A 71,905-nucleotide genomic window follows, 5' to 3' on the forward strand; every position below is an offset into this window, starting at 1 on the left:
TTTAAGTTGGGCATCTCTGCAGCAATTACACCAGATCTCTTTGTGTTTTGAGGAATGGTTGCCTAAGTTGAATTTCCAGGCTGGGAAAATTGTGTGGTCCCAGGATTACTGACTCTGTGGTCATCTCAGAGCCTGGCAAAGGAAGATGTTCCTTCTGTGAGTTAATCATCCCACTGCTTTCCCCGACATGTACATATATGCCTGAAATTCCTAGAGGGAATACTCACCATATTCTTGGAGTCTTCATATTTGTATTCACTGTGCAATTTGCAACATATACCGTATTTAAGGGACCTTTTGGCAAGTCTGAAAAGTAGCATTTTTCTGGGCAAAGTGCTGTGCCCAGACTGGGCCTGCAGGTGGCAGCAGAAACTCAGGCATGGAAAAAAGCCAGCCCACAAAGGCTTCTGGGGAACTGTGGACCCTCTGTTTGCTTATAGTGACTTGCACAAAAGGACCTGGAAGCTTTAGCAGCTATAATTTTAGTGGATTTAACACACCATTTGAAGCCATCCTATCTGTTCTTCAGCGTGAATGGAGATACCTGAGATCACTAGCACAAACTCCAAAGAATCATGTATTCATGGTTAAGTTAAAAAAAAAAACTCAGAATGTCCTTCTTAGCAATAGGGCGTTATTTAGGCTAAGTTGGACATTTAATGAGTGATAGCTTCCCAATTATGGCCTGTGACAGCCATTATTCATGTTACTTCTGCTGGAACACACTCTCTCCGTTTGACTGGGTTGTTAAGGAAACAACGCAGACCCTCCAAGGGGTAGGCAAGAGACAGGGGGCATAAAATGACTCCTCATCACTTGTAAACCCATGGCTCTCCTACAGCCGAAATCACAGGTGCTGCTGTTGTATCTCATTTTATCTGATATTATTTGGTTTGCATATGCCTGATTTATTTTTACCCATCCTTTAATTCTTAAAATTTCTGTTCGGCTTTACAGTTTGTGTCTTTTAAGGAATTTGCCTATTTTATCTAAGACATGTCTGGAGGTGGGGATGGTCTCTAGTGACCCCTTCCTCCCTTCACTCCCGATGTTGGTAATTTGTGTCCTCTCTTTTATTCTTGGTGAGTCTGGCTAGAGTTTTTATCATTTATTTGGTTGAGCTTTTCAAAGAACCAGCTTTGAGTTTCACTGATTTTTCTCTATGATTTTTTCTATTTTCCATTTAATTGATTTATGATCTTATCTTTATTATACATATAGCATATATATTGTTTGTGCTTTTTTGCATGATGCATTATACTTTCTTGCATTTGCATAATTTAAAATATACATTTTACAAGAATATATATGCTTGTCACAAACTTTTGTATTCTTAGTTTTTTTCCCCCCTCTCATTAGCTCTTAGATTTAATTTTTCCTGTTTTTTTTTTTTTTTTAGAGCATTGTGGATTTTCCTTAGTAATGAAACAAGGGTGATCCACGTTCAAGAATTCAAAAGTGTAAAAATATCCTTTTTCTGCCCTCACATTTGAATATTATGCTTCTGGACAAGATTCACAGATCACAGTTCTTTTGTAATCAAAAGTCTGCAAATGGAAAGTTTGGTACTAGCCTATATTCTCTTCTTACGCAAGTACCTGTTTTTCCTATCTGAATGTTGTATTTTCTCCATCCTTGGGGTTTGGAAATTTAAGTGATGTATAGCCATGTATGTCTGTTCCAATTAATTTTACTTGGGTATTGGTGACCATTTGCTAATAGAAACAGTCTCTCTTCAGCTCAGAAAAATTTTCTTATATAGTTATGTGAACATTAATTTTTCTTCATCCAGTGCTTTTTCTCCCTCTAACACTCATTTTTCGTTTAATAAAATCCCAGGCCAGGTCCATTCCTATCTCTTCATTTGTATCTTCTATTTCCTTGTATTTTGTTCAATGTTCTATTTCTTCCATTTCTTCTCCCCAAATTCCAGTTCAGTTCTAGGCCAGGTCTACTGTGTGTCTCATGTCCTCTATGGAATTTCTAAATTTGTAAATCAGTTTTTGAATTTCTGAAAGCCTTCTGTTTGCTCCAGTGACATCTCCTGGGAGATCTTTTTATGCTTTTATTAAAGTTCTCATCTTGTCTGCTAGCAGAACCTCAACAGAAACAAACCTATTCCCTTTAGCCAGCCTGCTTGCCCCTCCTCACCAGCTGCCTCTTCCTGGGGGGTTCCCTCAGCCCCACAGAAATCAGGCTGTTGAAAAACCATGGCAAATTGTGAACTGGCAGGAAGTGGTGAATGAGACGGCAAGTTCGTTTTATGGTGGATGGGGGGTGTAGCTTATTGTTTATAGGATGGGAAGAGATGCAAGTTCGGGGGGAGGGGCTCAGGGGAGAGGGAAAGTCTCTGATGAGCACAGGCTGCAAACAATTCATTCCTCAATGTGATGCAGGGTCTTCATTCTCTTCAAAGAACATGGGCAGCAAACATCAAGAGTGCCAGAAAGATCCTTTAGAGTCTTCAACTGGGCTCCCTCAGATGCCCCGACATCAGCATTCTGTATCATCTGGAGTCTCAGTTGAAGAGGCAAATGTACCCCACTAGCCTGCACTTTCCGCTCTCCACCTAGCGAGCCCAACAGTGAGTCTCTGCACCTGTCCTTTCTCTGCAGCATTCAATCCTCAGATGCACCCAGGAATCCCTCTAGATACCTACGCACCAACCTTACTTGGGAGTTTAATGTAGAATCTCATGCCCCACCTCAGATCTACTGACAAGAAATGTTCATAATAACAAGATCCCCACATAATGTGTCTATACCTTAAAGCATAAAAAACATGCCCTGGGCCACTGCCCCCAGCCACAGACACTTGCTGGCATGTCACACTTATCTTGGCTGTTGAGTGGCCCTACCAAGGAGGTGGTAGGATGCAGGGTCCAGAAACACATGCTTAACCTGACATTTTCTCAGAATCCTTTCGTTATAGATTTTCAAGTGTGTTTTTAGATGTTTGTAACAATATAGTTTTAGACTTATAGAATGCGGAAGTTTAAAAAGACCTGAAAGAGGACCAGTTTCCACCATGTGACTGTATAAATGAACACATAGGCTAAGAAGCTTAATAAATATCATAGAACTAATAAGCATCAGGGCAAGAAAAGAATTTCTAGAACACTGCTTTCTTTCTTCATTTCACTGCCCACATCTTACTGAGCAATAAATTTTTGTTGTTCTATAAACAAACAAGTAATAGTCTTCAAATATAACTGGGACAAAGCTAAACCAGAACCAAATCAAAACAACAAAAACCACCACAACAAAAAAAAAAAAAAGAAAGAAAGAAAAAGAAGGGAAGGGGAGGGGAGGGAGGAAGAAAAAACATCTGGTAAATGAAGTATGAAGCCACACTTTCAAAGTCAGATAGCTAATAAACTAATAAAATCAGAGAGCTGTGTCTTTCCCTTGGTCACGATCTGGCAGTATTTGGTAAAAAGCAGAGAAAGAAAATTGCTGAGTAAACCAAGATCTATCTTTCATTAGGTGAAAAGGAATATAAGAGTTCTTGTAGCCTTACCAGAGAGTAGCCTGCTGCAGAGAAATGAATGGCTCCCCAACACTTTGATCACAGACACTGAAGGTAAACCCATGGAGAAGGGCGTGTGGGAGGGACTGAGGGCAGAGCCTGGGTGGGACCAATGGGCGTAAGGAGGAGGGGCAGAGGTGAGAGACAGCAGGTCCCACAGATGGGATTACAGCTCCTGGCGAACACCTGACCGAAGGAGCAAGGCAAAGGTTAGCACAGTACAGAGGAAAGTCACTAACTGCTGTCTTTCTTGTTAGAAACTTAATGTGTGAACAGAACACGCAGACATTGACCCCAATCCTTTGGCTGCGGCTCTGAAGTCTTTGTACCACTGGTGGTCCCTGCTGGTGATCCATGCTGACATTTGCCACTATTCTTTTTTAAGATGAAGAATAATAACACAATAAGTGAAACAACAGTGAGGTCCATACAATTTTTTCCTGCTCTTTGACTTCGAGATCTTCTACTCTGAATCTCAGGTTGAGTCCCTGGGGTACACTCTTTGGAGAAACAGCAAAAGGAGTTAGGACGACTCATTTTTAACAGTGACAACAACATTTTAAAGGCTATTTAGAAATGAAAAGTACATTTTAAATTGAAATCATAAGTGACACAAATTTGGGCAAGAAGTGAAATCAAATGGATCCATGGAATGGAGACTCCCCAAGAAACATGGTTAAATCAAGAAGCAGGGTGTCACTTAGGATGGGACAAGGATAGCAGTTTTTAAAATGTTTCACGCCACACCAGAGCATATTAGCAATCTGTTAATCAGATGGCCCAGATGGACACCAGCAAGGGAGGCTTGGAAAAGGTGATTCTCTGGTATTTATACTCAAACAGATGGGTTCTTCCAAAGTAATTCAGTTTGCCACATTGCCAAATCAACAGCTATGAAAATTAACACAGATTGGACTTGCTGCATAAATGGTCCTCTGTAGCAGGCTTCTTTTTTCCTTCAAATTGCTGCTTAAATTTCACCTCTTTCCTGAAATCTTTTCAGGCTAGTATCTCCTGGCATGTCATCATTTAATATTTCTTCCTTCTGGCTGTTTGATACGCAAATGGACACCCACACAATTCTCTGCTATCCAGCCCGACAGAGGATAAGGTGTTAGTGAATCAACTTGCTGATGGAGATTCACTATGCTTAAACATACATGAATTAGCAAATTCTATAGTTAGAAAATAAAATGTACCTAACACCAAATAAATCATTTTAGCATCAATTTTTAAAGTATTAAGCTGCATCACAATTTACCCTATCATTTTATTATTAATTGCACATGTTCGAACTTCTGCCAGCACCCAGCATTCACAATGGTCACAGTATTTATTAGATTACTGTTTATATGTATATACTGTGCTAACTACACACTCATGTTCTCATGAGTCAATGGGGGGGTATATTCCATTAACCACGCTATATATATTTCTTTAGTACAAATTTATATTTATGACCAAGTGGGATGGATTTATCCCGGGAATGCGAGGATGGTTGTAGTGTAAACGCCTGACAATTAGCTTTTTTTTTTTTTTATTGTACTATAAGCGCCTGACATTAAGCTTTTGATTGCCAAGCATCCACTTGGAAGGCTGCTATCTCGAATGAACATATTGCCAGATACATAACTACACAAAGAGCCAGGCTACTCCACGCACGCAGTTCCCCTTTTTAGAAAGCTCTAGGTGACTTAAATAACTGACCACTTGAGTGACTCTACTTTTCCGTTCCTGCGCTTTAATTCCTGCTCTTATATTTAAAATTCACCAATAAAGGATGAACCCTCAAGACCGTGGGCACCCCACTGTCAACCTCAATAAAGGCAGAACCCCAGATCCACACTCGCTGTCTCCACCACGACCTCGCTGTGCCTCCAGGACCCATGAGCAATAAACCTTGTCTTCTCAAAGTTCTCTCTCTTGCGGTTGTTGCTGAGGTGCATCCTTCCATCATAATAAACCCACAAGGGCCATCCAGCCCCACACTGGCTCTGGTCCGGGAAACGCCTGCGGGGCTGCCTCGGTAGTACAGCCCAGGTGGGTGCCCCAGGCATGTCGAGCCCAGAGCACCACTATTAATAGGCTGAGACTGACCCAAAACATTGGTTTAACATCTGAAAGTAGATCAATATAATGCACCATATTAACAAAGGATCAAAATCACATGATCATCTCAATAGACGCAGAAAAAGCATTTAACAGAATCTAACTCCCCTTCATGATAAAAATACTGAACAAACTAAGCATAGAAGGAACGTGCTCCAGCTGTTAAGGGGCGTCTTGAAAACCCCACAGTGAATACCTCATGTAATGGACAAAGACTGACTGCTTTCCCGCAAGATCAGGAATATTACTGGCTCCAAATTCCAAGTCCCACGGGGGACGGATCAGCCAAGCCTGGGTTACATGCCTGCTCCCTATTGGGCCGGGGAGCACAGAGGAATGCTCTGTCCATGGGCATTGGTGGGAGGCGGGGACTGGCTCCCACCAAGACACCCCACGACAGGGAGGAGCTAATTCTCCAGGAGGAGATTCAGGTGCTCTTGGGAAGGGCCTGGATCCCAAAAGGCTGAAAAAAAAAAACCCTAACAAAGTACTGTTTTATAGTACTATTTAGGTCTTCTCACTCCAACTGGCGTGTTCTTTGTTTGCCATTTCACAATATTTCAATATATCTTTGATAATTCAAAATATATTTTGAGGTCCTAATTATGAACATTAATGTTATTAAAGACTCTATGGCTAGTGGATTTTGAAATAAAAGTTGTTGCCGGTTCTTGCCTCCAGACCATTTCTTTCCTGGCAGATCCCGTTTATGGTGGCTCTACCCTTCTCCTGGGGTGAGAGGGAAGCCTGCAGTGTGTGTGGTTTTTTGTCTTCAACTGCTGGACCACTGCCCCATCTAATTAGAACCCTAGCTATAATAACCCCAGCTGGGTCCCCTCTTTACCTCTTGACAGTTCAGCCTGGACCTAGTTGGAATCTTTGTACGCCTGCTTGGACGTGGCTTTAGAATGCCAGGTTATCAACTGGAATTGCTCTGCCTCGGCCACGCTGCAGCCCTCCTGATTCTCTCCTTCCTTCTTCCTCCCCTAGGCTCAGTTAGCGTCTCCTTCCCAAGATGCTATGGAAAAGACAGCCAAGGTGTCGTCTTTAAACCACTGCTCGTGGGAAGTCTTGAGGAGGCATCCAAGTAGTCCTCCCGGAAGCCTATGGATTTACTTTAATGATGTTTCCATAACATAACGTGTTTATATTTTGTTTTTTGGACTCCGAAAATTTTCTGCAGGACCAATTTATAAGTCACGTAAGGAAAGAAATTCCACTATGTTATAACTATACCTTGAATACTAACTGTTCTTAGGAAAATGTGAATTTGATTAGGTCCCCTCCCTGCTAAAAACGGTCCCAAAGGTTCCCAAGAACTTTCCTTGGTTTGGCCCATCAGGTACTTCATGCCCTGGGTGGGATCTGCCCATTTGCCCAGCTTCAATGCCGGCCATCACCCCATGAGAACCTTCACTCCAGTGATTCTGCACTGACAGCAAGTTCTCACAACATGCCTCCAGGACTTGGTGTTTTTCTATTCTGTCTGCCTGGAGTGTTCTTCATATGGATAACATATCTTTCAAAAATTAGCTCAATGCCATGCTCTCTGTGAAGCCTGCCCAATCAGCCTATCCCAGGCCCATCTCTGCTTCCTCCTCTTTGCTTTCACAGAATGTCCGTACATCCCTCCGTCACATGTATCACACCACACTGCAGTGATGGGGATGGGAAGTTGTAGGGCATGTATCTTAAATTATTTTGAATCTCCAGTGCTTGGCGCTCCATAAAGTTACGGAAGTGCCTACCGCATAGGGAGCAGAGTGGTGCACTTAACATTTTCTTCTTTAAATCAACAAGAGCTGAGAGTGAGTGCAGATTTATTATTACTCATGATGGTCGTGAGACTTTGAAAGATTAGTTTCAAATCAACTGAATTCATAAAGCATCTTTTAGTTTTCATAACAACACTTATTTTCCAGATCTGATCAGAAAGTTTAGGCATTAAATTTAAAAGTCAGAATTAAGGGAAAAAACCTCAACAGCAGATCACTAACAGCAGTTCAACTCAATTTAACATTTGTTGTGTATATCCTATATGCAAGACACTGGTTACTAAGATATTGGTTCACTTTCACTAGACACTAAACTTCAGAAAAACAGTGAAATATAAATTTTCAGAATGAAAATACTTTAGGTTTTTCTGCATAAATAGATTCCCAACTCTAAGTGTCCAGCATTGCAAATTATATTACATGATTCTTCTGTCTTGTTTTGTTTATACAAGTTGAAATTTGGGGATATGACCAGAAATGCAAATGTCTTGTTAGCATATGTATAAAAATAGGAGAACAAATATAAATTTTTTCTAGGCAGAATCCTGAACATGCCAAAAAAAAAAAAAAAATTACCTACTAGAACTCTAGAGGCCCAGGGGCTGAAGTCTAGATTTTGGTTTTATACACAGTTCAAATTCAGAATGGCATCCATTCATCTCATGACACAGCTGTATTAGTCCAGGTTCTCCAGAGAAACAGACCCAACGGGATATATCTAGGCTTATAAGAGGTGATTTATTATAGGAGTTGGCTCACATGATTATGGGGGCTCAGATAAGCTATGATATGCCATCCACAAGCTGGAGAACCAGGAAAGCCAGTGGTATAATTCAGTCCAAGTATGAAGGCCTGAAAACTGGGGGCCTGCTGGTATAAGTGCTGGAGTCCAAATGCACAAGAACCAGGGGTTCTGGTTTTGGAGGGCAGGAGAAGATAGACATTCCTGCTCAAGGAGAGCAAGATCATTCACCCTTCCTCTGTCTTTTTGTTCTATGGGGGCCCTATATGGATTGCATTATGCCCACCCACATTGGTGATGACCGATCTTTACTCAATCTACTGACTCAAATGCAAATCTCTTCCGGAAACACGCTCGTGGACACACACAGAAATAATGTTTTCCCAGCTACCTGGGCATCCCTTAGCCCAGTCAAATGGACATATAAAATTAACCATCACAATTGGTTCAGGAAGCCCCAATAGTAGACTGCAAGATGCACCTTGTTGGGCCAAACCAAAGGTCAGTTAAGCGTTTGTACACCAGCTTTTTTAGCTGTTACAGAAGGAAGCTGTCCTCAGCGGGAAGAGAACAGTTGGCTCCTCTGTTTAGAAGTCATTCACTCACACAACAATCATTGATTCTTTGTCTATCATATAGCAAAAATGTGCTAGATGCTGGAGCTCAAAGATTATTAAGACAAGGTTCTTGTCTTGAATCTCAAGGGTATTAGGGAACAGAAATGTAAAGAGATGAATACTGTACAATAACATCAGAAGCTGTGGTTAGCATGACCCCATAAAAACTGCCTGGCTGTTTAATAAAGTCTTCCAATGTTTTGAGTATATTGCTTATCAGGTAATCAAAGAAATGTTTACATAATTCAGGTCTTCATATCTCAAAACATATATATTTTATTAATATTTATAGAAATATATCTAATATATTACACTTAATATTAATAAAATCTGGTAAGATTTTGTAGTTATAATATACATCATGTACCCTTTTTATTCTAAGTATTTTATAGGTTTTGTTATTTCTAAAAGTTTTTTGCTTTTCCATTTCAACTGCTTTTTTGCTAGCATAGAGAAAAAGATACTGTTATATTGTTTACAGGCATGTTAGCCAATTCCCTTATTTCAGTATAACTTAGTGTTTATTAAGTTTTTTGGATATAGTGACATAGAAAAGAAAGAAAATATTTTATTTATAAAATACATTTTATTATACACTACTTATTTTGTTTCCTTGCCTTGCTGCATTAGCTAGGATCTCCAAGACAATGTAGAATAATTATGAAAGCAGTGTTTTAGCATTTCATTGTTTACCATGATGCTTGCTGTTGCTTTCATTTAGTTCTTAGACTATCTGTGAAGATTTCTCTGTTCCTATTTTACTTATACTCGTAAAAAATTAGGAATGGCTGAATTTCACTGAAGGTTTTGAGCATATATTACAAATCATGTGGATAATGTAGTATTAATCCCTTAACATTTAAGGTAACTAATTTTACTAATAAACTTCTTAATGTTGAATCAACTTTGCATTACCAGAATAAACCCTACTTGTTATTCAGTATTATGTTTTTTTCAAGTACCTAATATAATTTACTTTAGACTTTTGTCTCCATTTTCATGTGTAATATTTGTCTACTATGAAGTACTAAAATTATGCTAATTTCATAAGACAAACTGGAGTTATTTTCAGTTTTTTCCTCTGAGCTGTAATAGTCTTAATAGCTTCCAAATTATTTATCCTTTAAAGGTGAGCTGGAACTCAGGTTAAAAAAAAAAATCACCTGAGTCTAATACTTAAAAAAAAAAAAAAAAAGCATCTATTTAGGTATAGCTTACAATGCTCTCATTTTACATGAATAGTTCAATGAGTTTCAGCAAATCAACATGCAATCACCATTCCATGAAAGATGCAAAGTATTTCCATCAACTCCAAAAGTTTCCTCGTATACTTTTTCAGTCATTCCCACCAGCCTCAGGCAACCACTGGTCTAAATTCTAAAACTATAGCTTAGTTTTGCCTGTTCTAGACCTTTATATAAATAGAATCATACAATATATACTCTTTTGTCTTTATCTTTTTTGCGTAACACAAATGTTTTTGAGATTCATCCACATTATTGGACCTATCAGTAGTCTGTTCTTTTTTATTGTTGAATAGTATTCTGTTGTATGGCTGTACCCCACACATTGTTGATCTGCTCATCTTTTGATGAACATCTGTGTTATTACAGTTTGGGGCTAGAATGAGTAAAGCTGCTATAAAATTAGTGTAAAGGTCTTTTATGGACACATTCATTTCTCTAGGTTAAATCTCTACAAGAGGGATTGCTGGGTCATATATTAAGTAGATGTCTAATTTTATAGGAAACAAACTTTTTTTCTAAACTTGTTGTTCTACTTCCCCTACTTATCAGCAATGGATGAGAGTTCCAGTTGCTTCACATCCTGCCTAACACTTCATACTATCAATTTTTTAAAAAACATTTTAGCTTTTCTAAGTGCTTGTAAGCTATATCTATCTGTGGTTCTAATTTGTAGTTCCCTGACAACTACAGATGCGGAAATCTCTTTATGTATTTATTGCCCACCCATATCTACTTTTATGAAGTGGCTCTTCAAATCTTTAACCATTTTAAAAATGTGGTCATTTAGTTTCTTATTATTGAGTTGTAAGGTTTCTTTATATATTCAGGATATGAGAACTTTTTGAGATGGTCTATGGATACCAGTGAGTCCATAAGGTCAATTATTTTCAAAATAATACCAAACTATTATGCACCCTTTTTTGTGTGTGCTGACATTTGCACTGATGGTAAAAAACAAACAAAAAAGTAAAGGCTGGTAAAACCACTGACTCCTTCGTGTGAATCAAGGTGGTGGCACCAACCTGTGCCAGTGGTCATTTTACCCTTTACCGCCACACACTTGTAATTGTATTGGGTTGGCCAAAAAGTTCGTTCGGTTTTAAGTAGGAATGAGACATTTTTCATTTTCACCAAGAACTTTATCAAACATAGTCATTAACTGAACGAACTTTTTGGCCAACCCAATAAAATATGCCTGTTTCACTTAAGAATGTACTTGATGACACAATCAAATAAAAATTATTAATTTTATTAAATTTTAACCCTGAGGTGCATGGCTTTTTTTTTTTAAGTTTTCTTTTTTTTTTTAAATTAATTAATTAATTTATTTATTTTTGGCTGTGTTGGGTCTTCGTTTCTGTGCGAGGGCTTTCTCTAGTTGTGGCAAGCAGGGGCCACTCTTCATCGCGGTGCACGGGCCTCTCACTATCGCCGCCTCTCTTGCTGCAGAGCACAGGCTCCAGACGCGCAGGCTCAGTAGTTGTGGCTCACGGGCCTAGTTGCTCCGCGGCATGTGGGATCTTCCCAGACCAGGGCTCGAACCCGTGTCCCCTGCATTGGCAGGCAGATTCTCAACCACTGCGCCACCAGGGAAGCCTGGTGCATGGCTTTTTAATACTATCTGTTACTACATGGGAAGTTTGCATAAGCCCTTCTGCTGAATGCCAAAGTTTGAGGAGGAAAAAACGTGTGCAGTTGTCCAAGTTGCAAGCATACCTAGACACTCTTTTCCCAGAATATCATTTTTACTGGAAAGAATGACTGATAGACATCTGATTATTCAGACTCTAGTGCTTGGCAGACATGTTCCTCAAAAATGAACAGTGTGTATGTGTCATTTCAAGGAAAACGACTGTGTTTGTTCCCAATGATAGAATTTGAGCTTCCAAGGTAAAATTAGAATCCATCATCATGAGCTTGATAGCTTACCAATAGTTAAAATCGTTTCTGATGACATTTGTAGTGACGTTAACAAGTACGATTTTTTAAACATTGTATAATAGAAGGTGTCAACATTTGGAGTATCAGCATAACTTAATGAACCAATATTTTCCAGATGAGCCACACCTGAGGTTACAGTTTTATATGGGCAGAAGATCCACTCAAAGTACAAGACAGGCCAACGGATTTTAATAAGGACAGTATGAAATGCTCATTGATATGGTTTCAGGTTCCACATTACAGCTAACCTTTAAGAAATTATCATTTCTTGGGCTTCCGTGGTGGCGCAGTGGTTAAGAATCCGCCTGCCAATGCAGGGGACGCGGGTTCGAGCCCCAGTCTGGGAAGATCCCACATGCCACGGAGCAACTAAGCCTGTGTGCCACAACTACTGAGCCTGCGCTCTAAAGCACGTGAGCCGCAACTACTGAAGCCCGTGCGCCTAGAGCCCGTGCTCCGCAACAAGAAAAGCCATCACAAGAGAAGCCATCGCAATGAGAAGTCTGTGCACCTCAACAAAGAGTAGCCCCTGTTCGCCACAACTAGAGAAAGCCTGCCCTCAGCAACAAAGGTCCAACGCAGCCAAAAATAAATAAAATAAATAATTTTTTTAAAAAAAGGAAATTATCATTTCTTAAATGTTGGCGTTGGTATCTGTATTAATTTCAAAGGGCTGACGTAAACAACCCACAAACTGGGTGGCTTAGAAGAACATAAATGTATTACATCACAGTTCTGGAAGCCAGAAGTCTGAAATTAAGGTGTTAGCAGGTACATGCTCTCTCTGAAGGCTCTAGAGGAAGAATCCTTCCCTGCCTCTTCCAGCTTCTGGGGCCCCAGATGTTCCTTGGCTTGTGCAGCATGATTCCCATCTGTGCCTCCGACTTCAAATAACATTCTGCCTGTGTCTTTTTCTCTTCACGTGTTTTCCTTCTCTATATGTCTGTGTCCGAATTTCCCTCTTATAAGGACACCAGTCATACTGGATTAGGATCCACTCTAATGCCCTCATCTGAACTTGATTAAATCTGTGTAGAGCCTATTTCCAAGTAAGGTCAACTTTCTGAGGTCCTGGGAGTTAGAACTTCAACATATCCTTTTTGCGGGGAGCACTACTGAACACATAACAGTATCAAAGAAAAATATTTACAGTGACCTGGAAAGGCTAGTGAGATACTTCCGTGGCCAACACATATCTGTGTGAGGCCAGTTTTTCTCCATATACTGCAATCGAAACAACATCGTAACAGATTGAATGCAAAACCACATGAGAATACAGCTGCCTTCTATTAATCTCATTAAAGATATTTGCAAAAATGTAAAATACCGCCATCGTTCTCATTAACATTTTTGTATTTTGGAAAATGTGATTATTTTTCATAAAAATACATCATTTATGTTAACATGTATACATTTATTATTATATTGACTGAATTAAATAGTGTTTAAAATTCTGTTTTAATTTATGATATAGTAAATATTGATAGGTACAGGTAAATATTGATAAACAAAACCTCTTTGGTTGGGGGAGGGGTCCTTAATAATTTTATGAGAGTAGTCTTTACTAAAGGCTAGTGGCCTTGTAGGCATCTACAGAATGTTCCAGGTGTTCCATAACTGCTCCAAATGTCTTTGAACTCTGTCAAGGTCAGGAGTTGTTCTGCTTAGAACTAACTCTTCAGTAGTTATTCTTCACCTGTACCCGTGGAGTCTCACTCCGTACATGTCCAGCTTAGAATTCAGCAAATGAACCCCTCTGCAGAAACTCTTTTTCTGTGTAGCGCCCTATTCTCCAGCACTCCGCCTCACACAACCCAGCTGCTTCAGGCTCCCTGGACTCTCATCTGTCCTTCTGTCCCCTGAGACCACTGTGTTCCCCCTCCCTTTCCAGGTTTGGTAAATGCCTACAGGTAGAATGCTTTTTCAACCTAGGTGTTTGGAAGATAGAGCACAACGTAGATTACTTTCATCATTAGGCCTACTGTTCTGCTTTTTCGTCAAACTGCACATACCACTGCCCCCCTGAACCCTTACTGGAACGCAAGCTCTACGAGGGAACGTAGTTTCATTCGTTTTGCTCCCTGTGGTGTCCTCAGTGCCTCGAACAGTGCTTGGAACAGAGAAGGTGTTTTGATAATTTGCTAAATGAATTCAAGGAAGGTGTGAATTTTAATGCTTGTCATTATATGACCTGGATTAAAACATTTGACAAGGAGAATATAATAATTTAGAGATAATATAAATAAGATTTTTATTTACTTATTATTTCTATCACCTGTGTCTGGGGCGTCCTCAGATGGTATGCGTTGAGAGCTGATGCTGGCTGTTTATAACAACAATGAAGCTGCTAGTTCTGTGTCTATATAATCTTGTTTAGTTGAGATTTTAACACAGGTCTATGGTACTGCAGTCCCAGGTACCTTACCACTAGCTTCAATGTTTTCTTGAGGACCAGTGAGGAAAACTGGTCTATATTCTTATAGCTCTGAGTTACTCTGTGTCACTGAACATCATTAAGCAGCTCAAACAGTCTGGTTCCAAAGCAGCAACATTTCAGCAGAAATCAATACATCTAGATTTCTGTTAAAAACAGAAGGGTCCTTTTAATTGGATTATGCAATCAGGGCATACAGTAACTTTAAAGAAAGTTCCAGAGCATATGGCATTCTGAAGTCTTCAAAGTGTGGTTTGATGGGACCAGCAGTGAACATGAAGAGGAGGTAAGATTTAAAAGAAAGCTGTTGGAGTACTGTGTTGCAAATAAAATCTAAGAAGGCACTTGGCAATTCACTTTTCTATTTTTTTCCTGCTGTTTTCCTGCTGCCTTTCATTCCCAGACACTATAAGTGTTCCTTGCCAGTTTCCATTCTAAATTCAAACTCCATCGTGTTCTCTCCAAGAATCTGACACTTATTTCTCTTGGTAGACTGGAAAGAAGGAATGTCACAGCTTAGCTAAGTAAGGGAGTGAGAGGGTGGTCTGTGCCTCCCTGGAAGGTGTCACATGGTCTAATTTTTATCCACAGTCTAATCCCTAAATGGCAGCATGTGGGTAAAATGAGCTCTAAATTCTTCCAGTCCTGTAAGTCTACCATCCTACAGGGATTATGTTCGACTCTAATTCACACCCATTAAATTTGATACACGTCCATGTCCAATTGCTTATTAAGGCATTCCCCTCCGGGCTGTGACACAGGCTGAAAGGGGAAGAGTGTTTTTTAGGGCTTTTGTTACCCTGTATTTACAGTGTGCTCATCACCAGCCAAAGAGGACTGCAATCTCAGTGCTGTCATTACAGACCCGGGGTCAAGAAGGCCTATACTGCCCAAGTGGGAACACAGGAGGCAGCGAGGGGTCCATCAGGACAGGAGCCCAGGGGTTTGAGTCACAGTGATGCCCTCAGTTTGGGGCTATCAAGCCCTTGCTTTTCAAAGTGAGGCAACAAAGGCTTCACCTAAGAGTCTGTTAGAATCTCAGGCTCCTCCCCAGACCTGCAGGACCAGAGTCTGCATATTCAGGATGTTTCCAGGTGTTTTGTGGACACACAAAAATCGCAACAACAACAACAACAAAACTTAGGAATAAGCCTGAACAAGGAGGTGAAAGTCCTTATATGTTCACAACTATAAAACATTAACAAAGGAAACCAAAGATGATCCAAATAAATGGAAAGATATCCCATGCGCTTGGCTCGAAAGAATTAATATTGTTAAAATGGCCATACTACCTAAAGCAATCTACAGATTTAATGTGATCCCTATCAAATTACCCATGACATTTTCACAGAACTAGGATAATCCTAAAACTTATATGAAACCATAAAGGACCCAGAATTGCCAAAGCAATCCTGAGGGAAAAGAACAAAGCAGAAGACAAACCCTCCCAGACTTTAGACAATACTACAAAGCTACAGTCATATAGAAAACAGTGTGGTATTGGCACAAAAACAGGCATATGGATCAATGGAACGAAATAGGGAGCCCAGAAATGAACCCACATACCTACAGTCAATTAATCTTCGACAAAGGAGGTAAGAATATACTATGTGAAAAAGTCTCTTAAGCAAGGGGTGTTGGGAAAGTTGGACAGCCACACATAAATCAATGAAGTGAGAACACACCCTCACACCATGCACAAAAAGAAACTCAAAATGCCTTAAAGACTTAAACATAAGACATGACACCATAAAACTCCTAGGAGAGAACATAGGCAAAACATTCTCTGACATAAATTGACATAAATTTTATTAGGTCTCCCAAGGCAATAAAAATAAAAGCAAAGATAAACATTGGAACCTAATCAAACTTACAAGCTTTTGCATAGCAAAGGAAACCATAAACAAAATGAAAAGACAACATACAGACTGTGAGAAAATATGTGCAAACAATGGGACCAACAAGGGCTTAATTTCCAAAATATACAAACAGATTATACAACTCAACAAAAACAACAAAAACCAAACAGCCTAATCGAAAAATGTGCAGAAGAACTAAATAGATATTTCTCCAAAGAAGACAAACAGATGGCCAACAGGCACATGAAAAGATGCTCAACATCACTAATTATTAGAGAAATGCAAATCAAAACTACAATGAGGTATCACCTCACACCAGTCAGAATGGCCATCATTAAAAAGTCCACAAATAACAAATGCAGTGTGGAGAAAAGGTTACCCTCCTACACTGTCGGTGGGAACGTAAGTTGGTGCAGCCACTATGGAAAACAGTATGGAGGTTCCTCAAAGAACTAAAACAGAGTTGTCATATGATCCATCAATCCCACTCCTGAGCATATATCCTGATAAAACTACAATTCAAAAAGATACATGCACCCTTACTATGTTCATAGCAGCACTATTCACAATAGCCAAGACATGGAAGCAACCTAAATGTCCATTGACAGATGAATGGATAAAGAAGATGAGGTACATACATACAATGGAATATTACTCAGCCATAAAAAACCAAAATAATGCCGTTTGTGTAACCCAGCAGGACCCTATGGGGCCTTCCCAGAACAAACCCCCACCCCATGTCCAGCCTTTTGTCTGTAGAAAAATGTTAGTCAAAGAGTGTATTTAATCAGAGAAGTGAGAAAATGCAGAGAGAAAGGAAAACAGTCAAGTAAGACAAAATAATAATAGTTTAGCCATTAAACAAAGTCAAGTTCCTCCTCAAGGGCTATAGATCCTATTCTGAGCCACATCCTTTAAGTTGTTTTGCAGCTACTGAAACCCCCGCCAGGTGGGAGAAGTTAACTGTATGCTGCCCACAAGCACTTAAACCCCAGACCAGTTGGAACCAGGTTGATGATGTTGATCCTGATTACCTCACCACCAACCAATCAGAAGAATGTCCAGGAGCTGATCGCACACCCCACAACGACCCTCCCTCATCCTGTCTTTAAAACTCTTTCCCTGAAAGCCTTCAGGGAGTTTGGGTCTTTTAAGCACTAGCTGCTCTGGACTCCTTGCTTGGCCCTGCAACAAACGCTTGGTCCTTCACCACAACCAGGTGTCAGTAAATAGTAGATTGGCTTTACTGCCCCCAGCTAGCAGACCCAAGTTTGGTTCAGTAACATTTGCAGCACTGTGGATGGAACTAGAGCTTATCACACTAAATGAAATAAATCAGAAAAACAAATACCATATGATATCACTTACATGTGGAATCTAAAATATCACACAAATGAACTTATCTAGGAAACAGAAACAGTCCCACATAGAGACTTGTGATTGCTAAGGTGGAGAGGGGTAAGGGAGGGATGGAGTGGGAGTTTGGGGTTAGCAGATGCAAACTATTATGTATAATGGATAACAACAAGGTCCTACTGTAGAGCACAGAGAACTATATTCAATATCCTCTGATAAACCATAATTGAAAAGGATATAAAAATGTATATATAACTGAATCACTTTGCTGTACAGCAGAAATCAACACAACACTGTAAATCAACTATGCTTCAATTTAAAAAACAAGTTTGAGAAGCTTTAAGTATTGTCGACCGTCCCTACCTTAAGTGTGGCAAGGGCTTTGAATCAGCTGAGCGTCTGCTGTCCCACTGCAGGAGGGGCGCCAGGTCCCGGGCCCCAGGCACTCATGGCCGCTGAGCACCCCCGGAGGAGAGGCATGCGAGGCACCCCAGCTCCGTCTACAGCCCCGCTCCTTCCCGGCAGCTCTTCTCTGGAATCTGGAGAGGCCAACTCCCCGCGCAACCCGCCCACCGGCGCCGGCTTTCCCCGTGCGCGGCGGGAGCGCGACTTAAAGCCGCCCGGGCAGCCCGTGCGCTCCGCCCGCCCGCGGCGGCCTCGCGCAGCGCGCCTCGCGCCCGGGTCCCCGCGCTGTCTCCTCGCGGCCATGGGACTCCGGTCGCTCCTTCGGCTCCTGCCGCCCGTGCTGGCCGCGCTGGGCGGCCTCGGGGGCTCCGCGACAGGTGAGTGGGGCCCGCGGGTGGGGCGCCCCGGGAGGGACCGCATCCCGCTCTGCTGGCTGCGGGGCGCGGGGCTGCCCGGCTGCCGGGCGGGCGCGGAGGAGAGCTTGGGGCGCCCTCGCTGGGTGTGCGCGGCGTATCCCCCGTCCTGCGGTGACCTTTTGTCTGGGAGGGCGAGGCTAGACTGTCTGGAGGGGCCCCCTGCTTCTCAGCCCTTTACTCCTTAACAAGCCTGCCTGGTGGGTGGGCTCAGCGGATGGATTGGATGTCTTTTCCTCTCTGGCCCTCAGGCCGGTGGGAAAGGAAGCTCGTTCCGCACCTGAGTGCAGGGCGCACGCTCCCTTCTAGGTTCTACCTTTTCCCAACATCCAAGGGAGTGGAATTGGCTTTCTAGCCCTGGTCTCTGATGGGCCCGCCGCCCAGGTTTAACCAGGCAGCAAATTTAGCCTCTTGGAGGCCCGGGACCTTGGGAAGAGGTGCTTCCCTCCAGAAACAGCCCGGGGGAAACGGAGCTTGGGCCCAGGTGCGGTTAGCAAGCAACTTCCAGCGGCGCTTGTTAATACCACTCAGGTGTAGGCGGACCCCAAGGCAGAGGAGAGCTGAGTCGGGGTCCCAGGGTGACTAAGACACCCTGAGTTCCCATAGGGCTGGTGGCTGGTGACCTGGGCAGGTGCAGGAGGTGCCCAGTGTTTGTCAAACGACCTGGCCTGCAGAATTGCCCATCTCTCCTGACAGGTGCTCCCAATTGGCCCTCATGGATGGAGGCAGATTTTAAATCATTTTTTAACTTATGCAGACACTTTGTTGGTCAAGGCACTGTTAACTGGTCTGGAGGAGATGTCACTTAGTCTCTTGAGTTGTTTGCCCTCCAGGAGGGATTCTGACCCTCAGGGTTTTTGCCTAACCTGGTGGGGCATCTCTGCAGCAGGAAGCCCTTGCCCTGGGTGGTCTCTTTGCTCCACCCCGGAAACAGGATTTAAAGTTACTTGCCTTTTTCACTAAGCAGTGTTCGCCCAGGCCTTCTGGTATGAAGACATCTTTGTGATGTCTGTTGTAGAACAGCCCATGATCTACTTTGTATATTGTACACAATATACTTTGTATATTGACAGACTATGAGAAAGCTACCATGAACTTAATATGGAAATAGATTAATAAGTACATTTTTAATTTATTCACAGCAAGCATCTACCTAAATTTGAAAAGTAATGTTTGAGACCCATCTACAGATGGTGTTCAGAATCCATGTGCACACTGGGTCTCCAGACTGAGAATCACCAGGGCAAATAGTGTTCCAGGTGGGACTCACCTAGCAGTGTGAGTCTTTGAGGGTTGCCTGCAGCCCTAACTGGGATCCTTCTGGAAGGATCTGCTAGAAGAGGTAGCAAAAGAGCTAACACTTTGGGAGCATTTATTTGGTGGGTATTGTGCCCAGTGACTTTGTACTCCTTTAATTCTTGCATTTTCCTCTTAGAACCACTTATTTACTAGCCTCACTTTACAGACAAGAAAAACTGAGGTCCAGAGGGAGGCAGTAACTCTCCCGAGGTGATGTTGTTAGTACGTGGTCTAACCAAAACTCCAACCTAGTAAGTAGCCTGACGACTGAGCCTGGGATCCCATCTTAGGGGTTGCTGACCTCACCTGCTCTCAATTGAATGGTTTTGGTCAAGTCAAGTGGGATTGCCCGGACGGTATGTGAGTAGCTGGCAAAGTTGTTAGCTGTTCATTAATAACCAGTACCTCCTGAGTCTTTCATTTATAATGCAATTTATAAGCCAGCCTTTTAAAATCAAACATTGAGTAACTATGCTAAAAGCACTGTCTTAGAGGGATGCAAGTAAGACTGAGGTCTGGTTCCTTACCAAAGAAGGTGTAGTCTGCGCAGTGGGCTTCCACTGTCAACTCCCATCACATAGCTTTGCACACGACTTTCCATCCTGTATGCACACACTGTCCCTGGGGTAGGATTGCTGGGTCTTCACTGCATCTTACAGAGACTTCTACCAAATGGGACATGTGGCTTATGTTTTCTCGGAACCAAGGATTGGCTTTTTCTCTTTGAAAGTTAGGACAAAATAGTACTAAGTACAACCAGGCCTTCTCTGAGCACCACATCCATAACAGGCTTATTTTTGACCATTAATCAATCAGGGTTGAGAAACACAAGTTCATGATTTGAATAAACTGATAATATCAATCAGTGTCCTGCAAATAACTGAAAATTTAAATATTTTTAACCAGGCTATTAGAGGTATTCTTATAAAGATGGTATATAGGACCCCAAACGGTAACTTCATTTGAAGCTGTATCGACCCATGTCTAAAAGGAAACTAAAGTCAAGTGCTTTGAGCCTAGACCTCTAAACTTGCAACACTTAATACTCTGAGTCTGTAAGACCGAATCAGGCCTGGAAGAATAGTTTATCTTTGTAAGCACAAGTGTGAGTCTGAGCCATTCTAACAAGACAACGAGGAGGCGAATGACAGCTCTCCAGCAGCAACTCCACAGCATCAGAAAGAATGGTCCCCAAGGGTCGTCACTGGAGAACCTGCATGGGTTTTCAGGGTACTGAACCCCCCTAGCGTTCTCCTAGATAATAGCTGAAGGAAGGTCTTCCAAAGACAACAGTGAATGCAGCTTACATGAAAAGGTCTCCTGGACCCAAGGAATCCAAGAACTCTGATGGCTTTGCTTCTTGGTCCTTCACTGCAGATGAAATACAGTGTCAGATGACAAGGCAAGCTGCATGTGGTGGGAGATGCATTCCTGTGGCCTGGCTCTGCAACGGAGAGCAGGAGTGTCCGGATGGAGCGGACGAGCAGTGTGGTGAGTGGTCTCACCGCTGTGTCCCGTTGTGTATCATGCACTCACCCACAGCGGGCCCTTATTGCTGTGTGCCTGGTTGACAGTCAGTTCTCATGGCTTTCACCCTCTCAGGGGGTGTTCGGAGGTGCTGGGTGCTCTGCGTTGCCGCAGGCTTGCGGTGGGGAAGGCCAGCCATGTTTCTTTAATTGTTGGCAGCACTGTTGTCCAAACAAGTGTGGAGGGCGAGTTGGGGTGGAAAAATCCAGCAAAAGTCTGGCTCCTCATCTTAAACTCGGACCTAAACATCTATGACGGTGTTACTCAAACTGGAATAATACAAGGATTCCTTTATAGGAAATCCCTGCAGCCCCCAGTGCACACAATTACTTTCATATACAATAAACTAGTTCAACTCTTATATGCTTAGAGATTTTATACGACTGAAAAAACAGCTTTCAAACTGGGGACAAAAACTATAAAACCAACAGAAATCAGCCATTTGGTAAATATCTTCCTGAAATAAAGTTCTAGTAATTCTCTGTGCTAAGAGAGCTCAAAACCCCAGAAGGGAGGCCAGAGCACCTGTATGTGAGGAAAGCCTCTCACCAGGTTCCTTGCCTCCCTGTGCAGTGAATGTGGAAGGGAACTTTCCTCATTAAAAGAGGAAAACCCCCAGAGCCCTTGGTGAGTGGTACCCCTCACGCACATTCCTGGGGTGATCACTTACTGTAACTACTTTAACGTGAAACCGTGGATATCAAAATGTGTACTATTACAGGTTACAGTAAAATTTCAGACTTGCAGGAATGCCTTGTGCTTGGACCCCATACACTTCAGCCCAGCTCCCCAAGTTTACTAGCTTCAGCCAGTAGGCAGACTTGGGTGGAAATACTTGAACGTCTTATTAAACCCCAAACCCCAGTTCCCAGATTGCCATAGATCTTAATCATCTCAAACACCAAAGGAATTCAGAGAAGTGAACTCATAAAACTGGACTAATACAGGGGCCACTAGCCGCATGTGAGGATTTAAATTTATTTAAATGAATACAATTTAAAAATTTAGTTTGTGTATCATACTAGCCACATTTCAAGTGCTCAGTAGCCACGTGTGACGGGTGGCTGCCATTTTGGACAGCATAGATGTAAAAGGCTTCCATTGTCACAGAAGGTTTTAGTGGACAACGGTGTTCTAGCATAATGGGAGGAGATGTTTATCGATATGCTAGGTGACTGGCCCTAAGGTAGGGGTACTGAGTGATATTGTCAGAAGTAATGTGAAAAGGATGGGCAAGTTTAGGGTTGACTCCAGCGGCAAATCAGGAATTAATTATTCTTTTGCTAATGAAAGTACTTAATATGAAATCCAAATTTAAAAGCTGCTAGTGCCCTGACAAACACCTCTTCCTTTCTGCCTCTTCTTGGACACCGCCACTGCCCGCAGAGGAAGTATGTCACGGACACCCACAGGCCTGGCAGTGTGATGACGGGAGATGTATTTCCATTCGCTGGCTTTGTGATGGTGTCAGTGACTGCTTAGATGGCTCTGATGAGGTTAACTGTGGTACGTACAACTTATTTTTACCTTCAGTGACACTCTCTGTTTATTAGCTGCATTGATTAACATCAACAGTATTAAGTGAAACAAGCCCGTCACTAAATAGCCTTATGCCATACATGCTAAACCCAGACGTTAAATTGTCTCTGGTATTACGGGTAACTTTTCACTCACTTCTCCATTTTCCAAAACTACTTAAAATTAAGATTATTAGCTTTATTGACTTAAACAAAACCTATTTGGGGTGAAACTTCAGAATACAAAGTTGTGGCCACCTCTCCGATGGCTCCCATCCTTTCTGTTCTTGGTTTTCTATGGATTAAATTAATAAGCAAACCACAAATCCCTAAATAAACAAGCCCGTGGTACAGGGTTTCTACCTCACCAAGCCAACTCCTGCCTTTTAGAGAGAATGACGGCATGTCCAGACCCAAAAATCCAGTGTCCAGGAGATCCTCAGTGCCGTGATGCCTGGGAACCCTGTGATGTAGAGGAGGACTGTGGAGGTGGGTTCGGGGAAGCGCACTGCCCCCGGCACCGGTGCCTGGCTGGGCAGTGGCAGTGCAGGAACGAGGTGTGTGTCCCGGACCGCTGGCGGTGTGACGGCTTCGACCACTGTGGGGACTCCTCAGACGAGGAGGGCTGTGGTGAGTCTTGCCCCTCGCCCCACCTTTTGTTAAAGTGAAGGTTGGACTATGTGGGCTGCTTTCTGCAAGTCGTGTTTTAATTCCTATGACTGAGACTGCCATCCTCTATCTAAACACGGGATGTTTCCTAGCAATAACCAAGATTGTCTTATCCATGGAAACGTAAAGCAGTGCTTAAATAGTAACTCTGCAATGGACACTCTAAGCATTGCCTAGAATGTTTCCACTATTCAAGTCTGGCCAACGCACAGAACACCTGAGCACCAGTATCCGAAGGAAGTCTCCTAACAGATGCCTACATCCTTCTGTAGTGAATATGGAAGGGGAACATTCCTCACTAAAAAAAGAAAGCCCCCCCTCCAAAACTTGGTGAATGCTACATTCCTTTTTTTACCCTCAGTACACAATGTAGTGGAACCTCCAACTTTTTGGTGAACCACAATTCCATTCACTCTTTCTTCCCAGAGTTAAATTTGCAATATCAAATGTGTTCAGATTCTAACATTTTAATGATAATTTATAACCTGGTTTCTTAAGAGAATACTTCTATTAGGGCTAGTGTTATCGGACTTAAATACGATTTCAATTAGAACTATTTAATACTAGTTCAGTTCAATTTTAATACGATTTCAATCTAGTGCCCTGATGTCTTAACATAGTTGCTATCAAGTCTTAAGTCCCAGTTCCTGATTACTCTGCTTAAAAAGATAACTTCCTTTCCTACCTAGACTTGCCTTGGGTTATGGAAATATTGCTACCTTCCTGGCCCACTATAAGAATTGTCTATTTTCACCACCACCCCAAGTATTAATGAAAGGAATGCTTAACTTCCCACACAGCTTCCTGTCCAGAAGGCATGGTTGGATGTGATGAGGGGAAATGCATCCTAGAATCCCTGATGTGCGATGGGGACGCGGATTGTACAGATGGTACCGATGAACCCACTACATGTGGTAAGAAATCAATTGCTTGGCTCAACATGGGAGAGGGAGAATAAATGAAATAACTCAGGGCCTTAGTTAACATGGGGGTCTACTCTCTGAAACAACACTTGGGCTCAAACTTCTCCAGAAGCAATTATCCTTCAGTGATGGGTCCCTTACATTTTGCAAGTTCCAGCCCTTGGCTTTGGTCTCCTGAATGTGAGCAAATATTACCTGAGCTGTAAAAACTGAGGGCCATTCTCATGTTGTAGCTTTACGGACATAGACTAGCTAAAGCCCTCAAACTCCATGGCTCCTAAAATTCTGGAATAAGGAACATAAACTTTGCCACAAAGAAGCAAATCATTTGTTCAAGACAAAAAGGTAGGTTCTCTAAGGATTTAACCGAAGAAGGACCGAGGAAGACCCTCCTGGTGAGGGGGAGGCCTCTGAGCGGGCAGCTCTGACTTCTAAACCCTTGTGCTTCTCACTGTGAAAACCACTGTCGCTTCCAGCTGGGGCAGAGGGAGAGTGGGTATCTGTCCCCAGTCATCTGGTCGTCTGTCTCTTATTTCCCCCCAAATCTGGTCTTAGACATTATGATGAAAGCTCTTTAGTACTGTTAAAGGCCGCGAAAGAAGCTTTTCATGAAGGCGACACAGTAAGAGATACTAAAAGCATAAACAATGGGACACAAACTACAGGTTTCTGGTCCTGTATAGATAATTCATTGGGATTAGAAAATTATTATATCACTTCCTGAGCTAAGAGTACCAGCTGTCCATAAATTCTAGAGAAAATAGAAAAGAGGTTGCTGGTTCCTCCACGGGTGAACAATACACAAACACTTGAAATGGTCCAGACTGTTCTCCTTTCCCCTGCTCCAGGATTCCTAACTTTCCCTCTTCTCTGGTCTTCCCCCAAAGCCTCCAGTTTCCTAGGTAAGAGGGCAGGGTCAAAAGTTATCTTTAACCAGCCATCTACTCCTTACACAAGTGTGGAGGGTTGTGACACAGTGTGGTTTATAAAACGTTTGCTCTTTACCATGTTCAACTGTAGTGACCACTGTCCTGTCTCTACCAGGGAAAAACTGCTCTCTGGCCAACGGGGGCTGTGAGGGGCAGTGCAGGGACACAGCCTGGGGTGTCCAGTGTTCATGTGGAACCGGATGGCGATTACAGCCGGATGGTTGGAGCTGTGGAGGTCAGAATTCATTAGGCTCATCTTTACTACTTTTTATTGCAGTAACATAAAATTTACCATTTTAATCATTTTTAAGTGTGCAATTTGATGTACATTCACAGTGTTGTGCAACCATCACACTATCCATTTCCAGAACTTTTTCATCATCCCCAAAAAAACTCTGTACTCATTAAGCAATAACTCTGTCCCCCACTCCCTGGTGAACTTTATCAACTTTCTGCCTATGAATTTACCTGTTCTAGTACTGCATATAAGTGGAGTCATACAGTGTTTGTCATTTTGTGTCTGGCTAACTTCACTTGGCCTGTCTTTAAGGTGCATTCATGTTGTAGCATATATCAGAATTTCCTTCCTTTTTTAAGGCCAAATAATATTCCTTGTATGTATACAGTTTGCTCTTTGTATATGCAGGTTCCACATTGGCAGATTCAACCAACTACAGATTGAAGATACTGGGGTGTGTGGGGGGGATTCTAGAAAGTTCTAAAAAGCAAAACTTGAATTTGCTGTATGCTAGCAACTATTGTATTTACATTGTATTAGGGATTCCAGGTAATCTAGAGATGATTGAAAGTATATGGGAGCATGTGCATAGGTTATATGCCAATACCACACCATAAGGGACTTGAGCATCCATGGATTTTGGTATCCACAGGGGGTCCTGAAACCAATCCCCTGTGGATACCGAGGGATGACTGTAATCATATTCTGTTTATCCATGCATATGTTGATGCACACTTGGGTCGTTTCCACCCTTTGGCTATCGTGGACAATGCTGCTATGCGCACTGGTGTGCGTGTGTCTGTTTCAGCCCTGCTTTCAGTACTCTTGGGCATATACCAGAAGGGGATCTGCTATGTCACATGGTAAATTCTATGTGTAACTTTTTGAGAAACCATCACACTGTTTTCTGCAGCGGCTGTGCCATTTGACTTTCCCACCAGCAATGCACACGGGTTCTGATTTCTCCACATCCTTGCCACTCATTCTGAATTAGGCTCTGGCTGGCTTGACAAGGGGCTTGTCCCCAAGAATGTTGCTAGGGTAACAGAAATAAGTATTCTGTAGCAGCCACACATCTAGGGTCCCTGTATTGACGGTTCTGCTGAAATACATTCGCATTTGTGGGAATTCTATGGAGGCAGGGACTTTCTGTCCCAGCACCACACAGTGATCTCCACCTAATACATGTTCCATGAGTATCTGAAAAGTGGCCCAAAAGAACAAAAATACTTGAGATTGTTCCTTGTTCTTCCCTAATTTCCGACTGTCTATCATCAGATGTGGACGAGTGCTCTATGGCATACAGCCCCTGTGGCCAGCTGTGTCATAACACACCAGGGTCTTACTCCTGTGGGTGTATCCGAGGTTACCAGCTCCACAATGGCACCGACTGTCGAGTTACAGGTGAGTTTCAATACCAGAAGCAAAGCCTAGCTCCTGCTCTATTCTTAGCAGCATTTATAGGTACGAGTGATATAGATGATTCACTTCAAGGTCTGGTATTAGAGGTGATTCTACTCTTTCCATAAGGAAGCTGCTATCAATATTATAACATTAGTTGATCAGTTTTGAGTGTCAGTTCCTACTACGTGTCTTTAAAATGATTTAGTTTCTCTGCAGGATCTACAGCTAGGTGCTCCAGAGACCCAATCGATGATCTTAACTTGTCCTGTGCTGCTTTCACAATGGGACACTTAATTTGGCTGCTGTATACAAGGCATGCAGAGGACCTCTGTCTAGGGGAGAAGGGCTTAATCTGAAATCAGGCAGAAAAGTTCCAAAGATTCATTTCAATGTGCTGGAGTTCAGAGGAGGAATTGAGGCTTCACGTGGCCAGCCAGGTCTCCTCTAGATCCACCTTAGTCCAGACCTCAGGGATAAGTAGGTTTTGGCATGGGCCATGAGCCAACATCTTTAGTTAAGGAGAATGGTGTGAAAGAAAGTTTCATAGTCACATGCCACTCCTTCTACTTCTATTGCAGATGATGCTATTAAAATTCTTATCGCAGCAGATAGAGAACTTGGTGTACTGGATCGAAGAACAGGCATCTATGAGACTCTGGTACCTATAAAATCAAGGCCTACTTCTGTTGCATATGATCTGGAGAGAAGTATGTACTTCTGGGTGGATGAAGTCTTAAATATGTTTGTTCTTGGGAAGCCGAACTCTGTTCCTCTCTATCCAGGTATCTTTCTTAATACTAAGAGCCCTAGCTTCTTCAAGCTACTTGAACATAATGTAAGAAGCGTATGTGTTCATCTGGACATCTTCTGTGACTCACTTGTCATGAATCATGAGAGTACATAAAATCTTGATTTGAGATAAGTCTGTGTAGTTTGGTTCTACAGGAGCTTTGTGGAGCGTAACCTGAGATGAGATTGCTGTCAGGCAGTACTGGAAGTATGGGGGTGTGGGCTCTAGCCAAGGTTAGTCTCAGCCCCATAACTAGGTGTGTGACCCTGAGCAAGCTGTTAACTCCTTTGAGCCACCGTGTATAAGAGGAAGGTAATAGCACTTGTCTCACTGGGTTGGTGTGAGGATAATGTTGGACAGTGCAGGGGAAGCAGTGCTTAGCATAGTCCTGGGCACACACAAATCCTCTGACAGCGGTTAAGAGGTAGCATTCATTAACAGTTCCCCAGAGACTTCTATAATGAATATTGTCCCAAACTGAGGTCACATTCTCTTGGATTTCTTGGTTATGCTTCTACTGAGGTCTTTCTGTTTCCTTACTGCCCACGGTATACTGGAAATACCTCACACAGCTGTGGCTCTCATTCATTCCTTGTGTTGCCTTATTGTATGGCCTGAAATCAGAAGATGTAGAAAAATTTTGTCTGAGTCTCTTTTTTCAAGGTAAGGTGGATATAGAGGAATAGAGAAACATAATACTGTCTCCTGTATCCCCAGAACTTAAAGCAATCAACAGTATCTCTTTGGACTGGTTCACGGGACAGTTGTATTGGGCTAGCAGCTTTGCCAGGGTCATCTGTGCTGGTTTAAGTGATGGCAGAGGCTACGTCAAAATCCTGGAAAAGGATCTTGTGCCAGAGCAGCTAATAGTGTTTCCTGCAAAGAAGTAAGTAGCGCTTCTTTTGGAATATATCCAAAATCATTGGTTATCTTAGATATTTAAATTGATAAGAGAGCACGTCAACCTTTTCAACCTAGGTCTCATTTGCTCCAAAAAATTCTTAATTTTGAAGTTTAAATTGAACACCATAGAGCCAAACTTTTCAAAGTCTACTGAGTCTGAGAGCAGCTTTCTTAGCAGTGCAATGATATGAGGTCTGTGCAAGAGACCAGGGGAGCCTGGCTGGTCAGAGTCGTATACACACTCCTGAGGGGATTCTCTAACACTTGTGCCTTTGCCTTTCTCAGGTACCTGTACTGGGTAAATAGAGGAGGGAAAGGCCTGAGGACTATTGAAACGGCAGGGATGGATGGCTCTGATAGGAAGGTGCTGGCAGTGGTGAACATGGAGGAACCCTCAGGGCTGACACTAGACCACGTGGCTGGCAGGCTCTACTGGATCAGTGCATATAAAGAGGTACTGCGATGGGTCAGGAAAAGGTAAACCCATTTAGTAGGGGCTTGGTATGACTGTGGGTAAGTACAGAGTTCTCTTATGTCTTGCATCGTCTTAGTAAAATATCTCTGGCCATGAAAACCGAGAAGAGCACAGAATCTTCAAGTAGAACCAGACTGTATCAACGTAGGTTGGGAGACTTAGTGTGACTTTCTTAAACTCTCTACAGTCAAACTCAGCACCGGAATTTCCTGGTAGTCTAGGTCATGTTCTGTGTGGTACCTGGGATACAAAACATTTTACGATGGCAGACCTCTTCCTTGCAAGTATGCAGTTACTTAAGTACTTCAGTGTCTTGTACTCACATTTCTAGGTCTTCATATTACAGTTCATGCTTTCTCATTTTTGGAACCATCAAACTAAAAGACCAGTAGGACATGGGGGCTGAAAGCATAGGTTTGGAAGTTGTAGTTTTAAGCCTATTTCTTCCAGCTGTGGTTTCTGGCTACTTAGGGTACCTCTTTGAGCTCCCATTGCCCTCTCTGAAAAGACAGAATGCCTACCTCAGAAGATGGTTGGGGAATGTAGTGGAAGGATTTGGTACACTGTCTGGATGCAGACACTAAGTTATAGTAGCTACTTGTACAACATACGTGACTCCAGTTTATATAAGAAACAGCCCAATCCATTGGCTTTGACATTAGCCTCTGTGGATCCCAAGATAAGTTTATCTCTATCAAGTTGATATCAGATAAAGATGTTTAATCAGTGTCCAAGAAACTGAGGTGCGCTAAGGTGGTCAGCCGCTCTTGCTAACACTGCCCTGCCCTCATGAGACCCTCTCACCCTTCAGTCCATAGAGACGGTGAACGTGGATGGAGCTGGGAGGCACACCTTCCCCAAGGTCTTCTTGGAAGGTGAAGATCCAGTGGGACTGGCTGTATTTGAGAACTCTTTCTTCTGGACAAATAAACTACACCTGTTTCATGCTTCACCCCACAACCCAAAGGAGAGGGTGGTGCTGATAAACGCTTCCATATCTGCCTTCTCAGTGCTCCACAAATCCCAGCAGCCTAAGAGTAAGTTATTGCTTGCTTTCAAAATGCTCATGAACCAGAATGCATACTGAACGGAAACCCCCTAAATTACTCCCTCCGTCTGTTAGAACTTGCTATTTGGGGGGAAATGTTCTGGGATCATTCCAGACCTATCCAGGACTTCTGAGTAAGATGAACGGAACGAAAATATCTGCTGGGAAACTCATTCCAGGCATGTACCTGGCTCTTGTCTAATGTAGCAACCAGAATTTTAATACACAAAACTTCTGAGATACACAAAACGGGGAATACGCTGTTCACAGAAGGGCTAGAATAGCTTCCTCACTGACACGTCAATTGATAACAGAAGATGGAACCAAGCCCAACATCCTGTTTATAGGAGGAAGTCAAATGTTCATTGACTAGGAGTTAAAAGCTTGTTAATCTGAAATTGTATGTCAGCTTCAGCTCAGATAATGCTTCTTCAGTGGGTCCAAGAAACTAACCAAAGTGGAGAGCCTAGAACCACTATTTACTTCCTATCAGCAAATTAGACAGTCATTTTGTCTTAACTCCAAGGGGGAAGATGCTGTTGGTTGAAGCTTTCTTGGCCCAAGCTTCATATAGAGAGGTCATTGTCACTGTCTGAAAGACACGGGGCCCCAGGAGTTCAAGGTCAGCCTGCCTAACCTAGAGGGTAACAAGTATATTGGGATCCTCTTAAAGCAAAAATGCCTTAACTCCCCTTGAGTCTTAGGTTTTGAACTAGTTTGGATAAATACATCTGAAATTGTATCCAACCTAATTGTATCTGTTTTTATTTTAAAACAGACAGATACCCAGCATGCGTTCCAGGTTCTTGCAGCCACTTATGTCTCCTGTCCCCCGTCCATCCCAAGGGCTATAAGTGTGTTTGTCCAGAGGGGATGTTTCTTTTACCTTCGGGCACATGTAGTGGTAAGTACGCTGGGTGAAATGGGTTTGGCTTAAGAAGGCACATTCCATGGTAGGTCTGGAAATAATGTAGCTTCTGTTTTTGGATCAATCGCTTTTGACCTGACAACCTACTTTGATAATGACAGTTTTGTTATCAAAAGATCTTGATTAGTTTTTTATTGTGCTGAAATATACATGACAAAAGGTACCATTTTAACTATTTTTCAGTGTAGTGTTCAGTGGCATTAAGTATGTTCACATTTTTGTGCGACCATCACCAGACCTTTTTCATCTTCCCAAACTGAAATTCTATTCCTGTTAAACAATAACTCCTCATTCCCCTCTCCCCCCAGGCCCTGGCAACCACCGTTCTACTTCCTGTCTCTATGAATTTGACTGCCCTAGGGACCTCATATAAGTAAAATGGTACAATATTTGTCCTTTTGCGACTGGCTTATTTTACTTTGCATAATGTCTTCAAAGTTCATCCATGTTGTAACATGTATCAGAATTTCCTTTTTAAGGTGGATTCCATTGTGTGTAGATACTACAGTCTGTTTATCCACTCATCCATCAATGGATATTTGGGTTTTGTTAGTTTTAAAAGAAGAAAAAATAGCTTATACCACTCAGTTTTACATGAAAGATTAATGACTTAGTATAAGAAAGAAACCCTCTGCAGTCTTACGACTGTTGTGTATTCTGACTCATGTTTGTAGGCAGAGCGTCTGCATTAACGTAATTCCTCATGCTGCTGTTCCATGTTTTGAAGTGGTAAAGCCTGCATAATCCGTTGAATATCACTGTCCAAATGTCTTGACTTCTTTTCTATAGAACATTGAGGTTTTAAGAAGAATAAATGCTGTGAATGTGTTCATGTTCTAACCACCTTTGAAGAATGCAATTCACAGTGGGTAGCCATGGAACGTGATTATGGTGTAATAAGCCATTGTGCCAAACTCAAGACTTAGCTTAAAATGTTTTTAACATGATATATACAGTTAAATTCCCAGGTAACTTTTCTTTGCATCTGCAGTAGAGTTTAAAATTCTTCGTATTGAGACTCGTGTGCTACAGGCAAGAATTTGATGACATTACTGAATTAAATGGTGCAGCCCTGCAGCCCTAATCCTCAGGATTCTGTGTTAACCTTTCAGCAGAAATTTAAAAGACTTGGTGCCTTGGGAAAGCTGAACAATGCTTTCATTTGCCCAAATGACTCCCTTCTCTAAGGAAGCCAGGGCATTCATGGTGAATACCTGCTTCAGAAGCAAACTTTATAAGATCCCTTTCTAGGGGAACCTCAGCTTGAGAGAGGGGCATTGCTCCAGAGGGGAGTATGGGGCTTCTCTGACAAATGGTCAAACAGGACATCTCTCCTTTTTTCTTGGTAGAGTTAAAACTAGTGTTTTCCTCTGGCAAACGTCTCTACTTGTTGAAAGTTGGTTTTATGGGAACTGCTATAGAGAGAAGCCTAGTGCAAGAGCATCCAAGGAACATCTATTTACTGGATATTGACTGGAAAAGAAACCTCGTCTACTGGACAAATACCCAGGGACATCTGTTCTGCTCAACTGGCTATTCAGGGGAAAAGCAAGAGATTTGGACAGAGCGTACAGGTAAGTTGGGGAGGCTATTATTTTGGATTTTTTTCCTTTATTTTCTGGCTCTAAATTTAAGTAGGGCCAACCCCCCCACACCAGAAGACCCTACCTGTCCCTGATCTGAATCAACCTTAATACCAAAGAGTGGTTTTTAACTGATTTAAATATTAAGCGTCTCTGATTTACCCTTGTTCTTATGAAGGGTATGCAGACTCCTAAAAGGCTTCCATGATTTGGAAAATCCTAGGTTTTTAAAATTCTATTTTTCTGGCATTAAGTCTAGATAGGATGGAAACGGACCTTAAATACTTCAACTTTGCATTGCAGATTTTTCTTACACTAATTTAGAAACAATTTGCAATGCAGATTTCAGAGAGAACTAGCAAGATATTTTCTTAATATGATAATATATACTTTCTCTCCCCTCCCACACTCCTACATGGCATACCCCACCCTTAGCTCCCTGTACTCAGCCTAAATGCAAATATCTATTTTATAAAAGAAAACTGAGACTTGAGTTCCAGGGTGAGTAATCTGATTTCTGAATGCCTGTGCCATGGGTGCTTTACTACAGGAAGTGCTGTATTGGAATCCATGTTCCCGAGACATCCTTCAGAGCAGCAGACTCTACCCAGAGCCCTGTGGGCAAGAGCAAAGCCTGGCACATAGGAGCTTTCAGTACCTGACTGAAAGAACTTTTGGGAGAAACTGAAATGGGCAGTGATCTTGCAGTACATCTGATGGCTGTCTAGGAAACCCTGATCATGGATTTCCTCCTGTTTAATTCAAATGCTACCTACCCCCACTGGCTAATCTTTGATAATTGGTTTCTATGTTATAATTATACCAAGGATTTGTAAGAGACTGACAATTTCATTTAAGCTGGCTCCGTGGTGAATATTGAGTCTCTGTAGTAGGTGACCCTGAAATAATAGAAAAAAATATAGATTTTGCTCTCTGTCCCTGGTTACAGGCACAGAGCTTCTAAGACCTTTGTAATTTCCTAAGTGATGGGAGCATCTGACACAGAGTTCCTAAATCCATTAGAATTTCCTGGGTGATAGGAACAGCTTTTGTTTTAATGAGACAACTCTTGGTGGGTTTTGCAATGCAATGCAAAATTGAATTTAAAGTCCACTTCTATCTTACTCAGATTCAAGGCCAGAAAAAATTTTAAAACCTTATCACTACCTCTAGGAGGTTGGTCACCAGAAAGACCAAGCCGTGATGAGAAGCTAAGAAATTTCAGCCCCACTCCTTACTCTCTAGAGAGGGGAGAGGGGCTGAAAATGGACTTAATAATCAATCATGCCTATGTGATGAAGTCTCCATAAAAATCCCCAAAGTATGGAGTTCAGAGAGCTTCAATACATCTGTGTGTATTGAACCCCAACTCCACAGGGACAGAAGTTCCTGCACTTGGGACCCTTTGGACATTGCCCTATGTATTTCTTCATCTGGTTGTTCATCTGTATCCTTTATATAATAACCCTGTAAACGTGTTTCCCTGAGTTTTGTGAGTCATTCTAGCAAATTATTGAACTCAAGGAGGGGGTTGTGGGAACCCTGATTTAGAGCCAGTGGGTCAGAGTACAGGTGACAACCTGGGACTTGTGACTGGTGTCTGAAGTGGGGGCAGTCCTGTGGGACTGAGCCCTTAGCCTGTGGGACCTGATGCTAACTCCAGGTCGACAGTGTCTGAACTGAACTGAATTGTAGGTGTCGACTTGAAAAAAAATGCACAATGTTAAGAGCTATGAGTCCAGTTTATTCAGTGTCTTACTGAAGACTATAGCCCAGGAGACAGCCTGTCAGTAGCTCTGAGAAACTGTTCCAAAGAACTAAGGGAGGAGCCAGGATACATATGAATTTTTTGGCTGGAAAAACATGTAGTCAAGCATCAGAAGATTACTACTAATCACGAAGGGCAGCTACCTCATGTTAATGATTTTAGTGTTTTTCTGTGCATGGGAAGATGCAGGAATCTGGGGTCCTTCGAAATTTTTCCTTAAGTAATGTATCTTAACTACCTAGGGGCCAGTATCCAAAGTACAGAATGCCTCCTATTTTTCTCCATCCTGAATTCCTCTAGGGGAGCACTGCTGGTGGGCGACTGTGGTGGCTGATGGCTTGATCCTTGCAGAACTGGAATGGCAGCAGGCAGCATGTTTTATTTTCTTTACATAGGACATCCCACTTGTGTTGCAGAATTGCTTGGTGTGGGGGGAAAAACACGCATCTGGTGTCACAAGTACTGACGTATAGTAAAGGAGACACACAGGAGTGCTTGTCCTATACAGTTGGCTGGAAAGCTTGACAAAGCCAGGCAGGGCTTTTCTAGGTAGTAATCAGCTTGACCTCTGCTATCAAGACCTGTTTGCACATCTCAGAGCCTCCTTACAACTCCTGGGCCTGCAGCTTTCAGCTTATTCTTATATCAAAGTGCACTGACATCTGTGGTTTTTTCTCTTGGATGTGTTAATCTTGTTCTCATATTGAAAATTGAGGACTTCCCTGGTGGCGCAGTGGTTAAGAATCCGTCCACCAATGCAGGGGACACGGGTTCGATCCCTGGTCTGGGAAGATCCCACATGCCGCGGAGCAACTAAGCCCGTGCGCCACAACTACTGAGCCTGTGAGCCACAACTACTGGGCCCACATGCTGCAACTACTGAAGCCCGCGCGCCTAGAGCCCGTGCTCCGCAACAAGAGAAGCCACCGGAGTGAGAAGCCCGTGCACCGCAACAAGGAGTAGCCCCCACTCGCCGCAACTAGAGAAAGCCCGCGCGCAGCAACGAAGACCCAATGCAGCCAAAAAAAATTTTTTAATAAACAAATAAATTAATAAATAATAAAAACATTTACATAGATCTCAAAAAAAAAAAAGAAAAGAAAAAAGAAAATTGAGGCTGGAAAATACTGATGAAATTCTGAATCGAAAATGATTGGGCCTCAAATTCTGTTTAGGAAAGAGTGCATATTTTTAAGAACCTTTGTGGAATCATTCTAAGAACATTCTGTGATGCTGGCATGCTGGGCTGGCCATGGTTGAATCTGACTCCAGAGGAGACCACGTGTTTCCTACAGAGGGCAGAGCCCAATGAGGATGAGAGAAACAGAACCCAGTGGAGCCAGTGTGTTCTTAGGAACTTGCCAGTCTTTCACTTAGCTACTAACTTATAAAATGCAGTGCATATCTACCTTGCCAGGGGCTGTCAAGGATCAGATGAGCTCATAGGACAGACAAGGTGCTGGAACCAGAGTAGGCATTATGGGACCATCGTGCGAACAAGGTGTGTAGGCTTGTAGGGACTGATCTTTGCATCCCCCCAGTTGTCTCCCTTCTATCCTTGACCCAAAGTTTAAGACAGTATGTGAATGCATTTGAGTGTCCTTTCTAATGGGAGCAACTTGTCCTCACAGTCTGTTCAGCAAATGTGGACATTCCGACTGGGAACTTGTACTGGCTGCCCTGTGACACAAGTGCTATTCAGAGGACTAGAATCGCTGGCCCAGACACCCATACCCTGTATAGAACAGGCAGCGTTATACTGCATCTCCTTCTCGATTGGCCGAAGAGGCTGCTGTACTGGGTGGAGAGTGGGGAACACTTGCAAAGCATGACCCTTGATGGCAAAAGCAGATGGGCAGTCTGGAGAGGCACCTGGACGGCGGACACCCACGTGACCTTAGACCTTGGCTCGTCTAGCATCCTCTGGACCACCAAAGGGTTAGGTAAGCACTGCACAACGAGTGAGGTTGGAAGAAGCTTGAGGGGATGAGTGAGGGTCTTGTTTTTAGTATAATGATTCCATTTTTAGAACTAGTTAGACATAGGCTCAAACTCTGATTTTCACAGTTAAAGCTTGGGCACAAGTCACTGACCTCAAACTCTGTTCTCATTTATAAGTCTAGATTTATGATTGAAGAGATGGAAAACTTCAGAAATAACATAATTTTGAACACTGCAAAAAGCTATTTGTTTCTACTTCCGTAAGTAGAAGTAATGGAACCAAACTTCCATTGCAAATGAAGTACAGGTGCTCCAGTTATAACTTGCAGCAGGTACCAATTATAACTTTGTAGCAGAATGTGATAGTCTTTTCACCCAGAAGTCATCCTTGAGACCTGGCAGCTGTGTGCTGATGACCGGGGGTTGTAGGACTGTACATGGAAGGTGGTCAAGTCATATCTGATGTTTCCATGCAGCAGACCTCAGTTTTCTGGAGCTTTAAATGCTTCCTTGGATTATCTTTAACTATAAAACTAAAACCTACAAAACTCAATAGAAGAATCTGTGCTTATTTTACCTTTCAATCCAATGGTGGCCTTGCCTCCTTGCTGTCACAGGTTACTTGTTCTGTATCAGCTTATAAGAACCTGACTCTTCCTTAGGGTTGCAAAGTCTGAGTCTCCGAAAAAACAGAACCTACACTTTGAACAAGACCTGGAGTGATGGGATGATCGTGGCCCACGAGCCCTACCTGGTGACTCTGAACAGAACAGCTCTCATGCTGTGGAACAGGAGGATGCCGGAGCCCTTCTCAGTGTCGAAAGAGCCCTACATACAGAAGATGATCATTCTGGCAGAGAATCTGGAGGTTCCAGGTGAGTCTTCCCCTGGGAGGTTATTCTTGGGGTTCCACTTTACCCGGGTCCCCTCGGTGTGTTTTTCTAGGAGAAAATCCTGAGTATCTTCTAGTTCGTATTGGCAGTGGTCCCAACCCACAGTTCACCAGGCCTTCTCCCTGATGTGTCCTTGTCCTGGAGGAGTGAGAATCTAACACGGTTCTCAAAGTTGCTAAATGACACCAGTTCCCGAGTAATACCCCAAGCAGGGTGCACACCGTAGCCCCTTTTGGGAATCATCTTTCACCTTAGCATATTAAAGCTCTTAGTCTGGCAGTAAAGAGATCCATTTAACTTGCTCTAAACCAGTTTCCCAAGCTGGTTTTTTACCAAGGAACCCCTTTTCTCATAGCAGTGACATCTTGCAGGGGACCCTCTGCTCTGGGTCCTGGTTACCAGGAGAAGCAGGTCTTCTGCTGAAGCTGCACCTTGGTCATTCACGTTAATCTGCTTAATGCTGGTTTAACTCTTTTCTTTTCATATAAGCCTTTGGCATGGCACCAAAAACTCTGATTCTGGATCTTGAGGCAGAAGAAGAAGAAATCCTATCACAGGATTCAGGGGGCTTTCTTGCCAGAAGTAGCTGGAAATCCCAAGGAAGAGTAGAAACAAAGATGGACAGAACTGTTCCTCCTCCTATATACCTGCTCCCTAGAGGTCTCTAAACTCCCCCTGCTGTCTAAACTACCTTAATTTTTGATTCACTGGTTTAACCTGATTTGGGGGGCTAAGAAGTGTTAGGCATACGAACATAGTTCTTAGGTGGTAAAGTATGCTAATAAAAAGTTAACTGTTTGGTAAAAAATCCAATTTTGATTATTCTACTAACAAATCTATTACGTTACTGCAACAGTTGCTGAAGAGTACTAAATGGTAACTTTTGGTAGTGTAACTTAGACATCTCAGCATCTCTAGGCCCCTGTCCTAGACCATCAGATGCTACAGCAAGAACCAGACAGAACAAGTCCCTGTCTTCAGAAACTTACTTTATTTTGCATGCCTAGAATATAGTACCAGGCAGTGAAAAAATTAAGGTTAAAGTTTATAGGCCTGAAAGGAGAAAACAATTTGCCCAAATTCAAAGCCACGAGATGATGGGCCAACACACCACACACGTAGTCAAAAGATCAAGGGTCCTTATTCTTTCTTCCTATGAGATAGAAAAATGTAGCTACCCAGCCATGACATGGGTTTTCGGGGAGGGGGGCAGTAGAAGCACATCTCCATTGCTGAAACCAAATGGACTGACCTGCTGACACACTGTTTATTCTAGATCCTGAGGTCAAAGGAGCTGCCACACCCACCCCTCCGCCACCCCCTCTCCTCTGCACCCGATCTTCTGTGCCGTGTCGGGACGGGCGGGAGTGCATCTCCCGGGGGTACCTCTGCGATGGCAAGCAGGACTGCGGGGATGGCTCAGACGAAGAGAACTGTTCCCACTTCTGCAACAGAGCAGGTGGGTCACCATCTCCTGTTCTCAGTCTCTTGTTCCAGGTATGCTGATTCAGCCTTGGGTGCACGATATGAGTTGCCAGAGTGTTTATTATAATCACACTTGCTTTCCCTATAAATTCTCATAGATAAAAGTCCCAGTCTGTCAGAACATGGATCCTATGATTGCCCATTTTATGACATTTAAGTCCACAGTGTTTTGCCAGGTATAATTTGACTATTGCTTCCTTGCTCCCTCAAATTTGCCTAAGTATTCCAATATCTGCCTTTATATTGGCACAGAGTGACCTAAATGGACCACTTATAACCGACTTGGTAGTGTTTTAACAAGTTGTTAAAGTAACCAAACCAATATAAGGCCTTAGTATTTCAAGAACCTAGTTCAGCTTAATTAACCTTAGTACTTTATTAAAGCTCACTTATGGATCAATTAAGATATAGAACTCAAACAAATAAGGTCAGTCTACTTACCCCTCAAACTCCAGAATGAGTGTGAGTTAATCTAATTATAAATCTTCAGTATGATGAGCATATGGTGCTAGCTTTTGACCCTTTCTATTGAAGGGGTCTTCCAGTGTCTGGATGGAAACAAGTGCATTGAGGAGAAGTACCACTGTGATGGGGCCCGGCAGTGCCTGGATGGCTCGGACGAGTTGGGTTGCTGGAAGCCTGCTGAAGACTGCTCTCTGCGTTGTGACAACAAGACCCGCTGTATCCCCAAGAGCTGGCTGTGTGATGGCAACCCTGACTGTTCTGACAGAAAAGATGAACAAGGATGTAGTAAGTTCCATGGGAGTTCCTTAGAGTACTTCCAACTGCATTACAGTTGATTCTCCTTATTCATGTTAGTTATATTCTACATAACTATATATTCTATAAAGTTGCCATGAACATTGAATTCAAGGATATTGAATCATTGCTCCTAGATAAAATACAGCGTGGGTTTCTTTGAGTCTCTGGTCACAACATTTTTGTCAACCAATCAGTATATAACCTTATTTTATGTGTGTTTCTGTTGAAAGACGACGTAACATATAGTGTTTGCTCATTAACAGCAAACTGTAACTCATGCTGAACAAAGCTTACCTAATGCACGTATTTTCTCCATAAGACACACCGTAGACTTCTTACCCTTAGAAGTACCAGACAGCAGTTGAGCCCTATGCTTGGGGCCATTTTAAACAGCAAAATCACCAAAAAGTACAAAAATGTGAAAACCACGGTCCGAAATGGGCACTTTTTTATATGAGTATGAGAACAGAAACAAGAAGGCAGAACGGTGCCTTGTTCAGCCTCAACTGGAAAGACGTGCGTTGGGCAACTCACATTTCTGCTGCTTTGTGTTATATCTTCACATGACCATGGAAGTGTGGGAGTGTTGATTTGGGGGGTTACAAATTTTAGCAAGTAGGTGAATGAGCAAATACTGAATCCAAAAATAATGAGGATCGACTGTACTTAACTACTTAGTTAAGACTAAGATGAAGGTTTCTGAGTTAGAGGGACCTTGGTGATCATGCTGTAACATTCCCCTTTCCATGACAAGAAGAAAGAAGAATTCTATTAGTGGACAACCAGTCTGCATATCAAAATAAAGTATTATTTCTCATTGGGCAAAAAGCTGCCTCCTTGAAGATTTTGATTTTGGTCCTGGGTCTTCTCATGGGATGGACCACCTCATTATAGATGTCATTGCTTTCCCCTCATTTTTATGGGATGCACATCTTTACCTTTATTTATGTCCGAAAGACATGTTTCAAAGACCTTAATCATGTTGTGGGATTAGGGTAGAAGAGGGAATTTGGAGAATTGAAGTGAAAAGAAGAGGAGGCCGGGTAAGTCACTATGATGGATTTGGATGTGAAGGTGGCTGAGTGGGTAACCAGAGGATGTGACTGCACTTGGGCTTTAGGAGAAGAACATCAGGAGGCAAGAGGTACAGGAAGGAAGTAGGCAGAAACCCAAGGTATAATTTACTTTTCAATTCATATGTATAGTTTTGCCTAGGGCCTGACTCTTTTTCTTGAATCAAGCCAATCAACTTCTGTCTGGAGGAACTGAGTCCAAGAACATAAGTTGTAGGGTCTGTTGGGTATTATGGGAGAATCTCTTTTTTCATGCATGACATTAGGGTTTCAGAGGGGAATCCCACTACCCTGCCTATCCCAGCATCCTTCTACAGTCCTCCCATCCCTGTCCCTCAGCCCTCGTTCTCCAGGATGAAGAGGATTTTCTGGGCTAGCTTAGCAGGCCTTTTCTGCCCTAACACTCTAGTTGAATCACCTTCCTGCCCTAATACCTGCTGGGGCTTAGTTCCCAAGGTGACAGCAGAAGACTGGGAGTCTTCAAGTCATTTTATCTGCCATCAAATTGCTTCTCCATCTGGCTGAGTTCTTACCTAGAGCTTTGTTTTTCAGTTCATGAAAAATGCAGTGCATCTGAATTTAAATGTGAGAATGGCCAATGTATATCTTCTTCCCTGCGTTGCGATGGGAACCGGGACTGCCTGGACCACTCGGATGAAGAGGGCTGTTCTACCTGGCCCCTGCCATGCCCGTCAGGGGAGGTGAAGTGCCCAAGGAGTGGAGAGTGTGTGTTGGCAGACTGGATATGTGACCACGACTTAGACTGCAAAGATGGAACTGATGAGAAGGTAGCCCACTCTCTTTCAGAAAAACACAGTACACTTCTAACTGTAACAGTAACACGTGCCTCCTCATAGAAAACTTGCGAAAACACAAGAACAGAGAAGTCTCCCACAATTCCTGCCCAGAAAGCCACTCAAAACTACATCAAAGTGTCCAAAGTGTTAAGATCCTCTTGTTGAAAGTCAAACCTGTAAGAGGTCTTTATGGGAGGTTTGCAAGTGTTAGGTCTTGATGGTCGTGGCTTAAATGTCCTGCTTAGAGAGATGCTTTGAAGCTCCACCTAACAGTCATCGAGACGTACAATGGTGCTCCTGCATCGTATGCAGTGCAGCCCGGGTTTGAACCTACTGCTTGCATTTGACCTTAAGAAAGCACTTATACCCTGATGCTCTATTTCCTCATCAGTAAAATGAGTAGTGTCTGAGGGGCTGAGACTGTACCTCAAGGTGCTGGGGTATAGCAGATGCACAGATCTGAGATATCCTTCCCTCCTGTACCAGACATCCTGCACCAGATCTGAGAATCCAAGTCAGATTAGGTGCAAAATGCTGGAGTGTGCGTTAGAAATGGTGGGAATTCTAGAGAAGAGTTTCTAGAGCAGACTTTTTTTGCTTATGCTTCTTAAATGAAATTAAGACTTCCTGGATGGTCAGTTTGCAAAACAAGAGATTTCTTCCCACTTTCCCACCCACGTTGGTATCACCTGCGGTTCCTTGCCTAAACTCCAGCTGCGGAACGAGTTTCTTATAATCCATGTCACCCGAGTTTTCAGGCTCTGGTCTCATTGCAGAAGGGACTTGAGGGTTGTCTTGTAACCCAGGCTTCCTCATCCTCTGAGGACCCTTCTGGGCTCTGAATGCAGGTGGTGTTGACCAAGTCGCTCGCTGTCTCCTCAGGACTGTGACCCCGAGGAGCTTCGCTGTGGCTCGAGGCAGTGGCCCTGTGCCAGTGGAGACCAGTGCGTGCCTGAGCCCTGGCACTGTGACGGGCAGGGTGACTGCAGGGACGGCAGTGATGAGGCCGGGTGTAAGTGCAGGGGGAGAAGGCAGATGGCTTCAGAGGGGCGCCTGCCGCTTGCTGCGTCTGGGCGTGGGAACCCAGCTCAGCGAGCAAATGCTGCAGGACCTGAAATCCATCCCTTTGCCAGGATGGAGGCATCCTGATTGTATGCACGGGAGAGAGCCTTGCTGTGGGAGGGATGTTTGGCGGGGAGCGGGGTGTGGGGGGGTGGTTTGACTGTAAAGGTAGAAATTCATCCTCTCCAGGCCCCCCGGAGAACTGCGGGAGTTCCGAGTTCCAGTGCCGCTCCTCTGCCTGCCTGGACCTCAGCCTGGTGTGTGATGGGAAGGAGGACTGTGCCGACGGCTCCGATGAAGGCGAGCAGTGCTCGTCGTCCGCGTGCAGCCAAAGACAGTGTTTCCACACCTGCTACCCATCCCCACGTGGGCCTGTGAGTTGCTTCAGTTCCTGTGCTCTGGCAGCTAGAGACTCGGTGTAGGGAAAGGGGCGCTGTCCTCATTCAGGATGTCTGCTCCCTACGCTCTGAGTCTTACACGGCAGAGCTGTGCTGACCCATCCACCCACGTCCCTGTGCTTGAGCCTTTCTGCTGAGTCCTGTCTAGCGCCTTTCCTATCTCATGTCTTCTGGAACCCTACTACCCGGCTCCAGAAACTCTCCTATGGTGGTCCTTCCCATGCCACCTATGAGCGCCGGGTGACATTTAGGGTGAAGCAACAAGTTTTGGGGGGATTGTCCCAAGAGCCAAGCAACTCCCCACCATGTTGCAGCTCAGGAAATTGAGTACATACCCATGTGGAAGTCCTTTCCGTGTGGGCATTTAGAATATGACTTGCCCTTCAATGGAGGACTGTCCGTGTTCTGGCCTGGCATTATTGGGTGGCTAGACACGGTGAACTTGATTCTGATGGGCAAGTGGAAGAAAACTGTGCTGATGTCTGGTCCTAGTAACATCTCTATTGGCAGAAAACCAGTTCAGTGAAGTCTACGAGTCTCCTCACTTACGGATTCTGCTGGGGTCTGGGCGTCCTGGGATGAACTGGGCACCTTTGTTAACTTGAGGCCCCTGGTGGTGGCAGGGGTGTGGGGTGTGTGCAGGAGATGGAGAGAGTGACTGCATTCGAGATGAAGTCGGTTCCAGGAACAGTTTGAGTTGCTGACATCGATTGTATTGCCGTGTGCTTTTTATATCAAGGCTGAGGTCCTTTTATCAGTATTGTACTTGTCTTCAGAAAGTCTTCATGTTTTCCAACCTCTCTCAGGTATGTGCTTGTGAGCGAGGCTTTGAGCTGAAAAGCAGTGGCCGAATCTGCGAGGATGTGGATGAATGCCAGAGACTGGGTGGTCAGCCTTGCAGTCAGACCTGTATCAACACCAAGGGCTCCTATAGCTGCACCTGTCATCCTGGCTACTCACTGGAGCCTGATGGCCATACCTGTAAAGCAACAGGTAAACTGGAGCTGGGAGTATCTCCTAAGCTGTGAGTCGAGAGTTTGGAGGTCCTAAATCGTCCAGGAAAACCAATGCACATCTCTCTTTCTTAGGTCGTAAGTGCTCCTACCTGCTTTATCTGTCTTCAGAACAAGACTTGCACAATCCCAAAGCTCCCTTTTTATACCTCATATTTCAGACTGAATTCAAGTCTGAAAGTATCTACCAATAAGGCATTATTATAAGAAAATCATAACTTGAACCTCTGTATGCATGGGTCAGCCTTACCAGAAGTTAGAATAAATATCCAAAGCCCTGAAAAGCACTTCTTTCCTACCCAACTACCCCCAAATATTTAGTTGTAAATGTGGTTTTCAATTTAAGCTAATTATGCCTTTATTCTGAGTATCTTCAAACCATGGGTATTAGCTTAACCATTACATGAAGGAAAGAACTACTTAGATGCCAGCTAGATGGTTTCACAGCCTTGGCAATGAGAAGGCAAAAACTACTTTGTCCTCTGATTCCTTAGCAGTGCTGGGTTCACTGTTCAAACTCCTTAAGAAAGCAGTTCTTTTTTGACAGGTACTGAACCGATCCTGCTTGTGGCAATTCAGTTTAAGCTACTCCTCTATGGATTGAGGAGCTTAAAAGAAGATATTCTGGCAACTATAGACAAGAACCTGATTATTTTCTCTATTGACTATGACTTAGTGGATCAGAAAGTCTTCTGGACCGATACCAGTGCGGAAAGTATTAGATGGATAAGCATGGACACGACGAAGAAAGGGACTGTGGTGAAAGGTATGCCCCCTTTTAGAGACTCTCATCTTGCCCTTACTAAATACATGTAGCATGAAAAATAAGATGAGTGGCCATGAACTTTCTAAACATTGGTTTATACCTCCTTAACAAAAAGGGATCAAGCCTTGCTAGTTGCTTAGAAATGAGAAGATGCGTCTCAATAGATATGGAGTCCAACGATAAGTCAGTGATCATTACTCGTAATGGTCATCTTCCTCTACAAATAGTACTTTGGGAACATTTAAATGAAGACTGCTCTGATGGAGATGCATCTACCAGTTGGAAAATGAATTAACATGGCATGCAAGTCTGATGCCTGTGAGCTTCAAGCTTGTAAAAACCTATAATTTAACCTAAGTACACATGTTGAATGGTTTCCTTTCTTCAGGAATAAAGTCAGACTATATAGCGGTTGACTGGATTGGGAGGAATCTCTACTGGACAGATGGGACAGCTGGTCAGATTTTGGCAATTCAGTTGACTGCTGTTTGGAGAGGAAAATCTGAGTACACGATTGTCCTGGACGATGACTTGAACCAACCACGGTCTTTGGCTTTAGATCCCCTAAATGGGTGAGTCCAGGTGTCACAATGCCTGGTCAAGTCTGTTAAGTTTGTTGTTCTTCTTTAGTTCTACTTTGGTTGTGTTCCCTCAACACAGAACGAGTGAATAGAAACCTTATCTGACTTTATTTTAGATCTTATGACGATGTGAGTCAACCATACATAGTCGCTTTGAAAGCTCCTGGAAAAAGTCCTTTACTTCAGGAAAGTGAGATGTAGGTGTGCTCACTTCGTGGCTCATCTATACTTTCTTTTGCTAAAATAAACAAATATACCTCAGAGTGGAAACTTATTATGGCTTTAAAATGGCAGGAGGAGGGAGAATGAAACTAAGGATTGTGTTTAATTTACAGTAATGTGATTGGTGGTGGTGATGGGGGCAGAGTAATTGGGTGTGTGGGTGGAGCCTGGGTTCTTTTGTCTAGAGCCCTTCCCTCTGCAAGGGCCAGGAACTTGTAGACAGCATTTCCAACTTGTCTGAGCTAAGCCCTGATTGGGATGGCCATGTGTATCAAATATAAGAACAAGACAGAGCAAAACTCAGGATCCAGAGGTGACCCAGATCAGCTACCTTCCCTCTGCATTTCTCACCTTTTCAATACCTCCAACCAGGAATCTGGTAACGTAGTTCTCAGGAAATTGGCAGGAGTTTCCTGATGCATCTAATGACTTGTGGCCAAGAATGAGTTCTGAGGCACACATCTGCACGTGGAACTAGCCTGCTTGCTAGCCCAGAAAAGATTGGCAGGTTCCCCAAAGATTGGCTAGCCCAGAAAAGACAGATATTTTCCAGGCTAGGGACTAATATATTTCTTAGACTTTTTGTACAGCTGGCATTATAGATATTTTATCCCTAAATGATAAACAATCACCATAAAATTTCAAGGAAAACATTTTACCACCTTATAAATTATGCTTAAGGCACAGACCAAGTTTAATTTTGAGGGAAAGAAATAATTAGGCTGTAAATCAGTGTTTTAAGGAATGAACTGATGTTATTTTCCATGAGGTAATACTTTATCTCAAGGCTGACTTATCCACATAGGTTAATGTACTGGTCTGAAATTGGAGGAGAACCTCAAATAGAACAAGCTGGAATGGATGGGAGCAGCAGAAAAATACTCCTCAATCAAGGTCTTGGCTGGCCAACTAGCATAGCTCTCGACAAGTTGAGTTGGAAGATATTCTGGTCTGATGACAAATTTCACTGCATTGGCTCTGTCAATCTAGACGGTACTGGTATTAGCGTAAGTGTTCTTTTGGTATTAGGCTTGTGTGAGATGTCATGTGCCTTGTGTAAAACTCACCCCGGGAACCTCACCATCACCATTTTAGATGTTGCAGCTAACACAAATCAAGAGCCCCTTTTTGGTTGCTGTGTTTGAAGATGAAGTCTTCTGGTCTGAAATGAAGACGAGAACAGTACAGCGCATGAAAAAGACGACGGGCAAGGACAGGGCTGTCCTCATCAAACGTTTGGAACAGCCGTACGGACTTAAGGTCTGTAGTTTACGTTTCAAAATATCCCCCTGATCCTCCCTGGAAAGGCTATGTGTATGAGCTGCCCAAGGACAAAACTGTAGTGACATCCATCTATAATGACTAAAAGGCAAGATTGAGCCACAGGCCATTTTGAAGGATTCAGCAATGCATAGTGACATTTAGCTGTTTTCTTCCAGATAATACACGAAGTGCTACAGCCCAGGTCTTCGAATCCTTGTCTGGACACTGGATGTTCTCACTTGTGCCTTCTGAGCCCGCAATCCAAGGGAAGCTGTCGTTGCCCAGTTGGACTCCTGCTTGCAGACGATGGCATCAACTGTGTTCCACTCAAGGAGTCTGCGTTTCTGTTCCTTGGGTTGCCCACAGTTATCATGCAGGTACTGTCCTATCCTGTCACATGTCTGTGCTTGGGCCTCAGTCTGTTTCAGACTTTGAGTAACTTGAATTCTCTTGAATTCAAGAGAATTCCCCTTGGAATATTCTTCAAATGCAATTTAAATTTGAATAGTCAGTGTGTGCTGGGAACTATGATGACCAAAATAAGGTAGCTATGAAATGAAGACCATTTCTACTCAAATTCCTTAAGAAATGCTTCGTACCTCAGAACACAATGAGGTTAGGAATCTGACAGTGTGTTTAACTAGGTTGAGTTGTCCAAGCACCTAGCTGATGATGTAGAGTAATTCCAAATATAAGCAACTCGGCTGGGTTCTAGCCTAGGGGGCAAGTACATTTTGTGAGGGAACTTTTCTTAAATCATAGGAGGATAAAAGGTACTAACAAGCAATTTACCCCTACCTTCTACCATCCAGAGGACTTGTCGACTTTGGCATTTTAAAATGACAAAACATATTTTGGGGTTGGAAGACCGACTTCAGTTTCAGTAAGATCTTAAAAGTGGAATCTCATTTAAAGAGGAGAGTCTTTAACACGTGAGTGTATCAAATCCACACGTTGTACACTGTAAACTTACGCAATGTTATATGTCAATTTTATCTCAATAAAAATTTTTAAAATTAAGGGGAGGGCCTTTCACAGAGGAGTAAATCTTCAAAGCACATGGATTCAAGGAATTTTAAGTGCTTGAAGCTCCAGGAAGGGAGAGAAATATGATCTGCTTTTAGACAATATAGACTATATGAAAATCTGAATTTAAGTATCTTAACAGCAAGATCAAGATGAAGAATTAAATTAGACTCAACTGATGCCATCCACTTAATTTTTTTCCCATAGATTTATCTGAAAAATCTAGAAGCTTCAGGAGGACAAGCAACTTTACCAGAACATAGGCTTCTTCCCTTTACCAATGTGAACCAGCTTGCATCAATGGACTACCTTGTCCAGGAGAAGGTACTCTACCTGTCTGAGTTGAATAAGGGTGATATCTGGCTACTGAGGCTCAAAGAATCTGGAAAGCTCTCTAGGAGGAAAATCATATCCGTGGAGGGCACAGTGATTGACCTTGCTGTGGACTGGTTGAGTGGACACATATACTGGATTGGCAGTGAGAATCCTTACATCAACGTAGCTTCCTCCAAAGGCCAGTATGCCACGGTCTTGCTCAGTGAAAGTCTTTACCGCCCAACCTCTGTCGTGCTCCACCCCCCGACTGCAGTCATGTGCTTTGTGGACCTGGGTCCCCAGGATGATGGTAGGCGTGGCTCCCGCATTGAATGTGCCTCCATGGATGGCAGCAAGAGGAAGGTGCTCTGACAGAAACCCCAGGTCCCTGTGGGCCTGACCTTTTCTGAGGCAGGGACCCGATTGTACTGGGCTGATCCTGGTAAGCAGTTATCTTCTACACCCTAAATCTGAGTGTGAGGGACCCTGCCAGAGAAAGAGATGTTCTGCTTTCTGGTCTTCAGCTATAACTTCAAATAGCTTTTAGGTCTGAGTTTACATTTTCTGCACCACCTTCTAAACAAATACAATCATTCCCCATCCTGAGCAGCATATGGTAGCCCAGAGAGTCTTGCCGTTGCCTTTTGGTGAAGGAATGAAATGAAGAACTTAACAAATATGCATGAGCAAATCTTTGTGTATTACTGTTAGAGTAGAATAAATAAGAACTGGTCTTCAAAAAATGCATGGCAGACAGTGATCTCCTGGAGGGGAGGCAGGACAAGACATAAAGAGCTACAGGATGGAGTACAGCTGTTTGGGCTCCGAGAAATTAACTGAACCTCTCCTTCTAGGAAGAGGACTCATAGAAAGTATTCAACAGGATGGCTCTAGATACAGACTAGACCAAAGAGGAATTCAGGGCCTTAACCTCTTTACGTATGGCCAAGGCATGATGTTCTGGAGCACAGTGGATGATGGTAGGTCTTAATTCTACAATTGATTGTCTTTGTGAGCTGAATTAACTACTGGGTATCTAAAGCGAAGCTGCTACTGCTTAGCACTGAACTTTGGCAGTGTCTTTCTTTTGGAAGAATAGCTAAGCAACTTCCCTAATTTAACATGTATATGTTAATAGTGATTCTGTGATTTAGAGGAGCTTTTACTTATTTGGTTATTCTTTATATATGAATATGCTTAATCCTGTTCTGCCTGAGATTTCTGGCTGTCATATGAGGCTCCTGGCTTTGGAGGACACCGGGGAATGGTACAGACAGAACTGGGTCAGGAATTGGAAATAGGTGGTATAACTGCTTTGTCAGTTAGTAGCTGTAACACCTTACCTATAACATGAAGGAAGTGTACCTGTCTCAGTTGACTAAGTACACATGAAAGTACTAGATCAACTGTAGAGCATTCTATACTTGCAAGGTATTTCTAGTATTCAAAGAGATTGTCTAAACCACAGTACTCTAGTATATTATTTCTGACTAGTCTAGATTTGGTAAAACTAGAAAATGCTGCTTAAAGTAAATCTGTCTCTTTACATTTCCCAATATTGGTCCATTGACCAGTTGGGCTGGTCTCGTGAAAATTGCAAAAATAAGTTGTCAGATCCTACCCCAAAGATGCTAAATTATTAGGTATGTGGTGAGACCTTTGCCATTTATTTTAAGATCCCCTGGTGACTCTTGTTGCAGACAAGCCATTTTCAGAAATATTGTTCTAGAGCAATGTTTAAAATCATTATCCATCAATTGCACGAGCTGCATTTAGGTGTCTCGTATCCTAATTTTCTGTCTTTATATTTGGATGTATATCAATGTGCTGGACGTAACTTCCACCGGACTTTATTTTCAGCAAAGCCATAGAACTGTTTTTTATTGATCTTGAAGTTTCTTCCCAGAAACAAGATTTAGAAAAATGCATGTCTCTTCTTAAAACTCTTGTTATTCACCTGGAATTTTTGCAGATGAGTGACAGTTTTCATACTGAGCAATGGTCTTTGCCTAGGAAATGGTCATAAGATAAAATTTCACTTCTGTTAATGATTGTTCACTGGCTTTTGTTTCAGCCCAAATCAATAAAGTTTGGTACAGCAAAGCAGAACTTTCAGAAAACCAGTGGTTCCCAGTAGACCAGAAGATTGTGGATTTAAAAGTTTATAGTAAACTTAGCCAACAGGGTAAGCAACCTTGCAGTGATTATAACAATACTGAAGTCTACTGAATTTCCCCATGAAGGGATTGTTCCATCCTGCAATATCTCCTTGGAATATCTTTGTGTTTCCCATTAAAATATTTCTCTGGCACATTCCTGTAGATCTATCTGCATAACTCTCTTATCTTTATGCATTATGTATGGTCTGGTTCTGGTATATAGCTAGTCCTGCTACGGAGCTAGTAGACACAATGGTGGTAAGGATGTTGGGCTGGGGTTTGGTATACTTGGGTTCTATTTTAAGTTCTCTTACTGTAGACTGAATTACAGCTGTGATATAATCAAAATACCCTTTTAGTTCCAAAGTGAAACTGGTCTTCATTCTACTCATTGTCACTTGTATCTACTTGTGATGTTAACTTTGAAATATCAACTCCAGGTGCTCAGATGTGTTTCTCCACCTTTCTTATAAACACAAATGCCTAACTGAGTGTGTGAGGAGGGTGATGCTGGGCTTAACATAGTAATAGATGAAATCTGTTCCTAGTTGAGATAAACACCAACAATAATTAGTGTTAAATAGTTAACCATACCTATCACTACCACATATGATGGGTGTATTAGTCTTAAGGGAGTGCTGCTCCACTGGTTGGTTTTTGAAAGCTAAACTTTATAAACCAGTACGAGTCATGCTTAAACTCCTGAAGTCTTGGCTTTGTGGGGAGAACCTTTTTAGAATTCTTCAGTGTAATAAATGGTCATCCAAGTGATGATGATCTGTCACTTACTTCTGAGAACCAGAAGGAGGGTCCCTGTCACCTCTGAAGTACATTTTATCTTCAATATATCCATAATCTATTCCAGAATTCCTGGAATATGTCAAGAGGTAAAACCTCACTAGAAGTCAAGGCTTGAGATAGAAGCCTTAGATACAAATGGCTGACTTAATCAGACTCCTGTCCCCCACCCCCCACCCCTAGCAACCACCAATCTGTTCTCTGTATCTATGACTCTTAGAGGGATGAGAGAGACCACATCCTCCATGTTCTCATCTAAAGAGAGCTTTATTTCTAAGGCCCTTCTAGTTCTGATGTTGGCTACGTGGTGCAAAGGGAAAAGAGAACTTACAGTGGATCTTGGATGGGCCAGAGTTCACCTCAATTTTTCTTAAGCTGGTCCTTTGTCTGAACTCCTGGCCTTCTAAAACCATCCTTTTCCATGAAGAAGAATCACCAACCACTTGGTACTTAGTTGGCTAAAACGAATTAAATTGAAAAGCTATCTACTCTGGGAAAAAACATCTGGGTCCTCTAACTCTGATAGTCTATTTGCAAGCTTGCAGAAGACCCTTCTGAAATAGTCTAAATCAATATTTTTTTTGGGGGGGTGGGGATCCACAGGTAGTAACCGTTGCTCAAAAGACAATGGAGGATGCAGCCATATCTGTTTACCAAACCCGGAAGGACAGACTTGTAAATGTCCCAGTGGGTACTACTTGGCTGACATAAAGAAATGTATTGAAGCTGTCCGATGTTCTGCGCCGTCACAATCCTGTAAGGATGGTCAGAAATGCATTTCTGTGGCACAGGTTTGTGATGGTCGTGCTGACTGTCTGGATGGATCTGATGAAATGGACTGTGAGTAACTCCTACCCAGGACCCACCATTGGTCACCATGGTGATTTACCTTTAGTAATATCTAATTCCACAGTGTCCCTCAAGATTTTATCCTTTAAACTGTTACTTCCTTCTCACTGTGTACTCTTGAAACTGAACAATATGAAACGTCTAACTGTGGGCAATTGGATATAGATTATGTGGACTCTTTGTGAAAAGCTTATGTCCCTGATGATTTGGTGTTAGAGTAGGCTGTATGAGAGTGTGCTCCACAGAGCTCCACAGAGCTCAACAGTGTATTTTGTCTGAAAGAGCACTCATCTAACCCAGATCTGATTCAGTCCATGGAAATTGATCACAATAGTGAGCATCGCCTAGGGGGTAAGCAGTTGGGCAAACTATTTGACTTGTCTTGGTTCCCCCTTTTTAATGTGGAAATAGCACTTTCTATCTCATAGAGTTGTTAAGGAATCCAAGAGAATGTGTAGAAAGCTGTCATATTAGTATATAATATGTATAATATTATATATTAGTATATAATATTAGTATATAACACCGTCATGTTAGTACTTAAATGCTAGCCTCAGATGGTTGTTACAGAAATATTGTTCCAAATCGTACCTTCATGGGAAGATGGCACCGTGGCCAGTCAACTGAGTGACCATAATACCTAATTCTGCTGGAACCACCAGCTATATAGCTCCATTGGTATCAAAGTCCCCTTCGCTGTAGAGTCAAAGAGACAGTGGACTTGGTACCGAAACTGGTCATAACCAGTAAAGGAAGAGATTTGGAAAAGGAGCCTTACAGTGAAGAGTTCTCCTTGACTTCTCAACTTAAATTCTTGTTTCCCTAAAACCTGAGTAACTGGAAGACCACTTATAACCTCTAAACACTTCATCTTAAATAGGAAAGATAAGGGATTTTGATTCCCAGAGTTGATTCTATTTTTTAGCAAATAAGGGTGGTTTTGTTGAAAGTCCTGTGTTGGCAGTGACTCAGGATGGGAGTAAATGAGTGAGAAATTTATCACCTTTACCCTTTAGGTTAGGTTAGGTTTCTGGTTTAAAATGAAACCAGAAACCTAACCTAACCTAGCCTTCTCTTGCTCTTCCATTCTTGATGACCCGGGCCCAAGTATTGACTCTGCTTCTTAATGATTTCACCCTGACTTTTACATAAAGCTTTTTTGGGGGAAATGGCACTGGGTGTATAAAATTAGGCTGACTTCCTCTGGATGTACCCTACCATCAAGGACCCTAAATGCCCAGGAGTGGAAATCCTCCTGGGATGCCAGCTTAGGGCAGAGGCAAGAAGTAGTTTTTTTGCTAATTCTGCTGTTTTCACTCCTGGTACTTCTGTCTTCCATGTGAGGAATAATACTTGTGCCAACAATGATGGAGAATATGGTGAAATGCCTTAAACACAAACTTAACTCTTGGATTCCTCTTTGGTTAGAACCCTGTTGCCTACTCCCTGCTTTATGAGTGCCCCTCCCACACTGCCACCAAATCTGGTTCAATATTTGCAACTTGTACATCTTGATAAACCTAGTTTACTTGGACTCAAAAAATTTGAAATATTTACCATAAACTTAATCCTTCTAGTCTGGATATTTACTACTTCGATCTACTACACTCATCCTTATAGAGTAAAACATTTTTGTAACTGGTGGGATCTACCTTGGCTAAAATTCTGCATACCATCATTTGAAGACAGATTGTTATGATAGACTACACTGGTCCTGAAACCAAGTATTTTAAGTGCCTTAAGATATGTAGTTTTTTGTTTTTTGTTTTTTTAAATTTAAAATTTTTATTTATTATTTATTTATTATGTTTATTTTTGGCTGTGCTGGGTCTTCGCCTCTGTGTGAGGGCTTTCTCCAGTTGCGGCGAGCGGGGGCCACCCTCCATCGCGGTGCGCGGGCCTGTCACTACCGCGGCCTCTCTTGTTGCGGAGCAGAGGCTCCAGACGCTCAGGCTCAGCAGTTGCGGCTCACGGGCCCAGCCGCTCCGCGGCATGTGGGATCCTCCCAGACCAGGGCCCGAACCCGTGTCCCCTGCATTGGCAGGCAGACTCCCTACCACTGCGCCACCAGGGAAGCCCCGATATGTAGTTTTTTATCAGCTTTTAATAGTTTTTTGTTTAGCCAAAAGTAATGGTAGTGATCATGATTTCATAAATTCAAACTTATCTGGTTAAGTTCACTACAATTCTTGTTCTTCTGAAATAGTTCTTAATTGACAATGACAAACTTGTGTATATACTCACACTCACACCTACTGTTTTTGTAGGTACCTATCTACATAAAACCCATTCTACACCAACACCTAAAATGTCAGAGGCTGGAAAAAGACTGACACCAAAAGCTGCCCAACCTCTCCAGGGTACCAAGTCTACCAAGGCTAAATCCCCAGGTCCAGAGGCAATGAATTATCCTGTCAGAAAAACGCTAACCCCTCTCATGCCTGCTGTAGAGAGCAAGACTCCAGAAACCAAGGAAGGAGTTCAGCCCAAGGACTCACAGAAGGGAAAACTTCTGCTCTGTAGCAGTGATTTCTGTAATGGGAGGGGAATCTGTACAACGGAAGGAGAGCTGAGAAAATGCAGCTGTCTGATGGGATACGGCGGAGAGTTCTGTGAAGAAGCAGCACATAGACCTGCCCCTGGCCACATGGCCCTCAGCTTAACCATAGCCCTGTCAGCTGTTCTGGTCATTCTGGGAGCATTTGTATATTTCAGAAGAGAACACAAATTAAAACGGTGAGCAGCTACTAATGTCCTCATGGGAGAATTTTATTCCAAAGAAGGCTTATTAAATAAAATTAAAACAAGATTAACGAGGTTGGAGATATGAATCCACTCTAGAAATTTGCCCTCTGAGAAAAGATCTGAGCAACAAAGCAGCCTGGATGCTGACCTGGAAAAATCATACTTGGGACCATCTCTTTGAGTGAGACCTGGGACAAACAATGTTGTAAGGGGTACGTGGCATTTATGCAGATAAAATCTGCCTCAACAGCAGTCAGTGACACAGTCTCAGGGATGAAGTGAGGAGAGTCCCCTCCAACGAGGCAGAGTTAGGGCCAGTGACCGTTTGGAGGAAAAACTTGTTAGGTGTGTTAGTTTGCTAGGGCTGCTTAAACAAGTACCACAGACTGTGTGTCTTAGACAACAGAAATTTATTTTCTCACAGTTCTGGAAGCTGGAAGTTTGAAATCAATGTGTCAGTGGGGTTTGTTTCTTCTGAGGCTGAGGTCTGCTTTTCTCCTTGGATTGTAAATGCAGACTTCTCCCTGTGTCTTCACGTGGTCTTCTCTCTGTACATGTTCATGTCCTAATCTCTTCTTCTTATAAGGACACCAGTCCTATTGGATTAGGGCCCACCCTAATGACCTCCTTTTCACATAATTACTGCTTTGATGACCCTATCCCCAAATATGGTCACATTCTGAGGTACTAGGGGTTAAGACTTCAACATATGAATTTTAGGGGGACACAACATAGCCCTTGACAGGAGGTGAAATAAACTCATGAGAGATTTAAGGCAAAAGCATAAAGTTTTGTCTAAGAGCAAGAGTCATTGGGTTAAAGAAACAAACAAGAATAACTCAAAAATGATTGAGTAAGAATGATGACAAAATAAGCTTTAGGAAGATACACTAACTGAAGAAATTGATTAGATAAACATATTGGCAAAGGACATTAAGCAGCCTACGTATGGAGAAATGTTACAGAGATGACCGAAATCCTTAAAAGTTACATTTCCTCTGTCCAGCCTTCACTTTGAAGACTGAAGAAAGGGCCAGGAGAAATGATATATCTTTGCCTAAAGTAACACTGGTCAATAGCCAACTGGTTAATGTTAAGATGAACTGAGGTGCTTCCCTTGGGCTTCTGACTGTCAGTCAGGCCTGTCTTCTATGTTAACCTGCTTTCTTAACTCACCTGTGTCCAGTTGCTACTTACCTGTTTTTGGATTCAATTCTCACTGACTCCAATTTCCTAGTTTCCTCTCAATTGAGAAGATGTATCATTTTGGAAGTTAAGTGAATGCCTAGTAACAAATCATAACTGACTCAAGTATTGGCCATTCTAGGCCAGTTCTTTGTTAAAGGGACAATTAAAATAGGGCATAGTTCCCATAACAACTTTTGATAGGGGACGAGTTGGCCATTTCTAACCATGTCGCATTCCCAGCTTCTACCTTAAGGAACAACTCTTTTGACTTTCTCTGATTTCTAGAAACAGTACAGCATCATCAAGGAATTTGACCTGCCATAAAGAAAATGACCAAGAAGAGGAGAATCTAATGAATAGTGAGACTTTTGTCAATGAAGCTTATGATGAAGAGTTATGCCTGGGAACTGTCTTTGAGGAAAACAGGTGGTGAGATCCAGTCACAAAATGCCCCTTCCAAAAAATCCTAGCAGGGTGAAAGTAGGCAGTGTTAACTTAAAGAGCTTTTTGTTATTGGCGAATGATGTTATCATGTAGACCAAATGAATGCTCAGTATCTTTTTTGATTTCAGATTCTGTTCAGTCTCTAGTTGTTCAAACCAAAGTGAAACATACATGAAATAGTAATCAAGAAATTTGGCTTTTGGTGGACTTCCAAAAGGAGTTCAATACTATTGTGGGGTGGAGTGAGGTGTATTCAGGGTTAGTTAACATTACCCTTAAAATTTATGTCCCTCGCATCCTGTGATCTCTGCTGACTTCCACATAGCTCAACCACCTCTATGTTTTTGCTTTGTTTTAATACAATGCGTATTCTCTAATTTCAAGTCTCTTTTTCTACAGGAATTGTTAACCTCTTTACAAACTGACTAACCTGACAAAAAAGGAGCTGAAACATCTCAATAAAAACTGTTTATATATTTCACTGTGTACTGTTTTAACTTCTGTAACAGTTTGTGGTAAATGGTAACTTCATATTAAAATAACTGCTTTTTATTTTTTTAATTTATTTTATTGAAGTATGGTTGATTTACAATGTTGTGTTAATTTCTGCTATACAGCAAAGTGTTTCAGTTATACATTTACATACATTCTTTTTCATATTCTTTTCCATTCTGGTTTATCACAGGATACTAAATATAGTTCCCTGTGCTACACAGTAGGACCTTATTGTCCATTCATTCTCTATATAATGGTTTGCATCTGCTGACCCCAGACCCCCAATCCCTCCCTCCCGCACCGCCCACCTTGGCAACCATAAGTCTATTCTCTATGTCTATGAGTCTGTTTCCGTTTCATAGATAAATTCATTTGTGTCATATTTTAGATTCCACATATAAGTGATATCATATGGTATTTGTCTTTCTCTTTCTGACTTACTTTACTTAGTATGATAATCTCTGGGTCCATCCATGTTGCTGCAAATGGCATTATTTCATTCATTTTTTATGGCTGAGTAATACTCCATTGTATATATGTACCACATCTTCTTTATCCATTCAGCTGTCAAAAGACATTTAGATTGCTTCCATGTCTTGGCTATTGTGAATAGTGCTGCTATGAGCATAGGGGTGCATGTATCTTTTTGAATTGTAGTTTTGTCCAGATATATGCCCAGGAGTGAGATTGTTACCAAAAGTGGGGTCCAGCTGCTCACTGCTCAAAAGCCAATAAAGAGGCAAGGTTGGTGGAAAGTTTGCTTTATTTCTCAAGCCGGCAACTGAGGGGGAGGGTGGACTCCTGTCCAAAGGCCAACTCCCCCCGTGACAATCAGTGGACAAGAGCTTCTACAGGTGAAGGGAGGGGGCTACATGCATAAGGAGCACAGTCATCTTGAAATTGGTCAGGCTGTGGTCTGATCAGCGTCATCTTGACTTTTGTAAGTACAGTAATCTTCAGTTCCAGGGTCAGTTTGTTCCCATTTCTTTGAGGCCAGCTCTCAGAATTGTGGCAGCTTATGTCATGGCTACAGTCTGGTCATCAGGTAGTTAACTTCTTCCACCTGGTGGGGGTTTTAGTATCTATAATACTAAATACGAATACATTTTTCCTTAATGGTTAAAGCAGATGTACAATGTATGTTTAATAGGCCACAAATAGGCTGTTTTGGTTAACCTAAAGTGCAAATTAAATCATGTATAAGCCAGAAGGACTTCCCCATACCTCAATATGTGAAAATTCCTTCTATCATTTTCCCCTTTTAATTGCAAATCTTTTCATAGAAAGCATTGATTATCAATGTATTTTTCCAGCATTGCCAGACTGACTCAGTTGCCTGCTCTGGGTCCATTCATGTCCCTTGGTGCTAGGCCTACTTTTTGTTTATCTTTTGGCCTAGTTATTCACGTTGGATTCTAAAACTAGACACACAGAGGTATTGGCACAAAGGGGCTTTGGACCAGAAATCATCTCAACCAGCTCATGTCTGCTAGGGAAACATGTAAACGCTACTTAGATCCCAAAGCCCCTTTGTGCCAATACCTCTGTGTGTCTTCCTGGATCACTACTTTATTCATACCCACATAAGGAATCAAGGGCATTGAATCTGTGATGGGACACAGATAACAAAGCAGGAGTATGGTCTAAAGTTCAACAGCAGCAACCTTGGCCAAATCACTTAATCATAGAACTGTTACCCCAATGATAAAAATAGGATTAACAGAACCTACATCAGGCCATTTGGGTATCGAATTAAAACACAAAAATGCCTGCTTAGCCTAGTACCTGAGGCTGATAACATGAGACTAAATTTTCATAAACACAATGATTTGGAACACTTCTTGCTTGGAGCTTTTCCAGACTATTCATATTTAGTTTCTTGCAGAATAAATTTGTATAGGATGCCAAGGATAAACAGAAGTCCTAGGCTTATTACTGGGGGTGTAGTGCATAAAACAAATTGTGCTTTGCAGTCAAGTATAAATATTCCCAAGTACAGATCAACCTGACCTGAAGAACACACGTTGGGGGCTCACCTTCCTTGAGGCTGGGAGACACGTGGAACATCATCAAATTGCCTCTGGGGCTCAGCTGTATTTGAGAGAACCTATCTCAGCCTCACAGTACCCTAGACCCCTCTCATCCACAGGGTGAATCTCACATTTCTCTTGCCATCTCGCCCAAGAGCCATCCTCACTGCCAAGTCTGCCCTTGGCAAGGCTCTGCCTCTGTCTGCAAAAATGCATACCAATGACACAAAAGCATCCAGATTGAAAGCCTGTATGGAAGATATACAACAGAATTATCACTTTCTGGACATGCTTAAGCTGCTGCCTTGGCTCCTTAGACCCTAACCCTCCACCAGACTTGCAGGGCTGGTGTCCTGGCTGGCTCAGTCCACTTGTGTGGGCTCTGCTGGAATGGCACTCTCAGCCCTCCCTTCTGCTCTGCAGACCCATTTCCTGTCTGGGCCCCAGAAACACCCCCTGTCTGCTCTTCCTGGGGAAAAGGGAGCTTACTGCAGCCAAATTGTCACATATGCACTCCTTCCACCCTGCCTACTCTTATTTATATCTTTCCTATTTTTGGTCCTTTATGAATGTGTGCCTAGGTATTATCCCATCTGAAGTTACTTAACACATCCTGTTACGCTTTCTCTATTCAAGAATTCACAAAATATCTCAATGTCCTTTTCACCAGAAAGGCTTAATTTTATGAAAGAACACAAGATTTTATACTTAATTCCTAACAATCCCATCCCCAAAATTGATTGTAATATGTCAATTTCATGACCTTATCTATTTGGAGCAACGGGCATGTTATGAAGCATAAAAGCTTTCTAGTGTGATAATCTCTACATTAATTTCTTAATTTCTCTACAGCTAATAATCGTAGCAGTAAGCCTGTAGAAGATAGAAAATTTGAACTTCTTTATAGAAACTGAACTTCTGTAACCTGGTAAATAGGTTTGAGTTTTCTTCTGGAAGAAAAAGACCTTTGGAAAAGTTAATTGTTTTATGCTTTAGGCTCAAAGATCCCTACACAAAACTTGACCTTTTGTGTCTATTGCTAGCCATTAAGAGTTAAATTAGGCATTTTATACTGTTGTCCCTTGGTATCCGCGAGGGATTGGTTCCAGGATCCTCGTGGATACCAAAATCCACAGATGCTCAAGGCCCTTACAGCCAGCCCTCCGTATCCATGGGTTGTGCATTGAAAATATTCCATTTGCATTTGGCTGAATCCACGGATGCAGAACCCGCAGACACAGAAAATGGACTGTGCTTATTCTCTTTAGGAGACAAATTAGGGGAGGGGTCATGGATGATGGGTGGGCTGTACTAAGTTCCAACTGTTTTAACTGCTGGGTGGCTTAGGAAATTCAGGAAAAATGAGAACTAGAATCTGGAGTTTGTTGCGCTCAGGCCAGTTACTAATTTTATGGGTCAATCAGCTTCCCCAACATTCACTGTTCAAATTTCACATCTCTTCTCTCAGCCTCCTCTAGTTCTTTTTTTTTTTTTTTTAATAAATTTATTTATTTATTTTTGGTTGTGTTGGGTCTTCGTTTCTGTGCGAGGGCCTTCTCTAGTTGCAGCAAGCGGGGGCCACTCTTCATCGCGGTGCACGGGCCTCTCACTGCTGCGGCCTCTCTTGTTGCGGAGCACAGGCTCCAGACGCGCAGGCTCAGTAGTTGTGGCTCACAGGCCCAGTTGCCCCGCGGCATGTGGATCTTCCCAGACCAGGGCTCGAACCCGTGTCCCCTGCATTGGCAGGCAGATTCTCAACCACTGCGCCACCAGGGAAGCCCCCCTCCTCTAGTTCTTAACCCTCACTCTCAGAATATTAAATTCAGGAAGGCCCTCTGATAACACTGAATCCAGTCTTCCCAGTTACACAGCTGAAGAAACTGAAATCCAGCAAGAGCAGGGCTTAGGCTATAATTAGGGAATATATTGTTACCCACGTTCTAGAAAAATTGCAGTGACTTTTCCAGTTTCTTCAGCCCTGTGGTGAGTGGCAGTTCTTTTGGCGGCAACCATGGTGGTGGGGGAGGGTTGGCAGACCATCTGTCACATGGATGGCCAAGGTGCTTGGTCACTGAACAAGAATGTGGTAGAGTTGTACTTAAGCCGCTCTCTCCCCTTGCCCCACTGGAGAATCAAACCCTCTGGTCAGTACTGTCTCCCCCCTACCCCCAGCCTTGTCTACATTTTCCTTTATTTGTGCAAATTAAACCTTGTTTTCCTGTGTTCAGTCCTGCTTCATAAAGATTTGCTGGAGGAGGTCATTTTATTGTCTTTAGTGAAAAAAGAACAGAATGTGGGCAGAATTTGTTGGGAAGATGGGGTGAGAATTTCACGTAAGTTTTTACTTGAAATATTAAGGGAATTCCCTGGCGGTCCAGTGGTTAGGACTCCAAGCTTTCACTGCTGAGGGCGCGGGTTCAATTCCTGGTCGGGGAACTAAGATCCCTCAAGCCTCGTGGTGTGGCCAAATTAAAAAAAAAAAAAAGAAGAAATATTGATTGAGTTCCTTATTTTCCTCCCTTCCCAAAGGGAGAAAGATCTCATCTGTAATGTCTTGGGAATAGAGGAGGCATGAGTTGTGCTCTACTGGTCTTTGTAAGCCAATCGTAACCCAATTGACAAAGCTGCTCCCGTGGCCTCCTCCCCACCAGTGCTGGTGAGCCCTTGCCCCTGGGTTTCGAGCCAGTGGCCTCAGGCCACAAATTACTTTCCAAGTACCTGATAAGCTGTGCATAAGGTGAGGAAGTACTTGGGTACAGAAATGGCTTTTAGAGGCAACTTTAATTTATTAAATTTCTAACAGGCTCTGAAGAAGTGTTATAATCGTTCTAGGATTACAAAAATAAATAGAAGCCGTCCATGCCCCTACCTTAAATTTTGAGGTAAAATGAGAAAGCACACCAAGAAAAGTACACATGTGAACATTTAGATGATATGTTCAAAGATGACACCTGTAAGCTGCCGGGGGAAGTAGTGTAGGGTGTGTGTGCAGGAGAAAGCGATGAGGGTGAAAAACCTGAGCCTTGGCCACATCACGAATGGAATTTAAGCTAAGAGTGAATGATAGGTAAGGAAGATCCTGAGAGTTTTGAAGATGAATTAGTCCTTCATTTTAGGAAGGTCAGAGTGAAGATGTGAGGTGAGTGTGGGGAGAGAGATTCTGGTTGTTAAACTTTCCCATCACTTTGCGGATATGATGAGGCTCTGAAGTTGAAAGATCTTTCTCTGCCTACCGTGCTGTGAGGCTGTCTATACGTTGGCAGAATAGAATGTTCTTCACCTGCTATTCTTATATCAAATTGTTTATATTTGACTCTGAAAACATTCTATACAACAGACTGAATCCAGACTGTATTCCCTCCTAAAAAAGCTATTAGACCAGAAGAGGTCCTCAATTCACTCAGTTGTACCCCCGGCTTCTTCCTGTCCTTGCCACCTCTGTCTAGAGTGAAGGAGAAGCAAAGCAAGCCAGTACCAAGACCACTATGGAAACCTGTTTTCACTAATATTTCTTTACTGGGAAATTGGAGTTTGCTGTTCTCTCTGATGTCCAATCTTTTCTTTCAGTTCTCTGCGCAAGCCCCCTCTCCTTCCCGACCACCTTTCTTAAAATATTGCCTTTTGGGGCTTCCCTGGTGGCGCAGTGGTTGAGAATCTGCCTGCCAATGCAGGGGACACGGGTTCGAGCCCTGGTCTGGGAGGATCCCGCGTGCCGCGGAGCAACTAGGCCCGTGAGCCACAGCTGCTGAGCCTGCGCGTCTGGAGCCTGTGCTCCGCAACAAGAGAGGCCGCGACGGTGAGAGGCCCGCGCACCGCGATGAAGAGTGGCCCCCGCTTGCCACAACTAGAGAAAGCCCTCGCACAGAAACGAAGACCCAACACAGCCATAAATAAATAAATAAATAAATAAATTAATTAAAAAAAAAAAACTGCCTTTTTTCTCCAGTCCTTGACCCTGGTTTATTATTCTTCCTTTTCCTTGTACATCTTTCTCATGCTAGAGTATGCAAGTTCTACAAACTTGGGCCTGGAATAAATTTGCTTTCCAAGGCATCCAAAGGTGTCCTGACAGGATGACAGGTGCCCCCAAACTTACAAATGATCTAGGCCATGAAGAGGAGGGTGGCTGCTGAAGCATCTTTGACAGCACCTCCACAAGGGATCAACAGCCTGTGTGCCAAAAACCTTACTTCTCCTTAGTGAGGGTGGGCGTCTAGATCAGAGCCCGATTGGCAGATGCGCAGAGCAGAAGCTGTGTTAATGCAGGGTCTGCTCTACTTTCACAGATTCCTCACTCCTCCAGGCAGAGCTTGAGTAATCTTGAAAAGACTTCACCCATTAATGGGGACACATACTCTGTCAGTAGGATTATTAAGAGTGAGTCCTCACAACACTGTAAATCAACTATACTTCAATTAAAAAAAGAGTCTAACAAGAAAAAAAGTGAGTTGTGATACGCGTCAGAGGTGTGAAGGGCTTGAGGCCAGGAGGCAGTACTATTTCATGTTAGAGTCTCACTGGGGTGTAGCTGCTTGGCTAGTTGGGTATTAGATTTAGGATAAGTGCTCACCGACGACAGCAACTCCTGAGGCTCCAGCCTCCTCCAGCATCTTGAATCTCAAGCCCATTGTCATTTTTTTCTGCTGTAGCACAGAACGACTCTCAGGTCAAACCCAGATCCTGCCTGATGCAGGAGTCTCATGCCATCTTGAATATTTTTATAGCAAAAAAGTTTAGTTTTCTTAAAGGGATTTTTGGTTTTATTTCTGTGGATGAGGCAAAAACGCAGTTCTAACTCAGAGCAAATCTTAATCACCAAAGAGGAAGTGTTGGATATAAGCCAGTGGACGGTAACTGGGCAGGGAGAAGTAAAAACATACAAAGCACCAGTATTGACTGTTTTTACCACAGATTCCCTAGAAACAATGGAATTATGATGCAGGCAAGATTCAGTAGATTCGGTACTTGCCAGAAACCCAAAATCTTTATGTTGTCTGCCAGGTCCTGACTTCTCAGGTGCCCAATTCCTGCCTTTTGAGGTCTCAGCTGAAAAAAGCAGGGTTGCCTTTTCTCCATTCTGGCTCTGTTCCCTAAATCAAGTCCCCTAACTCATCTAGGCAATAGCTCCCAAAGGTCTGATTACGTGCTGCCAGTTGGGGTTGAAATCTGAGTGAGGCACAGTCCCAGTGAAAGCCATGCAACCCCAGCAGGTGTCTGCGAAGCAGCAGCATTGGCATCTCCTGGGAGCTAGTTAGGAAATCAGTTTCAGGTCTCACTCCAGACCTACTGAATCAGAATTTGAATTTGAAAAAGATCCCTGAGTGATATGCCAGCACACTGAAGTTTGGATGCAAAAAGAAATAGGTGATTCCAGTACAAAATGGTAAGGGAAGTGAATCTATAATATCCCTTCCACTGCTAACAAGCAGTGTGTGCTGTTTAGTTAGTTCTACTATAGCTGTGTTGTCAGTAATTACTGCACTGAATGTTCCTGCCTCTGAATTGGCTACCCACAGCAGGTGTGGGGTTTTTTTGTTTTTTAATTTTTAATTTTAATTTTATTTATTTTTTGGCTGCATTGGGTCTTCGTTGTTGTCCATGGGCTTTCTCTAGTTGCCACTAGCAGGGGCTACTCTTCGTGGTGGTGCATGGGCTTCTCATTGCTGTGGCTTCTCTTGTTGCGGAGCACGTGCTCTAGGCGCACAGGCTTCAGTAGTTGTGGCATGCGGGCTTAGCAGTTGTCGCTCGCGGGCTCTAGGGCGCAGGCTCAGTAGTTGTAGCGCACAGGCTTAGTTGCTCCGCAGTATGTGGGATCTTCCCGGACCAGGGCTCGAACCCGTGTCCCCTGCATTGGCAGGCAGATTCTTAACCACTGCACCACCAGGGAAGTCCCTCGACAGCAGGTTTTAAAGATGAGATTCAGTTCAGTTCAAGACGCCCTTAAAACCAACTAATTGGAATTGGAGCCGGTCCTGCTAGAGATTTAGTCTGGAGCATGGAACACACAGCTGCCTACCTGTGATTTTAGGCAGCACTGTTACACGAGGAAAAGATTTCTAGTCTCACCTCATGTGGAAACTGGTGCTTCTAGTTTTTTCAACAATAGACTTGGCTTTGCACAGAAAACAGCATGAACCTGAAAATAAAACAATCAGGGATTGAAGTGGGGCCCACTGGCTACTTTTAGTAATCTTATGCTAAGAGGTGCAAAGATCTGAGTGCTAGATTTCAGAAACAGTGTATAGGCAGCCAGAAAATTGTTAGTAATGAATGCTTAAACTCCTAAAGATTATACTGGAGACAAAAAAAACTTTTGTGAGTTGAGTAAAACTCTTGCTTTCAAATTTTATTTATAAATAAGAGATATATATACATGTAGGGTAGCCTAATGTGATTAACAGGTTCCATTTTGTTCTAAATATTTAATATATAGTCTTTTATGTCCAGGGTGAGGTAGCCAAGAAATAGAACAATACAGCATCAGTCCCTTCATTCTCCTTCTGGCTTCTAGAAGAGAAACTCTGGAGTGACCTCAACTGTCACACCAAAAATAAGTGATAAAAATGATAGATCCTATTTATACATGAAGAAATATAAATATGAGTTAATCAGGTTATTTCATTCCATAAAAGCCACTAAAGCTGCTGGTATTTGCATGGCTCTACGTTTATTTTAAGAGCCCCGTTCAAATATAACCAGAAAGGTACCGGTCTCTTGAGAGTTTGTGTGAAAATGAATTATGCAGCAGAAAATAAATTAATAATAATTATATTGATGCAAGGTTCATCAGCATTTCAGAATGTTGTTTGGAGGTGTTAAATCGGTTTTGAGCCTCTATTTGCTGATTTTGACATTGTTATTATCAGCAGGATGCAAAGTCACCCTTTCTATGTCTCCAGCTAAAAGTATGAAAAGGCTGTCGTCCAGAAGAGGGCCCTGATCCCTCGGGGGAGAAACACTAAACTCCATAAAAAGAAAACCAAACCCAACCTGAACTAATCGTCCAAGGAGTCGAGTTTGGCCAGAAAAGGAAGATCGCCCTCCAAACCAGTTACAGGAATGTGTCCGGGGGTCCGACTCCGAGCCAGGTGTTTCCAGCTGAAAGGTAACAGCCAAGTTCAAGGTTGGACCGTGGTGGGGCGAGTCCTTCATCCAGACAGGGCCCGGCCAGAGCAGGCTGGGGGCGCCGCCTACAGGTCGGAGTCGCAGGGCAGCGCGCTGCCGCAGGACCGGGTGCTGCGGGAGGACCCGCCGTGGTGGGAGTCGGGAGCGTTCTCCCCATCGAGCACGTCCACCGGGTTGCTGTAGGCCTTGGGCGGCGGCCGGGGCATCGGGAAGCCGACCTTGCGCTGGCTGGCGGCGCCGAGCTGGACGGGCCGCGGCCGGTGCTGGCCGTCGCTGTAGTACTTGATGGCCGGCGTGAGCGCGGGCTCCGGCCAGTCGACGTACACGGTGCTGATGCTGCTGCGGCGCGCCCTGCCTGGGGGCGCCTTCCGGCAGCTGCGACAGCGCTCGGCGCACCAAGGCGCGAAGCTGAGCGCCAGCGAGAAGCCGCCCAGCAGCAGCAGGCAGCTGCCCAGGTAGCCCAGCACCAGGCTGTAGCCGACCTGCACGGTGACCGGGCTGGACTCGGCGGGCAGGACGGCGCGATCCGCCAAGAAGTGGTTGTACCAGGAGACCGGGATGAGGCTCAAGAGGCCCGCGGCGAAGAGCACGACGCCGGAGAGGCCGGCCAGCGCGAAGTGGGGCTCGTCCTGCCAGCAGCGCACGCCGAGCGTCGCCAGCAGTAGCCCCAGGGCCGTGGCGGCCAGCGACGTGATCGTGAGTCCCCGCGCCACCCGTACGGGCTCGGCGGCGAAGTAACCCAAGTCGTCTGGCTGACCGCACTGGCGCTCGCGGCTGCTCTGCTCGCGGCACATGTCCCACAGGCCCTGGTACAGCACCATGTCCACCGGCTGGTCGAGGAAGCCCTTCACCAGCCTCCAGCCGGGCGTCAGCGTGCCGGTCAAGGTGAGTAGCAGCCCGCAGGGTGCGAGCACCATGCCCAGAGTCATCACCACCGGCGTCCTCATCCTGGACGGCGCACCTGCCCACTCCTCCGCCTCCGCCTCCGCCGCCGGCTTGCGATCTCGAGCCCTTGCGCCTCCGGAGAGCGCTCCGGACTCCGGCTCCCTGAAGTCCGCACGCTCGTCGCCGCCACGCCCGGAGCCCTGCGCCCGGCTCTCCTCCGGCCGCTCTTTGTCTCCGGAGCGGGGCCGTCTGCGCTCCGCTGCCCGTCCCTAGTTCGCTCCCCGCGTCCCGGCCGCTCCGCCCTACCTCCCGCCCAGCCGCCTAATCGAAACCAGCTCGCGGGCGAGTCTGATCGAAACCGCGGCCCGAGATGCGGGCGCGCAGAGGTGGCGGCCGCCGCGGCCAAACCCGTCCGGTTGGGAGGGGTGGGAGTGGCGAGCAGGAAGCGGCGCGGACCTGCGGGACTCGGACCGAGCAAAGGTCGCCCCGCCCCTGCACCTCTGCGCGGCTCCGCGGGGCCAGGTCGGCCTGGGGCGGGGAAGGAAAGGGGAGGCGCCGCCCGAACGGCCGCACCTGGCCCGGGCACTGCGCAGGTCCCTGCTTCTCAGCAGATCTCGGTAACTAAAGTTTTTCTCCGGTCCCTGCCCGTCGACCCTGCACCTGTAGCCTGTCCTCCCTCCACCCCCAGCGGGGATCCGATGGCCCCTCGAAATTTTGCGCTGTTAGCTTGCAGCCACCCACGGCCGAGTGGGCGGAACCGCCCGATATGCGCTGGGCAGGTGTGCACCGAGGGTCCTCCCGGTCGAGAAGCGTGTCCCAGAGTGTTGCACTTGTGTATTTTGTTTAATTTGCTTAGTAAAGACGCCATACTCCGGATTAACCTTGATGGAAAAGAATCAAAGCGACTGTTTTTCTGGGATGAGGAATTACCGAGGATTTTATTTTCTTTGTTCGGCCTCTTGAAAGATTTTGAAACTGACGAAAAAATAAAGGGTGTGTGTGTGTGTGTGTGTGTGTGTGTGTGTGTGTGTGTGTGTGTGTCCTGTCTAGCACACTTTTCAGGTTTGTCTACCTCTAGGGTCCTGAGACTTTCATTGTCTTTGAGCTGTTTACAACTCTGTAAATTACAGAAAACCTGTAGCGTCACAAGTGATTTTTGTCCATAGTAACGCAAATGAGTTTGTCAGTAGAATGTTAATGATTATTGCCCGATGGATACAGACTGCTTTGGCATTGATTTGTAAATTCACTTTAGCAGGCCTGTTTGCCTGTATATGTGTGTCCTTTGCATTGTCCTTTAAATCAGTTGTAACATACTGGTTCCCTTAATAAATTAAATAAAATCTTTGACACGCGTTCATTTCACATTTGTGTGAGAATCATGATTTTACAGTTTCCTAAAAATTATCCTTTAACAATATTTTCCTCATTTTATGTATTTCTTACCATGGAAGTGTGTTAACCTTTATAATTGATTAAAATTTTAATTATTTCTAAAACTCAAAGTTAATTAAGCATTGGTTTGAAGTAATTTTGAACATTCTAGAGTAGACAATATCAAGGATGGGTCTTTTGTTTTTTGAAAATTTTTAAATTAAAAAAATTGTGGTAAAATATACATAAACATAGAATTTACCATCTTAACCATTAAGTGTACAGTTCATTGAAATTAAGTATATTCACAGTGTTGCACTACCATCACCATCATCCATCTCCAGACTGTCATTTTCCCAAACTGAAACTCTACTCATTTATCAATAACTCCCCATTCCACCAACACCCCTCCTACCCGCCAGCCCCTGGCAACCACCATTTTACTTTCTGTCTTTATGAATTTGAGGCCTCTAGATGTTTCATTCAAGTGGAATCATGCAGTATTTATGACTGGCTTATTTCACTTAGCATAATGTCTTCAAGGTTCATCCATGTTCATAGTGTGTCAGAATTTCCTTCTTTTTTAAGGCTGAATAATATTCCGTCACATGTATATACCACATTTTATTTATCCATTCATCCTTTGATGCACACTTTGGTTGCTTCCACCATTTGGCTCCTGCAAATAATCCTGCTACAAACAAGGGTACAGTACTATCTCTTGGAGTCCCTGCTTTTAGTTCTCCAGAAGTGGAACTGCTGGATCATATGGTAACTCTGTTTTCAATTTTTTGAAGAAATGCGCTACCGTTCTCCATAGCAGCTGCATCATTTTCCATTCCCACCAACAGTACACAAGGGTTACAATTTCTCCAATTACCCCGCCACCTCCTCACCCCACAACTCAGGAAAACTGGATTTTTTCCTCATTGTTTCCGAAGCGTTGTGCTCCCTTTTGCCTCTAGACCTTGGCATATGCTCTTTTCTTTCCCTAGAGTCCTGCCTGCCACTTCCCAAACCCAGTGCATCATTCAGATCTTCGCTTAAATGCCATTTTCTCTGGGAGGTTTCTCAATCCCATAGATTAACTTTTCCTATTGGACTTCTATACACACCCTCTTCTGTTGTAACACTTGCCACCATTCCTTATTACTTGAATCATTTAGTTGTCTAGGGCAAGGATAAATTCTTTGAGGGTAGGGATAGTGTTGTCTGGTTCTGCCCTGAAATCCATCTTGATGGCCTGGCCCATAGTAGCCACTCAACAAATCCATTTTATCTCTTTCCACCATGTATCATTTCACATAGTATCCACGGAACTCTCTTACAGATGACTGTCTGGTCAAAATATACTGTTAATGCATTTTAGTAAAGTTGTTGGTTGTTTGAATGTTATTTTTTTTCCAGCATAGAAAACAATGAGATATAGGGTAGTTCCAATATTTATGACAAAAGAAGTGTAGCCCTGTGGGGGTAACTTTCTACGGTAATAAAAGATGATTGCGGGGGCTTCCCTGGTGGCGCAGTGGTTGAGAATCTGCCTGCTAATGCAGGGGACACGGGTTCGAGCCCTGGTCTGGGAGGATCCCACATGCCGCGGAGCGGCTGGGCCCGTGAGCCACAATTGCTGAGCCTGCGCGTCTGGAGCCTGTGCCCCGCGACGGGAGGGGCCGCGATGGAGAGAGGCCCGCGCACCGCGATGAAGAGCGGTCCCCGCACCGCGATGAGGAGTGGCCCCCGCTTGCCGCAACTGGAGAAAGCCCTCGCACGAACCGAAGACCCAACACAGCCAAAAATAAATAAATAAATAAATAAATAAAATAAAATAAAAGTAAAAAAAAAAAAAAAAAGATGATTGCACTAAGTGTGGCATCTGATTCTAGATCTGGGCTCTTTGTTCCATGGGCCTCTGAGTTTATCACAAGGCTGAGTGAGAAACAAAGCATGAATCACAATGTGGCAGGAATGAATTATTGCTGAGATTAGTACCCGTCTGTGTAAGCTGATCCTCAGGCCCTAGAATAGCTTTCTTTTCTGCAGAGAGGCCCTATGGTAAGGCAGAAATCTATTTACAGTGCCCTATGTTTCCAGATAATAGGGGGCTCCCAGCGACTAATTCCAAAGGGACTAATGCTGGGGCCCCTGTTAGCCTACATACCATCACGTTGCAAACTTTGGGGAGCAAAGATCAGTGTGCTATTATGGGGTGTCCTCAGAGTCCCTATATCAGGTCTTTATATTTTACTCTCTCCACATAAGGCCCTAAACACTGTTGTTAGTCTTCCAGTGGCAAATCCAGTTCAGTAGGTTATAGAATAAAAATTAAACCATGAAAAGAAATTAAACTATGATCATTCTCTTTTTAAATAGCATTAAAACAGCCTGAAGTGAACAAAGACCGTCCACATGTCATTAGCTTTCCTTGTTGACCTATAACCTGACAACTGGTTTCAAGTTTTGTGTGCCCAATATTGTAGAGAATAAATAGATAACCTTTGACATCCAATTTAAAGTAGCCCCCAATTAGCTCAGTATCACATCACCCTAATTTATTTTCTATATAGAACTTATCACTACCAAATGTTTTCTTATTGTGTATTGACCTATTTATATTCTGTCTCTCCCACTGCATTGTTAAGCTCCAAACTCTAGGGACCTTGCTGGTCTTGCTTGTGGCTATATCTCAGCACCTGGAATAGTGCCTAGCTCATAGGAGGTACTCAATAAATATTCTTAGTTTGTTAAGTAAGTGAAAGAAATTTTGTAAAATTCCTATACAGTAAAAGGAAGATACAGCATACATCATTTAAAAAAATCATAGTAAAATACACAGAACATGTAATGTATCATCTTAACCATTTAAGTGTACAGTTCAGTAGTGTTAAGGGCATTCACATTGTTGACTCTACATAAATGTTTTCATCTTGCAATACTGAAATTCTTTACCCATTTAACAACTCTCTGTTCTCTTGTCCTCCCAGGCCCTGGCAACTACTGTTCTACTTTCTGTCTCTGTGACTTTGACTACTGTATGCAAGTTATGTAAGTGGAATTACACAATATTTATCCTTTAGTAACTGACTTATTTCTTTTAGCACAATGTCCTTAAGGTTCATCCATGCTGTAGCATGTGTCAGAATTTTCTTCCTTTTTAAAGATGAACAATATTCCATTGTATGTATAGACCACATTCATTCATTCATCAATGGACATGGGTTGTTTCCACCTTTTGTCTATTGTGAATAATGATGCCATATTAGTAAATCTATTTATTTATTTATTTTTTTATTCGGCCTCGTGGCATGTGGAATCTTAGTTACCTGACCAGGGATCAAACCCGCGCCCCCTGCAGTGGAAGCGCGGAGTCTTAACCACTGGACCACCAGGAAAGTCCCCAGTAAATCAATTTAAATTTATTCTATATCATTTCTGTGTGGTGATTGACTATCTAAAGCAAGAATCTATTTGCCATCCCTCTTGTACATATCAGAAGGTACCACAGGATATCATGCCACTTAAAAAGAAAAAAAAATTGCTTAAGTTTTATCTTCTAGAGGCTTCTAACCCTTCTTGGCCTAGCATCAAGGCTGCCTCCTTTACAAAGGTAGGGATGCATGGTGGAGGAAGGGCTGGTCCCAGGAATCAGTAGCTGTGCTTACATAGCCTGCTTCTCTTCAACCCTGTCCATTTCCATCTACTGCAGGGAAAGAACATTTACCAGGCCACAGACTAGGTTCATTTAGGTCATTATTTTATATTATGAGAACATTACCTCTCTCTTTGATTACT

At 43.2% G+C, this 71,905-nt stretch overlaps 2 protein-coding genes across 2 annotated transcripts; one reads left to right on the forward strand and one right to left on the reverse strand.

The window, feature by feature from the left end:
* The first annotated feature begins 18,056 nt into the window (after window positions 1–18,056).
* On the forward strand, window positions 18,057–54,597 carry LOC103012668 (low-density lipoprotein receptor-related protein 2-like). The gene is made up of 31 exons (XM_057537498.1): window positions 18,057–18,390; window positions 21,103–21,216; window positions 22,639–22,758; window positions 23,160–23,399; window positions 24,239–24,352; window positions 25,406–25,525; window positions 26,807–26,932; window positions 27,511–27,714; window positions 28,440–28,608; window positions 28,911–29,079; window positions 29,912–30,137; window positions 30,927–31,052; window positions 32,426–32,650; window positions 36,059–36,370; window positions 37,031–37,243; window positions 38,538–38,720; window positions 39,281–39,496; window positions 41,134–41,369; window positions 42,261–42,390; window positions 42,630–42,814; window positions 43,645–43,831; window positions 44,399–44,617; window positions 45,006–45,189; window positions 46,226–46,427; window positions 46,516–46,680; window positions 46,860–47,060; window positions 47,917–48,466; window positions 48,879–49,004; window positions 50,099–50,209; window positions 51,585–51,821; window positions 54,098–54,597. The coding sequence occupies exons 1-27, from the start codon at window positions 18,057–18,059 to the stop codon at window positions 48,394–48,396; spliced, it is 5,400 nt and encodes a 1,799-aa protein (XP_057393481.1). The 3' UTR covers window positions 48,397–48,466; window positions 48,879–49,004; window positions 50,099–50,209; window positions 51,585–51,821; window positions 54,098–54,597.
* Window positions 54,598–65,842: 11,245 nt separating this feature from the next.
* Window positions 65,843–66,901, reverse strand: CLDN23 (claudin 23). The gene has a single exon (XM_007198345.3). The coding sequence runs from the start codon at window positions 66,802–66,804 to the stop codon at window positions 65,923–65,925; it is 882 nt and encodes a 293-aa protein (XP_007198407.3). The 5' UTR covers window positions 66,805–66,901; the 3' UTR covers window positions 65,843–65,922.
* Between the last annotated feature and the right edge of the window lie 5,004 nt (window positions 66,902–71,905).

Source organism: Balaenoptera acutorostrata, chromosome 21, assembly GCF_949987535.1.
Source record: "Balaenoptera acutorostrata chromosome 21, mBalAcu1.1, whole genome shotgun sequence".
In the NCBI taxonomy this organism is placed as follows: Eukaryota; Metazoa; Chordata; class Mammalia; order Artiodactyla; family Balaenopteridae; genus Balaenoptera; species Balaenoptera acutorostrata.

Excerpts from the sequence above, each read along its gene's own strand:
- CLDN23 (XM_007198345.3), bottom strand. The coding sequence starts at position 66,804 with ATGAGGACGCCGGTGGTGATGACTCTGGGCATGGTGCTCGCACCCTGC.
- LOC103012668 (XM_057537498.1), top strand. The coding sequence starts at position 18,057 with ATGGCCGCTGAGCACCCCCGGAGGAGAGGCATGCGAGGCACCCCAGCT. Across the intron at positions 22,759-23,159 it reads CTCTGATGAGGTTAACTGTG|AGAGAATGACGGCATGTCCA; the intron begins GTACGTACAACT and ends CCTGCCTTTTAG. Across the intron at positions 45,190-46,225 it reads GCTTTAGATCCCCTAAATGG|GTTAATGTACTGGTCTGAAA; the intron begins GTGAGTCCAGGT and ends TTATCCACATAG.